Source organism: Pteropus medius, unplaced genomic scaffold (assembly GCF_902729225.1).
Source record: "Pteropus medius unplaced genomic scaffold, Ma_sr-lr_union100, whole genome shotgun sequence".
Taxonomy (NCBI): domain Eukaryota; kingdom Metazoa; phylum Chordata; class Mammalia; order Chiroptera; family Pteropodidae; genus Pteropus; species Pteropus medius.
The window spans coordinates 29,075-97,627 of NW_024347791.1; the positions used below are offsets into that span (position 1 = coordinate 29,075).

The 68,553-nt window shown below is 53.9% G+C and overlaps 3 protein-coding genes and 1 pseudogene across 5 annotated transcripts in view; 3 read left to right on the top strand and 1 right to left on the bottom strand.

The window, feature by feature from the left end:
* CBX6 (chromobox 6) overlaps nt 1-4,658 on the top strand; it is an 8,085-nt gene extending 3,427 nt beyond the window's left edge. The window contains exon 5 of the mRNA XM_039877638.1: nt 1,661-4,658. Coding sequence (XP_039733572.1) covers nt 1,661-2,653 — 993 coding nt within the window. The 3' untranslated portion in view covers nt 2,654-4,658. The remainder of the gene's footprint in view (nt 1-1,660) is intronic.
* Nucleotides 4,659-12,111: 7,453 nt separating this feature from the next.
* On the bottom strand, nt 12,112-12,230 carry LOC120615229 (uncharacterized; annotated as a pseudogene).
* Nucleotides 12,231-19,531: 7,301 nt separating this feature from the next.
* NPTXR (neuronal pentraxin receptor) lies at nt 19,532-38,794 on the top strand. Its single transcript, XM_039878292.1, has 7 exons — nt 19,532-19,577; nt 19,674-19,785; nt 20,671-21,544; nt 33,615-33,840; nt 34,331-34,578; nt 36,282-36,461; nt 36,792-38,794. The coding sequence occupies exons 1-7, from the start codon at nt 19,532-19,534 to the stop codon at nt 37,014-37,016; spliced, it is 1,911 nt and encodes a 636-aa protein (XP_039734226.1). The 3' UTR covers nt 37,017-38,794.
* A 10,351-nt stretch (nt 38,795-49,145) lies between these two features.
* DNAL4 (dynein axonemal light chain 4) lies at nt 49,146-60,470 on the top strand. Of its 3 annotated transcripts, XM_039877640.1 has the most exons (6): nt 49,146-49,261; nt 54,188-54,289; nt 56,149-56,349; nt 57,958-58,041; nt 59,305-59,403; nt 59,504-60,470. In XM_039877640.1, the coding sequence occupies exons 3-6, from the start codon at nt 56,281-56,283 to the stop codon at nt 59,684-59,686; spliced, it is 435 nt and encodes a 144-aa protein (XP_039733574.1). In that variant the 5' UTR covers nt 49,146-49,261; nt 54,188-54,289; nt 56,149-56,280; the 3' UTR covers nt 59,687-60,470. The 3 variants fall into 3 exon arrangements, with proteins under 3 accessions (XP_039733574.1, XP_039733573.1, XP_039733575.1); XM_039877639.1 differs by lacking the exon at nt 54,188-54,289 and having other exon boundaries at nt 49,159-49,261; XM_039877641.1 differs by lacking the exon at nt 54,188-54,289 and having other exon boundaries at nt 49,159-49,261; nt 59,305-60,470.
* Nucleotides 60,471-68,553: the final 8,083 nt, after the last annotated feature.

Consider the following 68,553-nt stretch of genomic DNA (forward strand, 5'->3'; position numbering starts at 1 on the left):
GTCCCTGCCTCTGCTGGCCAGGAGCAGGAGGAGCTGGCAGCCCTGGCAGGGGGCTGGGGAGGTCTTTAATCTTCCATGCTTGGGGAGGCGGGTGGTGTCATTTAGTGGCCAAAGAGTTTTTTGACCAAGTAGTCCTCAGAGGCCCTAAGTGTGGGGGAGGGCCATGTGGCATTAAAATGTACTTCTCCCACGTTCTGAACAAAGACACTTTTGCTTACTCAGCAAATAAGTCAGCAGACACCTCTTCTGGGGGTCGTAGTTAAATACAGCCTAGTCTTGTCTGAGGGGTGTACAGGCTACGTCTCAGGTTCTAGATAAGCGTCTAGTTCTTTTTGGGGTAGGGAGGTGAAGAGACCCCAGACCATAGACCCCACTCTCGGGGAGCTCACAGACTATGGAAATGTGTCCTTTTCTCGGCCACCACCTCCTCACACCTGGATGGATGCAGTCACTTCCTAACGAGCCCCTTGCCCCACCTGAGGCAGGGTCTGTCAGGCACAGATCAGTCACCCACCTCCACCCTCTGCCCAGCCATTGCCTTTGGTTTCTTGGACTCTGTGCCTCCTCTCACGCTGGGCTCTCTGCCTCTGCCGCTCTTCCTAGCAGCGCCCCTTCGGCAGGCCAGCTGGGCCTGTGCAGCTGCCTGGGGCATGGGCAGGCTCAGGAAGGACCAGGGCGCTCTCCTGCTCAGGCTTCATCCTCCAGGACCAGGGCCTGTGCCCCATCCGTGCTCCTCTGGGCCCTGCACTTCCTTTACTGCATCGAGTCACCTTGCATCCCAACTGCCTGTTACTTGTCTTCCTCAAGGAGCACAACCTGGAGGCTGTGTGTTCACAGCTGTGGCCCCAAACAGCTGGCACGTCCTCACTAGTACTCAGATAAGGAAGGAAGCTTAGAGAGGACATGGAGGACAGCTCATAGGGCTTTTTGAGTCCCTTGCCCTGAACCTGGGGTCCCAGGGCCCTGCCAAACCCAGAGTGTTCTGTGATGTAGCAGCTGAGCTGCTGCAGAGCCCTGAGGCTTTACAGATGTCACAGCTGGGAGTGTGGCTGGCCCTAGGTACAGGGGACAGTATCTGGCTGCCCACAGAACCCTGCTCAACTATCCTGCCCCGAAGGCAGTGATCACCTGGGAGGCAAGTCCGAGCTGCAGGTGCAGCCTGTTCAAAGGCAGAGAGAGAACACAGGGAATTTGCCACCCTGCACGTAGGTCAGTAGGGCTGGGGTGCAGGGTGGGGCAGGGAGAGGCCTCCCGCTCCTTTCCGTCCCCAAGAATCAGTCGTGGAGGAGTGCCGGGCTGGGCTGGGCTCCCTCACAGAGCAGCGTTGGTCAGGGGCTTCTGAGCGAGAGGCTGTTCTCTCCGAGCAGTGTCGCAGCTACTGCCACTCCTGTGTCACTCCTGTGTCAGCAGGGGCAGCCACGGACCCCTCCTTCCCTGGGGCCTGAACAAGGGTCCAGCTTGACCCCGGACCTCATGCACTTGCTTTGCCTGTCTTAATATGTTTCCTTTTACGTCTAAGACGAGTCATGAGCAACACTGATTCTCCTAAGTGCTCTCAGGGTGGTTTAATGAGACCATACGTGTGAGTTGCTGGTGCAAGAGTGTCCAGGGGAGGCCAGCGGGAGGCCGAGCCCCCACCTACTCCCTGTCTGCCCCACAGGCGCGGGCCCAGGCCGAGGCTCTCCGCATCAGTGATGTGCATTTCTCTGTCAAGCCGAGTGCCAGCGCCTCCTCGCCCAAGCTGCACTCCAGCGCAGCCGTGCACCGGCTCAAGAAGGACATCCGCCGCTGCCACCGCATGTCTCGCCGCCCCCTGCCCCGCCCAGACCCCCAGGGGGGCAGCCCTGGCCTGCGCCCTCCCATCTCACCTTTCTCTGAAACCGTGCGCATCATCAATCGCAAGGTGAAGCCGCGGGAGCCCAAACGGAACCGCATCATCTTGAACCTGAAGGTCATCGACAAGGGCACAGGTGGCGGGGGCTCCGGGCAGGGGGCTGGAAACCTCGCCCGCCCCAAAGTCCCCTCGAGGAACCGTGTCATCGGCAAGAGCAAGAAGTTCAGCGAGAGCATCCTGCGCACGCAGATCCGCCACATGAAGTTTGGGGCCTTCGCTCTGTACAATAAGCCTCCACCTGGCCCCGTGTCACCCCCGCCAACTGGCAAGGCCGACATTGCTGCCTCCACGGCCCCAGGGCTGCTCCTGGCAGCCCCTGCTACTCCCTACGATGCCCGAAGCTCCAGCTCCTCCGCCTGCCCCTCGCCAGCACCACAGCCCTCCGACCCTGACGATGTGCCCCCCAAGCTGCTCCCGGAGACCGTGAGCCCATCTGCCCCCGACTGGCGGGAGCCCGAGGTGCTCGACCTGTCCATCTCTCCAGAGACGGCAGCCACCAGCAAGCAGGCATCTCCCGACGTCACTGCTGCTGCCAGCCAGGCACTTCCCATGGCCCCCGATCCTGCCGGCACCTCCTCCGAGCCCGGGGACTGGCGCCCCGAGATGTCACCCTGCTCCAATGTGGTCGTCACTGATGTCACCAGCAACCTCCTGACGGTCACTATCAAGGAATTCTGCAACCCTGAGGATTTCGAGAAGGTGGCCGCTGGGGTGGCAGGTGCTGCAGGTGGGGTTGGCAGCTGTGGGGCAAGCAAGTGAGGGGGCTCCACCAAGGAGGGGACTTTGGAGGGAAGCACCCCTTTCCAAAGTCATACTCTTGTTCCTGTCCCCGCCCTCACACACCTGCCTGTGCTTCGCTTGTTTCAAATGGCTTGGTGTTGACCCCGGGATGGGGTTGGGCAGTTGGAGCCCCCTAAAGCCCAGTGGGGGTCAGTCTGGACCGGATTAGGGCTGAGGTGGGGCGAGGGCACTGGGAAGTCCTCCCTTGTCTCTTGGCACCCTTCCTGCCCGTGCACAGTGGGGCCCACTGAGTGGCTCCTGGGGTTCAGCTGCCCCTTCCACATCCCACCCCGTTTCTCCCCAGCTTGCTTCCAGCTCTCGTGCACAGCATCTGATTTCTCGGTGCTAACCGGGCAGCTGCAGGCCCCTTAGGAGCCCCTCCCAGCGCGGGCACTGTCTCTCTCCTTCCTCCAGCTGCCTGGGCAGGAGGGGCAGGCATGGCAGAGCCCAGACAGGTGGAGGCGAGGCCCGCCACGCCCCTTCCTCCATGTCGACAAGGTGGCTGGGCCTAGAGGTACGGGTCTTCCCGTCCACTCTTGGAGGAGACCCAAGCAGACCCCCTGAGGCCCCACCCCACCCCGTCTCTTTACTAATTCCTGTCTGGACGGTAGGAAGAGCTGGCAGGGATCCTAACCTGCCACAGCCTCCCGGCATTTAAAGGCCCCTTCAGTTCTTGACCAAAGGTGCTACAAGAACCTGCTGTGGAAACTTCCAGCTGTGCGTGTGCGTCTGCCACCCCCTGGCGTGTTCGTGTGTGTGTGTCCGTCTGTGCATTGGACACTCAGTCCAGGCTCTCCAGGCGACACCCTTTAGGGTCCTCGGAATAGGGTCCCTGGAGGCCTGGACCTTCCCTTGTGGTCACCTGGGCCTGCAGAGGCCACCGGATCAGTCCTCCCGGCCCAGGTGTGCCGGGGCATGCCGCACCCCCACACCCTTCCCCTTTGGGGTGGTCATTCTGACCCACTGGGCCTTCAGTGGCTGCTCACATGGCATGGTGGGCAATGAAGTAGAGAAAGGAGACCCCCGCCCCAGGCCTCCCCTTCTTCCTGGGTGTTTTGAGGGAAGGCGGAAGCTTGGAAACTTCCTGAGGGTCTCTGGCTCCTCTCGCCCCGTCTCTTTCGCTTCCCACGGCCAAGGCCTCCTCACAGCCCAGCCTGCTCGAAGCAGCGGAAGGGCTCGGCCGTCCTGGGCAGCTTCGCTTTCCCTCCACTGCCAGGAGCTGAGGCATCCATGCCAGGGACAGAGACCAAAGCCCCAGGTTTAGGCTGGGCACTGGGAGGGTGGGAGGCCAGAGTGGGGGCACTGCAGAGCAGCCTATGTTCTTCAGGGGAGCACAGGGCTGCAGTGCCTGCGCCTGCTGCACCGTGGGAGGCAGCGTGGGGCGGGGGGGCAGTCCTGGGCCGCTGTCCCCGGCAGTGGGGCATAAGCGGTGTGTCCCCGTGCGAGGCGCAGCGGAGCTCCCCGGTGTGTGCAGCAACAGGCGTCTCGGTTCTGAAGCATGATGACAGATGGTAGGAGGAGGCAGCAAGGGGGTCCAGTTAGGGAACAAATGCCTTTGTCCTAAGCGTGGAAGGACTCTTCTTCCAAACCTCCCACCAGGTGCTGCAGCCTGGCCCCTGTCCCTCCCCACCCTAGGATATAGAACAAGGGCCCTCACAGTGTTTGGGGGGCTGGCACTCCCGGACCCCTCCCCACCTGCCCTTTGTGTTGGCTCTGTGGCCGTCCAAGTGCCAATTGGCTTCCCCCCAAATAAGGGCTGGTGTTTCTCCTCTGTCCTTAGAGGTGATCCTCCCTACCCCGACCCCTCACCCCAGGTGAGCGACCACCTGGATGCCAGTTACAGGTGTTTCCAGAGACCATAGAAATGTGTTTTCCTGAGAGTCTGTGTCATTCGTGACTTTTTTTGTAAAGAAGTTGTGTTTTCAGAGGTGATTTTATGACAGGAAAGTGAAAGAATTAGTTTTGCAAAAAACAAAAAAAGAGGTGAAAAAAATAACACTGTGGGATTCCTATGGGTAAAAGATATTTAAAGAAAAACTAGTAACGCAGTGATTGCACAGGTGAGGTGGCAATGTTAGGGACAGGCATGGAGGCCCAGGCCCGGCTGGCGGGTCCCCAGGGTTGTGGCCGGCTGTCTTCCTTGTGCTAGACAGAGTGAGCCCTCCCTCCTGTCCTGGGCCTAGACTTCACACCTGTCCTCGCTCAAAGGAAAGGATGACAGCTGGTTCCAAGGGAACTAGCCAGAAGCTGCAGGGGCTCAAGCAGATGGAGCTGAGATTTGGGGAGGTGGGGTCAGCAGGGGTCCCACTGTCGGTGACTCCAGGAAGGCTGGTGAGTGGGTGCAGTTGGGTTTCTGGCTGTCCTTCGTTCTTTTGGCAGCTTGTTGGGCCATCTGGTCCTTACTATTGCCACTCCGTGGGGGACATCTCCCTCCCCATCACCCCAAAGACCATAACTCCCCTGAGCTTCCCTGGCCAGATAGGAAATGCAGGCTTCAGGAAGACAGGAGCTGTGGACTCTGGGAGAATCTTAGGTGGCGACCAGGAAGGGCTGGCGGTAACCGTAGGGAGAAGGGAGTTGCCTGCCTCTCTTTCCACGGGCTGGCGGGTTGTGCCCCCACCCCCCAGACGTGCAGACCCCACCCTGCCTCAGTGCGTGTAGAGGGCACGCGTGCACACTGCTCTGAGGCAGGCAGCTCCCCAGAGGGCCAAGGGCGTGGGGTCAAGAGCAATCAGCCCTCCTTACCTCTCCTAGGGCGGCTTGGAACGGGAGCCCAGAAGCCCCCGCCCCCACACACCCTTGCACGGTCAGCCTCCCGTGGGCCCTCTCCCCTTGCTGCTGTTCCGTTTGCCTAATTACCAAGCAGAAGTTGCAGTCTGGTTTGCTTTATTTTTGTATGTGAAATATCCCCATAGCCCTGTCTCCCGTGTTCATTATTGGTTGGGGCATTGTTCATCCCCCCTTAATGCCACCCCTCCGTACCCATGTGTCATAGGAAACAGGTGAGGTCTGGTGTCTGAGACGAGAAAAGACCCCTCCCTGTCTCAGTCTCCCCTCTGACCCTCAGTTCGCCCCCTCTGAAGTGGGTGTATCGGGTGGCAAGGCCTCTTCGTTCAGCGCTGCTGCTGTCCGGGCAGCTGCCGAGGATTAGGGGGTGGTAGGGATGGCTGGCGCGGGGCCTCCAGACCCCCACAGCCCCCCATAGCCCCCTTTCTCATCCTGCAAAGAGGACAGGGTCAAAGTGAGCTCCATCCTTCCACTTGCTCTGGAAAGAGGTGACGACCAAGTCCCCAGCCTCAGTGTGAGGTGGGCTGAGTGGGAGGGGTCACCCCATTTAAGATGAGGAAACGACCCTGAGAGGCAGAGCTGCTTCGCTGGGGTGAAGAGCCCAGCTGCTCTGGCCTGTGACCTTTTTAAAGTCCCTTTAAGAGGTGGGGCCCAGGGCCCTGGAGTTACCACAAAGCTGGCAGGCCACCCCTGAGCCAGGCATTCCTTGGTCAGGGGTCAGTCCAGAGTAGGAAACAGTGGTGGGGGGAGGGGGTGTGTGCTGGCACCAGCCTTTCCAGCCTCTGTGGGGACCCAAGTGAACGTACCACCTTTCCCACCTTTTTGGGTTTTGGGGGTTATTTTTGGTTTTTTTGTTGTTGGTGGTTTTTTTGTTTTGTTTTTTTTTTTTGCACTTGGCCCATGCCAGACAGTGGAGCTTATTGGTTCCACTTTTGGGCTCCCATGCACTAGCCCAAGGCAGCCTCTTGGGGGCTTGTATGGTTTAAGGAATCACTTTTAAAAAGAAGAAAAAAAGTGTTTAAGGGTTTTTGTTTTTTCTCTGTCTGTATCTCCTCTCAGATTCAGAGAGCCCAAACTTAGGGGCTAAAACTCCACGAGAGTCTCCCCAGCTTGACCCATTTTGCTGATAGTCACCAAGATGCCAGATGGGACAGGTTAGGTGAAGACTGAGGACCCCACCTTCCAGGCCTGCAGGGTCCTCCCCACCCCACCCCGAAGGAGGCAGCACCCCACTCCCAACAGTGAGCGAGCGCCTACTGTGTGCAGTGCTTCCACTAGGCAAAAGGGCTGATGGTCTAACGGGGGACCCTCTGCAAGAGGCCAGGGTGGAAGGAACGAGGCGTTTGGGCCGGCCCCTGCTGTTGGCCGGAGTGCAGATGGAGACTTCTTTTTGTTGATTTTAATTTAAAAACACAAAGGCCTAAAGAAATGTATCTTATAATTTTTTTAATTTTTGAAAAGCTCATTTAGTGAATTGTGCACGAATGAATTCTATATATATAAAATATACATATATAACTCTATATTTGGGGAGGGCACTGTCTGTTTTCTCTTTCTCATTTTAAAAATGAAGTGTCGTTGCCTTTGTCTGTGGTTCAACCATCCAGCTCCCAGCTGGCTAAACTTCGCCTCCAGTGGTTAAAGATAGGAAGCTAGGTCGGCAGGAAAGGAAGTGGACAGGCCGCCCCAGCCTGAGGAGGTCCCCGTCCCCAGAGACTGCGGGTGGAAAAGACGGCTTGTTTCGCGTGTGGGTTTTGGTTCTGTTGTTCTGGATTCGGTTCGTTTCCGGGCCGGGGGAGGGGGGTTCGTGCCGATTACTCTCGTCTTGTATGTTTTGTTCTGCTGCTCTTCAATATTGTATCAATGCCAGGAAGGGGGAGTAAGAAGCTTCTTTTGCCCCCCAATAAATTGTCACATTCCGAAGCTAAGGCCTAGTCCCTGGGCCAAGGATGTGTGTTTCATTTCTTGCGCCTGTGACTGTGGTCTGTAGAAGGCACGAGGCCCTGCCTCTCCGCCGTGGCCAGCCAGCGTTCCTGCCATTCCAAGCTCCCACCTCCCACCCCCTCCAGCCTACAGCCTGTGAGTGAGCTGAGCCGGTGGCCCACCACAGGCGAAACTGCAATGCTTCCCACCTCCCAGGACCTAGGGGATACCCACAGTGCCTGCTCCTCAGTTGGAATCACAGCATCCACAGAGTTAGGGGCTGAGGGTCCGGAGCCCCGACAGCTTGTCACACCAGAGCCTGGGAGAGAGCAGCCCGGGGTGCAGGACACGGGCAGCCCTTGCCAGCGGTTCCTCAATTTGGTTCAATGTTTTGATAATAAGGAGCCGCTTCGGTTTTGGAGAAATGTGTTTTCTGGGTACTGTGTGTCTTCTGTAATTAGACATGCAGCCTTGAGCCCTCTCCCCTGCAGGGTGCCCACGGGGCTTCAAAAGCAGCACCCCTGCACACTGCCAGCTGCACCTCTATATCCATGGCTGCACATTTTCCAGGCCTCCACTTCCTCAGCACCCCATCCCCTTAGCCTGGCACCTCGTGTCTCCCCAACCCCTAACCCTGCTGGTCTGCCCTGTTCTCTGCAGAGCCCCCTGGTCCGCCAGGCTCCATCTTGCCTTCACCACCCCCCTGCCTCTTCCACACCAGCGCCACGGGGCTCTGGCATCCTGCCCGAAGCCTTCAGAGCTCACTGCCCTCAGGACCTTGTCCCAAGTCCCAGCCCGGCAGCCTTCCCTGGGTACCTCCTCGCTACCCCCCACCCCCGCCAGCTCCTCCAGGTGCTCTCCCGCTGCCTGCAGTGGCCTCCTTGGTGGTGCTGACCTGTGGTCCCTCGCTGTCCCTAAGTTGCCAGCAGGACAAATGGGAGGATGTCCCTGTCTGCAACTGGTCCTACACATGAGCCACAGAAGCCCGGCAGGTAGGCGGGAAGGTGGGCAAGGGGGGTTGGACTCCGGTGTGAACTCAGGACTGGCCCTCGTCCATGACACCTGTTCCATGTCACCCCTCCCTTCTTACCTCCACCTAGTCATCTTGCCTGGCTGTTCTCTACAAATCCTCATTCAGTACTAAAACCAACCAAACAAACAAAACAAGTCAGCAAGCACCAAGGAGCACTTCAGCTGTCTCAGCCCCCTCTCCAACCCCACCCCACCCCCTCACTCCCTGTTACTCCCCCCACCAGTGCCCAGTGACGTGTGAAGTGATGAGCCAGTGTCCTGGGGGTTATCGAGCTGAAGCAATCAATCAGTTCGTCTGCCCCAGGGGGCACTGCTCTGGCAGTAGGGTGGGGCTTCCCTGTGGGCCATCTTCGTGCCCCCCAAACCCCAAGCCCTGGGATCAAGAACACAGGGACTGCCCTTCCATGCAAGTGTGTTCTGAGGGCAGAGTCACTGCTGTGTCTTAGCACTTACTAAGCAGCTACATCTGCTTTTTGGTTGCGGGTGGATGAGTGTGACCATGGCAGCTCAAGGGTTTGTGACAAGGGCTGGGCAAGGTCATGCCCGACAGCCCATCTGAGATGAGTCGGCCAGGTACACGCGGCTGCTGCTGGTTGTCTCAGTGTCTGTCTGCCAGGCAGTGCCTGATCTGGCCCCCACTCCTTACCTCACCCTACTCCTGGGCCTCGCCAGGGCACAGGTCAGCTGTGGGGTGAAGCTCAGCATTGGGGCAGGTAGGGCATGGGGGTCGGGAGGTGGTGAGAATGACAATTTTGTGAAGTTACTCGGTCATTTTTTTAGAAGCCGAAAATTCTGTCCTTGTCAGGCTGTGCCTAAAGTGACCAAGAGGGGTCAGAATGGTTGCGTCCAAATGCCAAGCCCCCTCGAGCCAGATCACAAGCTCGTATGCCCATTCCGCCCATTCTTTGTTCAGGCTGCTGGTTTCTAAGTTCATACTTCAAAAAGCCCACTGGCCTGAGAGGCCAAGGAGCAAGGACGCCTGATTGCAGCAGTGGGGACATGAAGGAAGCTGCAGGACCCCCAGCCTCTAGATATCCATGCACTCTGAGTATCTGAGTCAGAAGAGGTACAAAGGGATAAGACTTGAAATAAGCCTGGTGAGAGGTAATGAGGCCTGGGGCTGAGGCAGTGGGGATGACAGGAAGTGGCCAGAATCAGGAGATGCTTAGAATATTGAGGATTTGATGGTTGGCTCTGAGTGCTTGTGAGAGAGGCCCTCTAGAAACTTCCTGGGTATCTGGTGTAGGTGAAGGAGTGGGTTGGCAATGGTCATGGGCTGGGACACCTGGCAGAGGAGTCAGCTTGGGAGGAAGATGAGTTCAGTTTGGGACAAGTCAGTGTGAATCAGAGAGCCTGGGAAGGATTCTCACCCATGGGTTTTAGGCTCAGGGCGAGTTCCTGCCCACCCAGGCATTGCTGGAGAAATCTATCCCTTCGTTGAAGAGTCTTGGTCGCTCAACTCAGATGACTGACTGGTCTCCAGACATCCTGGAAGGACCATTAGGGACTTAGGTGCTTAGCTCCAGAGGTCACTGAGATATCTGGCCCCACCCTCCCAAGCTCATACCTTTTTCTGGGTGAGGTTGTGAGTGATAGGTGGCTGGGAGATGATGTGTCCCATCAGACAGATGAGGTAGGGCAGGGTAGGGCTGAGGGCTTCCCAGGGTCACTCAGAGACAGAAGGAGTGGAACCTAAGTTTCAAGCATGGTAGATGGTACGTTCTAAAGAGCCTGTTGCAAGATAGTCCTTTGAGACGCTACATAAAATATAACAGACATTCTTTTAAATACCCAGCCGAGCTTCCAAGATAGTAAAGAAATTTCCAAGGACCACAAACAAAATGGAAGACAAAATTAGAGTGACAAGCAGATGGGTCTGCTGGGGGTTCTGTGGGTGTCATGGGGACAGGGCTGGGGAGGTGTTGCTGGCCTTTGCTGATCGTGAGAACCAAGGAGCTTGGATTTTACATCTATATGGGAATTTAAGACAAGGCCTTGGGCCCTTGCCAAAAGAGATTTGGATCTAAGACACCTGAATAAAGCTGGACCCATATCTTCAATGAAAGAGCAAATGAGAAAAATTAGCCTTCCTACAAAAGGAAGAAGAAGTCGTCAGAGAAGTTGTGAAGTTGCGTGTCTTATTTTTTGTCTCTTGGAAAAATTAAAATGAAGTCTCTTTTAAGAAATTTTAACTCTAGACGTTCCCTAATACATATTCAAGGTTTGAATTTGCATTACCCACGTGGTCTCAGAACTCTCAAGTCTGGAAATCAACATAAAAAGCAAATGTGGGGTTATACCCACAGAGCATGTGGCAGCAGCAAATACAAACCTCTCTGGAGGGACAGTCCCACCGTAAAAGCCACATGGATTCTCACAGATAAAACTCTCATAAACATGAGCTCACAATCCAAAATTACGGAACATACGAAGATGCAAGCCACAAAGACAAACGGCAGAACAACAAACAGTACATGTGGAATCCTGCACCTGATAACGTTATTTTCAGGTATGCGATGATGATTTCCAAAAATTATCACATATCATGTAGTGGGACATAATGCAAGTCCCAATAAATTTCAAGAAATTGGCATCGCTCCATTTTTAAAGTTAAAAATCAAAACCTCATATATTGGACAGTAACCCAGATCTCCCTTTCCTCTTCATTTTGCTCCCTCCTCAACTTTCTGAACTCTCTAGAACAGTGAGACCCAAGGATAGATGTGAAGTACTAATAGACGGCAGACACAGAATGGGCACAGCTAATTGGAGTCGAAGCTGGATGGGAACAGATCCCCCTCTGGTCCCTCTACACAGGATGCAACCTTCATTAGAGCAAAAGACCAAAGTCTTTTCTGTCTTTTCCAAAGGATGAGCCCAGAGTGTGACAATGGCATGAGCCTCCATTTAAATGACGGCCGCCAGCAATCAGCCTTTATGAGCCAGAGGGTCTGGGAGACATCTGTGCAGAGCCAAGGTGAGCTGATGGAAGTGAGACAAAGCCAGGTGGCCGGGGTTCTCGGTGCTGTGACATAAAGACAAGCCCCCTGCCAAACTTCCCCTGCCTACCTTGCCTCATGGTCTGATCCCAGCACGAGCAACATGCTCTTGTGGATGGATTTGGAGATCCCTGGGGTTCTGTTAAGGCTTGATACTCCCATCTGTGAGCAAGGAAATGGGACACACTTGGAAAAAGGCAAATGTGGACTCTGTTCTCCGTGGGGACTCATTAAAGTGATCTTAATCTCACTGGCTCCCTTGGCATTCCCTGCAGGCACTCGGGGCTCAGCTTCCATGCAGTGGCTTCCTAGCGGAGGCTTGCTGCCTTCATCATCCCTGACCCTCTTCCCAGTGCTCATCCGCCCACCTGCCTGCCTGTCACAACTCAGATACCAGAAAGAGACCCTTGTCCAGGTTCAGGTGCTGGGTTTGAGGCTGCTCGGTCACATCCCCGCTTCAGGCCTCAGTGCTCCTCAGCAGTGAAGGAGGCCAGTACCCCCTACTCGGCCAGGTTACTTGGGAGGACTGAAAGCGATGGGCGTGAAAGGTTTTGTCCCAGCGCCATGTGGGTAAGGAGAGACATCTTCCAGATCTATGTATCTAATTTTTTTTTTTTTTAAGCAAGCAACTCTTGGTTGACCTCACAGATTGCAAGGACCTTGTCAGCTTACAATCCTTTATTTTCTTATACTTTACGCCTACAGCACCTAGTCTTCCTGGGTAGTCTCCCATCCAAGTATTAAACAGGCCCGACCTTGCTTAGCTTCCAAGATCAGACGGGATCGGGCTTGTTCAGGGTAGCATGGCTGTAGACCAGATCTATGTGTCTAGACTGGACCACTCTGACTTCCGGTCTGGGTGTTCCAGCTGTCTGCTCACCATTTCTTGATGCTTTCTTCCCATGAAACAGCTTGTCGGTAGTAGAAAACACTGCAGTTCAAGCTCTGCCGGCTGTGTGATCACAAGCTGGTCAGTCACTCTCTCTGGGCCTCTGTAGCCTCTTCCGTAAAATGCGAGAGAGGGCTTCTTCTAAATCCTCTTTCCAACTCAGAATTACTCTCAGAAGAAAGCTAACATGTACAGAATGGCCTTTACAAGGATTAACTCATTAAATCCTCACAACCCAGAGAGCGCAGTACCCATAGTGTATAGATGCAGGGACTGAAGTCCAGAAAGGTGAAGGCACTTGCTCAAAAATTTCTACATGGTAGAGGCAGGATTTGAACCCATACAGTCATACTACCCCCCATGCCAGCATCCTCTCCACAGAGCCTGACGGGCAAGGAAGGGCACAGTCACTGGAGCTGGACAGTCCACATGGGTGGAACCCTGGGCATATAGCTTAGCTCTGCTGTGCCTCAGTTTCCCCACCTGTAAAACGGAAGACGAGAGTAATATTCCATATTCCGTGGGATCGCTCTGCTGAGTGCTCCATGAGCCAGACCCTGAGCTACCCTCTCGATTGTCACTCTGGCGCTAACCTTCCCACGGTGCAGCCAAGGAAACCGGAGAGAGAGGTTGAGTCACTTGCTCCAGGTGACAACGTTAGTAAGTTGCGGAGCAGGGATCGAAATCCAAACGCCCTGACTTCAAAGTCCACGCTTTCAATCACTCTCACCGCCTGCAGGTGAAGCCCTCAAACTCCGTGTTCAAAACCCATCTCCGACTGCAAATTGGCACCCCGACAGGCTGCCGGCTCACCGCCTTCTCCTGAGGGGGCCTGGACTCTGTGCCTTGTCTCTGACTCATCCCTTTATAGCCAGCCACCAGCATCAGTGACTAACTGACCCCTGAGTGGAAGTGCCACTCAAATCCCTCCCTTTCTCCTCAGCCCTGCTACCCGCTCCAACCCAGACCCCAAAGCTGAGGACAATGGACAGCAAGTACTCCTGTTACAAAGTGTAGACTTGCAAAAGGTCTGGGCCAGAACTGCCCCTGGTCCATCAGCCCTTCATGACCATGTGGCCAAGAAGCCAGGTAGGGGGTGAGAGACCAGAGGGGGAGCTCTCTTTAGAAACAGTTGGCATGGTCCCCAACTGAAGCTGAGTGAGACACCTGAGAGAATCTGGGGACATGGCACATGTCCACTGGGATTTGGGAGGTGAAGCAACTAGGGACAAAGGTCAGAAGCTAGCTAGAGTTTCTTGCTTCCACGAGGGAGGAACGGAGGGAGTGACCAAGCAGCTTTGAAAATGGCCCAGCATTCGGGGGCAGGGAGGCAAGCCTGTTTCCTGGGGCCCCAACGAGAACCTTGCAGAATGTGGCTGGTTTGAGGTCCCTTTGAATTAGGATCCTGTCCCAAGAGGATTGGGGGTGGAGGGAAGCAGAGAAGGGCACATGATCCTCTCAGAAGAACCTGTGTCAGGTGGGCCCCTGAAGACAGGTACTGAAGGGCGGTTGTGAGCACGAGCCGTCAGGGGACCCTTTGCCCACGTGAGAACTGCAGGTGGGAGATCCCTAGTGTTGGGGGTGGTGTCTCTGAAGAATCCACAAAAGTACCCCTAATGAGGAAGAGCCAGTCTCCAGGCACCTGACCCACCTGAGAACATTGGGTCTCCTGAGAACACCGGAACCAGTCAGGTCAGACTTACCTGCCACCTCTCCTCCCTGCCCCAAGCTCCAATCCTGGAGAAAATAGAGGCACCTGGTGGGAGAGGGGATAAGGGGAAAGCAGACCACGTTGGATCTTGGAAGAGAAGCCCGCCATGCCTCCTTCCTCATTATAAAGCCTTTGAATTTAAGGAAGACTTGAGCTGGGGGAGAGGAGAAGCTCTGAATAGAGGTTAAAGCTTTGCTATTAGACCAGACTGTTTTACTATCTAAAAAATAAACCCCAAGAGTGACTGAAAAAGCTATGAGATATGCCTGAAGCAAACAGACCCTGAACTGGGTGCCAGTGACCCAGATAGGAGGCGGACATGGTGCACGACCACAGGAAGTTCTCGACTTGTGGGGGGCGTGCAGGTTACAGATTAGTGCAACTGGAAACTGGTGCTGGGACCACTGGGTGAGGGCAGATGGGGGCTGCAGTGGCCAGTGGGTTTAGACAGGCTGCTGGGAACAGGGAGGGTCCTGGAGAAGGGCGGATGAGCCCAGGGCAGAAGGATGCTCCAGGATGAACTTGGCCGCCTCCTCATTGGGCAGGGTCTGATGGACTCTGAGAGAGTAAGAACGTGCAGTGTGGAATCTGAAAACTTCTGGGTTCAGATCTCAAGTGTACACCCACTGACTCCGGGACCTGGGCAAATGACTGCACCTCTCTTAGTTTCTACTTCCTTCCTGTGAAATAGGGATGATAATAATATGGGGCTCCAGGGTTGCCACAGGGGAGGAGCTGACAGAGTAAAAAGTGTGGGGAGGAGGAACGGATTGACCACAGCTGGGATGACGGTGACACCGTGAGAGCATGCAGGCCCCAGCCCTGACAGCCTCGGAAAAGGGACATAACCTTTTTAGGTGGCCACTCCTTCTGGTCTTTCTTGGCTGGGCCTGGACTCAGCCACACACATTCCAGCCAATTCTCGAGCCCCCTGCGAGGCGAACACCCGCTTCCTCCTTGGTTCTCAGCCCCTCCTGAGCTGGGAACAGATGTCCCTGCTTCCTGCCCGAGCACATGAGCTGGGTTGGCGCCTTTTGCTGCTTTCAGAGAAGCGGGAACCCTGGATGGAAATCTCTGGGCTTCCCCAGAGAGGAAAGCTCTCTCTTCCCTGGCTTCTGCCCCTCCCTTCTGGTTGGGCGCCTAATCCCAGCATCCACTGCTAATACACAAAAAGTTCTGGGCCCTACCTGAGCCCTGCTTCTCCTTGGGAGGCTGCAGGCCGGGGTGCGTTCATTGGGATGATTCCCCAACTCTGCTCAGAAAGGGGGCAGGAGGGTCCACCAAAGGACAGAGCAACTGTGGAGGCACCTGCGGAATAAAGGTAAAGAAGTAAAAAAAAGAACATTAACATGTCGTGAGCACTTAACACATGCTAGGATTCACACTGTAACTAGCTAGTTTGCCAGGACAGTAAATAAGGAAGGGGGTAGCATGTATTGGGCACCTACTAAGTGCTAGGCACTGCGCCATGCCCCTGGGAATACAAAGCAGCATGGAAAGAAATGTCCCCTCCCTCTGAGTCCCTGGAAGAATCTTACATACAACAGCTCATCTGGTCTTATCCAATCCTCATTTCAATCCTATGAGATAGAGATCATGGGCCCATTTCGTTGATGAGGAGGCTGAGGCGACTCTGGTCCTGGGACGGTCCGTCCCTGGGTGGAGACTGGACCCTCGGGATGGAGATGTCTCGGATGGACACAGGCAGCGCTTTGTGTCCTGACTTTTCCACCCCTGGGGAAAGGAGGTTCTTTGGCTCACACACACCCCCCAAGAGAGGTCGTCTTCATTCGCTGCGAGTTTGCGTAGCCACAGTGCTGGCCCTGGAGACACAGAGATGAGGATGACACAGCCAGCCCGTGCCCTCGAGGAGTCACAGCCTGCAGGACACAGGTAAAGTGGGAGACGGTAGTGGAGGAAGCACAGGGCTGAGGAGGCAGGGAGTGGGAGAGCCGTGTGTCGTTCCATATCCATGATGTGCCAGCACCGAGGGAGTGCGTTTTGGAGACAGGGTGACCAGCTGGCCCCATCTTCCCCAGGACACAGGACTCCAGCGCTCAATCTAGGGTAGGGTGGTCACCTTAAGCCCTAAGGTCAAACTCTAGCATGTGCCTGTAGCAAAGACTACCAGTCACCTAACTAGCATGGTTCTCTCCTTTTACAAATGACTTTATTATGGTGTGAAGGTTTTCTCTGCCCAATTCTACCCTCTCCCCGCTTTAAAACTGTATCTCATCAATTGAGCAGGTATGTTGTACCGTAGACTTTACTGGGCTAGGGAAGGCAAGTGTAATCTTCCCTTCTCTCTCAGCAGAGGTAATGATGGAAGGCAAGGGGGGTTAGAATGGGTGCTGAGGGAGACAGTAAATACCTCTCGGGGCCCTGAGACCAATTGCAGTGACGAGGACTATCGTTCATCCTACCAAGCCCTACTTCTAAATGTCCCCTTAGGAAGAAAGGCCCAGGGGGACCTTGGAGGAGCTGTTCCCTGATAAACCTATTTTGACACATCATTATCACTCGAAGTCCACAATTTCCACTGGGGTTCGCTCCCGGTGTTGTACATTCCATGGGCTTGGATAGACGTAAAATGATGCGCATCAACCATTATGGTATCATAGAGAATAGTTTCACAGCCCTAAAAACCTTCTGTCCTCTGCCTCCTCATCCTTCCCTCCCCTATTACTCCTGGCAACCACTGATCTTTTTTGCTGTCTCCATCGTTTTGCCTTTTCCAGAGTGTCATGTCGTTAGAACCATACAGTATGTAGCCTTTACAGACTGGCTTCTTTCACTTAATAGTGTGCATTTAAGTTTCCTCCTTGTCTTTCCATGGCTTGATAGCTCATTTCTTTCTAGGATTGAGTAATAGTCCATTGTCTGGAGGTACCACAGTTTATCCATTCACCTACTGAAGGACATCTTGGTGACTTCCAAGTTTTGGCAGTTATGAATACAGCTACTATAAACATCTATGTGCAGGTTTCTGTGTGGACATCACCCCACCCTCTTCTGGAACAGCTCCCAGCTCCCGGCTAATGAATGACCATGAAAAGGTCCTAGGGACTGGGAATTTCTGCCCAACGCAAAACTTCCTTAATAGACGGTCTTGGCCCCAGAGCTCCTTGCTGGATCAGTCAAGACTTTGTCAGATTTGCACTGAGGTCTGAGGCTCTCCCTGCACAATTCTTCCTCTTCCCCTTTTAACTTTCATTGGCCTTGGCCCCCAATCAACCACCTGCGTGTCTAAACCCGTCTCAGTATCTGCTTCCTGGGGAACCCAGCTGACAAACTCTACCTCTAAAATCAATCCATCCATTTCTCTCCATCATCATAACCTCCAAGCCTCTATTCCTCTTACCAGGGGGGTGATGGTCCCTAGCTGGTCTCCCTGTTTCCTCCCCTCTCCTTTTATGCCCCAGTCTCCATGCAACTATCAGAGTAACCTTTTACAAACATAAACCGCATGATGTCACTTCACTGCTTAAAGACCTGCAGTTGGGCTTAGAATCAAACCCATTCCTTTCTTAGCTTGTACTGCCCCATGTGACCTGGCCCTGCTTTCCCCTCCAGCTTCCTCTCTCCCCTGGAGTTCACTCTGCGCTAGCCCCATTGGCCTTCTGTGTATTCCTGAAACATAGCCACATTCATTTCTGCTTCAGGGCCTTTGCACTAGCTGTTCTCTCCACCTAGAACACTCAGTCTGTCCCCTACATATCTGCATGGCTGGCTTCTCAGGTCATTCAGGTCTCAGCCCAACTGCAAGCCTCTTCTGACAACCTTATAAATAATGCCCAGCTCCCAGCTCGCCAACACTCACCTCCTGTAATTTTCTATCATATTTTAAAATTTTCTTTGCAGTTCCCATTACTGTTATAAATTAACTTGTTTATTGAATTATTCATTTGTTGACTGCCTGCCTCCCCATTAAATATAAAGTGTGAGCTTGTTTCCAGCTCTCCCCAGGGCCTGGCACTATGCCTAGCACAGAGTCGGTCTCAAAACATATATTTTGAATGAATGACTATATTTATTTGGGGCAGAATTCCCTTTCCTTAAGAATGGAATGAAAGCGAAGAAACAAAAATCTGAGGAGACGTGAGGATTTAGAGGGAAAATATGGGACTGTTGCCGCCATACAGAAGTCTCCCCGAGAATCCTTTTCTGACCACCTCTTAAAGAATTCGTGTTAGGATTAAGGGGGGTCTCTCCCAGAGCCCCAAAGAGGTGGGTTTCAGGACCTCCCTGTCCTAGCATCCCCCCTCCGCTGCCTGTGTTGCCTGTGCTGGAATTAGTAACTACCTGGGGTAGGGCCCCCTGCTGGATGCTGGGGATGAGATGAATCCAGGAAGGAGGAAATGGCATTCCAGGTAGGGAACAGCATGAACAGAGGCAGAGAGAGGAGACATTTCAGTGTTATTTGGGGGATTATGCACAGTTAGATACTGCTCCAGGCAGTGAGGGATCAGAGATGAAGTTGGAAGGGTGAGCAGTGTCCAAATCACCAACAGTCTTACAAACCAAGAGAAGCTGACATAATAAAACGCAACGTTTGTTGAGGCTTTCCCTGTACTCCTATTAGTCCTCGTTTTATAGACTGAAAAACAGAGACAGAGAGGGTGTAAAGAACTGTGAAAGGCCTGAAACTTTACCCTCCTTGCAAACTAGATCACACAACTGGTGACAGGTAGAGGAAGGTTTCGAACTAGCACTTCTAGCTCTAGAATCCATGCCCCTGACCATTAGGCAATACTGCCTCTTGAGACTGGACTTTATCCCATAAAGGGTGGGGAGCCAACAATAGGTTTAAAAGCAAGAGAGTGACCTGTTCATGTCACAGGTTTAAAAAGTCATCTTAGCAAATAAACAGGCCAGTTTAAACAAGTTTCGACTCTAGCCTCTGGACCCTCTTATCCAACTATCCCCAACTCTCACCGGGCAGCTCATATAAAGGTGGCACCATCTGGTGCCAAAGCCACAGTGCCTCTGCTGCTCTCGGTGGCAGACCCCTCCCTTGGCCTCCCCTGCCCTTCCCTGGAGTTTCTACAACAGTTTTCCCTCCAGATGTTGTGTGTGGGTTTCTGTCCTCACACCGGGATTCCCGGTGCCTCATGCAACCCTCAGGACCTCATGGCCCTCTCATGCCTGCCTTTGCCTTCAGAGAGCCTGGCCCACCTCTCAGTCCAGCGATGCTCCCTCCAGGCCGGGGTTCCAGGTCACTGCTCCAAGGAGCACAACTCATATCCACGCACATGCGGCTCAGGGGTTCATGGCGTGGGGTTGCATCTGCTTCGCTTTCAGTTTACATCTCAGATGATTCTGACGCCCAGAGATGGAGTAAGCAGGGCGGGCATCATCTCGGGGCTGGGGGCGTGGTGTGGGGTATATGGAGCATGTGCCCAGGGACCACTTGGCAGGATCTCAGTGGCCAAGCTGGGTCTCCTAGGGCTGTTGCCTCCTGAGAAATGTTCTGGTCTTTCTCCATCGCCAGCACTGTGCAGAGACTACACGGAGCCATGGTGGTCCAGAGCCCCATTCTGAGCCTCCCTTCAAGTCAAGAATGTGAGCTTGGAAGGGAGACAGTTCTGGGTGTGACCTGGGCTCAGGACTGACCCAGCTGTGGCCTTGGCCCGTGATTCCCCTTCTCCTTTATCCCAGGCTGCAGTGTCACCACCCACAGCCTTCTGAGTGCCCGCACAGCCCTGGGAACCCACTTTGGTCAGAAAATGCCTTGTGGAATCTTGGAACTGGAGCCGGATTGTGAAGGATGGTAGGATTTTTTTTGTTTGTTTAAGTTATTAATTGCAGAGGTAATTTGCAACAAAATATATAGAGACATATTTGACAGGAGAAACTAAGAGACTCCTCCACCACCCACACACCACGCCCCACTCCCATTCCTGCTTGTTCTTTCGAGTGCCTGGTCCACAGCCTGCCAGGGTTTGCCATCCTAACGTAGACTGCAGTGGGGAGAGGGGCCTTCTCTCTCCATGGTCTGAGCCCCCAAGGAGTCAGGAGAGGAACTTCTGCGGCCCTTCAAGATCACAGGAGGATTTTTTGTTTTTGTTTTTGTTTTTTGATGGGGGTGTGGGGGAGTGAACTCTGCTCCTTCAGGAGGTCAGGAGCGGGAAGTGGCCATAGTATAAATAGAGATTGGCTCGAAATCTCCAGTCTCCTGCCCCCAACACTGGCCTCTTTTCTTCCTCTCCCCACGCCCACCCGGCTCCATTCCATAGTCTGCGTCCAGTCAGATGTGTCTGAGCCCAAAATGCTGCTCCAATGCATACTAGCTGTGTGACCTTGGACAGCAACCTGACCTCAGTGGGCTTCAGTTTCCTCATTTGTATTGTGAGCTTGTCCACTGTGGGGCTTAATTGGGACCCAGGCTTGTAGCTCTCTCAGCACAGAGCATGACAGGGGAAAAGCTCCCCGCAAGGTAGCCGTTGGCATTACCGGTTCGCGGAGGGAGCCAGAGCCCTGGAGGCGTGGGGTGGGGGTCGCCCAGGAGTCCTGCCGCGCAACCTTCGGGCTGTCGCCCTCTGCATTGTGACCGCGGCAAGATAAATCTCTCGGCGCCGCTCCCCGCGCCTCGCCGCATCCCGGGCGGAGCCCCCACCTTCGCGCCTGGAGCGGAACGGGTGCGAGGCTGAGCCAGGGCCGGCCCGGGGGAGCCGGCGGGGCGGGGCCGCCGCACCCTCTACCCCTCCCCGCCCGCCCGCCCGCCGCCTTCTCCTCCTCTCGCTGCCGGGGCTCAGAGCGGCGGCAGCAGCGGCCGTGGCAACAGCTCCCGCTCGGGCTCCGGCTCCTCCCGCTCCCGCTCGGGCCCCGCTCGGCCCTGCGCGCCCGGGCCCCGCGCCCCGACCCCGCCGCCGCGCCTACCGGGGGCCTCGGGCGCCCCCGCCGCCCGCCTCACGCTGAAGTTCCTGGCCGTGCTGCTGGCCGCGGGCATGCTGGCGTTCCTCGGTGCCGTCATCTGCATCATCGCCAGCGTGCCCCTGGCGGCCAGCCCGGCGCGGGCGCTGCCCGGAGGCGCCGACAACGCTTCGGCCTCGGGCGCCGCCGCCGCGTCCCCGGGCTCGCAGCGCAGCCTCAGCGCGCTGCACGGCGCCGGCGGCTCGGCCGGGCCCCCGGCGCTGCCCGGGGCGCCCGCGGCCAGCGCGCACCCGCTGCCGCCGGTGCCCCTCTTCAGCCGCTTCCTGTGCACGCCGCTGACCGCCGCCTGCCCGTCGGGGGCTGAGCAGGGGGACGCGGCGCCGGGAGAGCGCGAGGAGCTGCTGCTGCTGCAGAGCACCGCGGAGCAGCTGCGCCAGACGGCGCTGCAGCAGGAGGCGCGCATCCGCGCGGACCAGGACACCATCCGCGAGCTCACCGGCAAGCTGGGCCGCTGCGAGAGCGGCCTGCCGCGCGGCCTCCAGGACGCCGGGCCCCGCCGAGACGCCATGGCCGACGGGCCCTGGGACTCGCCCGCGCTCATCCTAGAGCTGGAGGACGCCGTGCGCGCCCTCCGGGACCGCATCGACCGCATCGAGGTGAGCGCCGCGCCCAGCGCCGTGCCGTCGTGGGGGGCTGGGGGGGGCTAGGAGGGGCCACTCTCGGGCGTCTCATGCTCCCGCCGCCACCGCCGCGCTGAGGGTCCCTGGGGGACCCTGGCGGGGGACGGGGGCGAGTCTCTAAGCCTCAGATCTACCATCTGTGTAAAGGGGATGATGGTTCCTTCCTCGCCGGCGAGAAGCGAGGATTCTGGTAGGACATGCGGGCCGGAGGCTGACACCGCGGCGCAGGAGAAGGGCTCGGTTTTCCTCCAGACACCTCTGTAAGCCTCGGTTTCGGCGTCTGTAAAGTGGATATAAGTGTCCACTTGGCGTGCGGATTGATTCAAATGTAGGTGTGTGAAATGCTTGGCACGTACTAGGACCTCGTTAAATGTCCGTTTCATTTCCTTCTGCCACACGCCCCCAAAGCAGCACCAGCACTCACTCCCTCTGGTCAGGAAATCCATGTGCTGTGCATAGGACTCGCGGGCTCCCCACCTGCCGAAGAGCGGGGAGCAGAGTGTACCACAGGCTAAACCCGCGCGCCCCTCACGGCTTTGGACCTCCGTATGCCCCACCGAGGACCGGACCACGGGCCTGGAGGCAGGAGCTCAGGTGGTGCTGGCCCAGCCAGGGTACTTGGAAGCCAGCAGCTCTGGGATGGGGACTGAGTGGCGAATAGGACCCCACCTGAGTTCTTCCTCCTCCACTCACCTTTTTCAGACATTCTTGGCTCAGGCTTCGGGTCAGACACAAGAGGTCCGACGGAGAGGCCACCCTGGGCCAGTCATTTCTCCCTCGAAGTCGCCACATTCCTACCTCCCTGTGAGAACCTATTTGGAGAGGGAGCTGGACAGACTGACAAGACAGACATCTTGGGAGGGCGTTAGCGACAAAACTGGACCTGTAGAAGGAGGGGGGAGAAAGGCCAAAGCCCTTGCTGCCCCCTTTACTCTCCTCCCAAGCCGGGTGCAGCTGGCAAAGGCAGAGGAAGGGGAGGGGCTGGAAGGAAGGATATGTAGGGACTCCCCCTCTCCTGTGGCTCTCTCAGTTAAATCTCTGGCCAAGCAGCACAGGTGATGCCCAGGTGGAGGGCTGGCCACGCCCCTGGTCCTGTGGCGCTCCACAAAGTCTGTGCTGGTGTCCGCACCCACCCCACAGGGTGTCAGAGGGCAGCCTGGCAGCTTTCACAGACAACCCTCTCACCTTACAGGTGAGAAACCTGGGCCTCGGAGACCTCTAAGGTGGGCAGCAGAGGCAGGAGGAAAGTCTGGGGGTCTTGTCTCTCCCACCAGCATCCCCTTTTCCCACTCTAGCCCAGAGGATTTCTAGGATGAGAGTCAAGAGCAAGAAATAATAATAATCAGGGAAATACTGAAAGTCAGCAGTGAAGGGGAGTTTCGGTCTCCTCACCTGTAAAATGGGGGCAATAATAGCACCTACCACATTGGAGTGTTAGGAGGATTGAGTGAGTTAGTCTTTGTCAAGGACCCAGAACAGTGTCTGGCGGAGATACGCTCAATCAATTTGAGTCATTGCTATTTTTATCATTAAGCTATAACATTACTAATGTTTTAAATAGCCAAAAATAAAAAGGGGAACAAAATTTCTTTTTAGGAACTAGACTATTAATGTAAAAAATATATATATTTGGTTTTCGAAAAACTTCCTCTTGCCTGCCCTAGCCCCTGCTCACACACCCAGATGGCACCCGTGTTTCCTCCCATGTCTGGGGCTGGCAGGGCACCTTGTCCTGGACCTGTTTCCCCAGCATCTGTGCATTTGGCAGGGTGAGCTTCTCTCCACTCAGCCTGCTGATGCTGGGGGTATCCTGGTGGCTGGGATTTGGCACCCGGTCCTTTTCCCAGGTTGGGGTAGTCCCGGCTTTGCTACACACACCCCTCTTGCTTTCTGACTGCAGTGGACATGGAGAGAAAAAGGCAGAGGCTGCTCGCCCACCAGGTCTGCCTTCTGAGCCTGGCAGCGGCAGAGCCAGCGTCTTTGGGGGTCTTTGGAGGATCTGGGGTCTGGAGCCCAGCAGACGGGGGGATCAGACTACTGGTCTCAGTTAAACTCCATCTACCCATTAGCCCCCGTCTAGTTTCTCCCGTCTCTTCTCATCCAATATTCTCAAAAGGATGCCCCCAGATTTTCAGGGACTACTTTCTCCCCACTCATCTCTCTCCCACCATGGCACACCGAAAGTGCTCATGGCGGCATCACCAGAGTTGATAAACTGAACAGAATGTTTCAGTCCTTATCTTGCTGGCCCCCTCTCTGACATCTGACCCCGTTGATCATTCCCTCCTACAGATCTCCATGCTCTTGGCTTCTAGACACCTCTTGCCTGCCCCTCCTCCCTCTCTGCTTCTCTGTCCCCTTTCAGGGTCCTCCTTAATGTTTGCGCTCCTCCTGGCTCTCCTCTCACTTTTCTGGGTGAGCTCAGCCGCACCCTGAGGCTTCCAACATCCATTCCACTGTAGCGCCTCGAACCAACTTATCTCCAGCCCAGGTTTCTCTCCTGAGCTCCAGCTGCTTGCTGAGCACCTCCCTCTGGACGGCCCACTGGCCCCCTACCATCATTGGGTCCCAACCTGAATTCAGGTCCTCTGACTTCTCAGGTGTGCTCTGAGAAGCCATGGTTAACTCCTCCTCTTCCCTCCTCCTGCCAGTCAGCCACATCACTCTGTGGATCCTTGCAGCAGCCTTGCTGGTCTCCCACCCCCAGATACAACCTTCCATCCATCTTCCTCCAGGCAGCCTCAAGGATGGTCCTTAAGCCCATAGGATCCCCTATGGTGCAAACTCCTCAGCTTCCTTCCAGGCTGCCATTTTGGATCTGGCCCATCTCCCAGTTCATTCCTGCCTCTGCCTAGACTTCCCCCAGAGTGCCCATCCTCATTTAAGAGTGTTCTGAGGACATTCCTCCCAGAGGCCCTCCTGCATCACACTCTGTCCACTGCCTACCTCCACCCGTGCTCCCATAATCCTCAGCACATCCCTGTTCATCCCCACCTGGCACATCTCTGCATCACCCCTCTCCCACCCCACCAGGCCAACTACCAAAGCAGAGGGAAGGTCACGCTGGCCCAGCCTCTCCCCGCCAGGCCTCATGTGGGAGCCACGTTCGAGGGCATAGGAGAAGTCGTTTGTCTTCTTGTCTATGTTTTTATTTTTGTTATTGTTGTTGCTATTAATTGAAAGAAGTCAAACTTCTTTTTGTGAGGAGAATCACATTTAATTCTACTATTTTATTTGTTTTCGCAGCTCCCTTTTGGTCCTTTATCCAAATGTAGACATTGTTCCAGAGCTGGCAGCATTGCTGGTAATTACCCTTTAATAGCCATAATACCCCGGGTCCACCGTGGACTCTACCATCCATCCGTCCCCTGACCATCTCTTGTTGCTGGAAATGTAGGTTGTTTCTCGTTATTCTTCTTCTAGATGCTCACTGCGAGATCAATTTCATGTGGATATTTGTTTTTTTTTTTCTTTTTAAGTCTGTTGAATTATTTCTTTAGGCTGAGTTCCCAGGAGTGGTATTACTGGGTCAGAGGATATTGACTTCTTATGGCTGTGGCCAAGAACCACTTTCCAGAAGGGTTGGATGATTTATGTGGCAACCAGCTATGTAGGCATGTTTCGGTGTTCTAATTTTGCACTAATTTATGTGTAAAATGAAACCTCGAGTTTGATTTAAGCAGTAATTCTCTGACATAAACCGCATCTTTATCCTGGCCTGGCCAGCTGGTCACCTCCCCGATCCTGGATTCGGAGCCATGGTAAGGAACACCCCAGTGGTGGTCGCAGAAGACCCTTGACTTAATAACAGTTTTAGCTCACACTTACTGAGCGCTTACCGTGAGTCGGGCACTGCACATTATCTCATTTAATTCTCATAAAATCTCTATGAGGGAGGTGCTATTCTATCCACCTTTTACAAATGAAGAAACCAAGGTTCAGAGAGGTTAAGAAAGCAGCCCAAGGTCACACAGCAGTGGTGCCTAAATTTGACATTATCAGTGTCTGGCTCCAGAGCCCTCATTCTTCATCATTAAGTCTACAACCTCAACTACCTTCGGGAGAGTGAGAAAGACAGGTGAGGGCAGTGCCTCTTGCTCGATAGTGCCCTGGGCCATTTCTGCCTTGGCTCTCCCAGAGTGATGAGGGCCAGTCCTCACAGGCTCGTCCTGCTGGCTGGCAAGATAATCAAGAGGCTCTCATGGGAGCTTAGCTGATAACAATAAATAGCAATAACAAGAAGTAACGTTTATTCGGCACTTACTACATATGTATTAGTTTATCCAGTCTTCAGCCCTATGAAGTAGGCTGTACACATTCCCATCTTACAGATAAAAGCAGAGGCTCAGAGAGTCTGGAGAAATCAGAGCCAGGCAACCCCCATCCCTGCTTTGGTTTCCCCTCTGTAAAATGACACAGTGGGCCAGATGCTCCCTAAACACCTTTCAGCTCTAAATATTCTCTGAAATAGGGAGGATTGTGGCATAAAGTTGATTCTTGCTTGTGACTTTAGGTTAATCTCTTTGAGCTTCCGTTTTCTTATCCGTAAAAGGGGTGGAAGGATGGGCTAGGTTTGACCCAGGCCCTTTGGTCTCTAAATTCTGAGTTCTTGGGCAGATGCCTCCTGATAGGAATTGGGATGGGAGTTACATATGTGTGCAGCCCTCAGGCCTCCATCTACCGACTCCCAGACCTCCAGTTCCTCAGGGAAGTCTGCAGATAAACAGAGTGACTTAGAGAACTTACTGGTGCCTTTTCTAAAATCTGTTGGTTGCTTTTACTTTTCTCTTATATTATGGCCCATTCTGGAAGCTTCTGCTCTGTGGAGGGCTGGTCCTCCTGACCCCACTTCCGTGGCCATGAAGGGGGCCGACATGAGAGGTTCTTTCTGCTCATTGGCCTTTTGTTAGAAGACATGGAACCTCAGGGCCTTCCAGCCACCTCTCCCTGTCACTGGCCTCTTCCCATCTCCAGGTGGGGCACCTGCACTGGGAAGCCCTTAACCCCTACTCCTGCCAGTGAGGCACCTTCACTCTGGCAAGAAATCTGGTATTTTAAGCCCCAGCTCTGGAACCTGCTCCCTGTGGCCTCGGATCTCTCTGATCCTCAGTTTCCCTATCCGTCAAATGGCAGGGCTGGGCAGGACACCCCGAGGACCCCCAGTGCTCTGTCATCCTGTGCCCTTGAGGCCCTTCGCCTCTGGCAGGCCTTCCCTCGAGAGAGGAAACCTGTTATTCCAAGCCTGGCAGGAGCTGCTTGGGCGGAAGGCAGGGCCTTCCCTATGGGACTTTTATAAATTTTTTTGAGGTATATCTTACATTCGAGACATGTGAGAGCTTGCATGTCTTACTTATACAAGACACAAACCTTAAGTGCACGCCTCGACGAAAATGTATTTATGGAGACACCCATGGAAGCACCACCCAAGAGTCAGAACACTTCCAGTGCCCCAGAAGGCTCCTTGGTGACTGCCAGAGTCAGTACTTCCCCAGAGGTACCACTGTGTCGGCTCCTGTCACCACAGATCAGTTTCATCCATGTTCGAACTTCATTCACTTGGACTCAGACAGCTGTACCCCTTTGTGTCTGGTCTTTTCATTGAACATTATGTCTGGCATTTGGTCATACTGTGTTTGTCAATGGCTCATTTTTCAATGCCGTGTAGCGTTTCCATGTACGGAGATGCCTTCACCGACTTACGCATTCTTCTATGGAGGCACATTTGGGTTGTTTCCGGTTTGGGGTTATTACCGATTAAGCTGCCGTGAACATCTTGTGATGTCTTTCGGTGGCTGTACGCTCTCCTTTCTCCTGGCTGCATCTGCAGGAGTGGGGTGCCCGGGTCCCAGAAGAGGCATATATTTAGCTTTCGGTGGAGCTGCCGAACGCTTTTGCAGGGCGGCAGTGAGCATGTACATGCCCGCCCACGTGTGAATCTTGCCAGCCTTGGTATGGTCATTTTAAAAACGCTCCCCATTCTGGTGGGTGTGCAGTGCTCTCATTGTGGTTTTAATTTGTCTTCCTCCCATGACTCATGATGTTGAGCACCTTTTCTATGCTTATTGCCATTTTGTGAAGTCCCTCCCTGGGGAGAGGTAAGAGGAGGTCAGGGGCTGGCGCTCCGCACCTAGTGAGAATGTAGTGTGATTTTCCCAGGACGTGATCCCCACCTAACCCTGGGGACAAGAACTGTGGCAGCCAACCCAGAGTGGAAGCACTTGTGTGCCTTTGCGCTCTCGTATGACTCAGGGGAAGCTAAGGATCAGAGAAGCTGAGTGGCTTACTGGAGGCCACACAGCACCAGAAGCTGAGCCAAGACCGCAACCAGGATTTTCTGTAAAAATGGCCTGAGGGTGGGGGCCTTGGTCTTTGCTGCAGAAAAATGGCCGGGCTCCGAAGGTGTGTGGGCAGGCAAGGCCTGAGAGGGAATTCTGTGGCCTCACAGCGCAGCCGCTTAAGCAGGAGTGCTTGAAGGGAGAGGCGAGGGGGCCTGGGGTGGGGTTGTCCTATCACTTACCCTGGGGCCTCAGAGCCCAGGAGGGTATATGAGACAGACCTTCCGAGAGCATTCTCCTCCTCCCCTGTCCTCGCCCTCACCACACACCTTGACTTGGCACTCTGGTACACAGAGGCCCATCTGTCTTCTGTTCATTACAGCTCCAAATTGGCACCGGGGGCCAGGACCAGAGATCAATCTGGCTCTGCTGCCTGCTCTCCTGACCTTTCCTGCAGGGTTAGGCAGAGACAGAGCAGCTGGGCTGGCTCCTGGGGAGGGACGAGGGGAGCAGGATGGCCCCTCTGAGAGGCCTTCCTTGCGTCACCCCATGCCCCTGCCACCAGGGCAAAGCTGGTGGCTCCTTGTTGGTGCTCTTGCTGTCACAGCAAGACAAGTCTGCCCCCAGCTGAGCACACCTTATTCACCTCTGGAGACGCAGCACCTGGCACTTGTAAGAGGCTGCAGGGCTGAGAGCATCCTCTGTGCCGGCCTGAACTACGGGCCTTAACAATAGTCCCACAGGAACTAATGCACTATTACCATCCCCATTTCTCGGATGAAGAAACAGAGGTGCAGAGAGGTTAAGAATCTCGCCTTGGTCACTCAGCTGGGATTTCGGTCTTGGCGTCTGGCTCCAGGGCCTGCGCCCACATGGTTCCTATTCGCCGTGCCTTCCTGCCTCTCAGTAACAACAAATGACAAGAATAATATTGGTTATGGCCATTTGTCAGCTACTTATTATATGACAAACTTCACATTTGTTCTTTTGCTTTGTCATTACTTTTATCCCAAAATGTAGATACTAGTGTTATCCCAATTTTACAGTTGAGGAAACTGAAGGTTACGAGACTTGAACACTTTGCCCAGGGCCACAGATTCAGTAGGTGGGGAGCCTAGAACGACACGGGCCTGTCTAACATGAGAGTCATGCCTGTACCCATGGTATTGTGTGGCCACGGTACAGTTGACGAATGGATGGATGGATGGATGGATGGATGAATGAATGAGTACTCTGCAGTCCCTCCAGAGAAACCCTCTTTCCTTCTTCCTTGGAGCATCTTAGCTCAGGCGTCAGGGAAGCTGCCATCTGGAGGGTGAGCAGTCACTGGCCAGAGAAGGTGGGGTGGGAGGGGGAAGAGTGTTCTTGGCAGAAGGAACAGCACAAGCAGGGGCCCTAGGGTGAGAGGCATCTGGGGCAGCTGGGGACTTTCAGTGGGAATGAAGTGTAGCCTGCAGGGTGGGTAATGAGAGCTGAGATCTGGAGGGAGGGGGACTATTGAAGGATTTTAAACAACGTGGCTGGATTTGCAGTTAGGCGGCTGCTTCTGGCTGCTGTCTGGAGAAGGGCCAGGCTAGGAGCCCAGGGGACGGTGGTGGCCTGGACTAGGGAGAGGCAAAGGGGCCAAGTGAGGCTATGGTTAAGATTCAGGGTTAGGTTCTACCCTCGGAGACTCTGCTTTTCAATTTTTTTCCCATTTTTTAAAGAACATCATGGTGAAGGTTCTCAGACATACACAGAGGTATAGAGAATACCATTCAGGTCCCCACCCAGGCTCCAGAACCAGAACGTTGGCGACCGGCTGCTGTGCCTCCGAGCCTCCCCACTCAGCCCCAAGAGAGGGTCACCACTGTCCTGCCTTCGCATTTCTCTCTCCATTCATTTCTTTGTGCTTTTACAAATACGTGATCTAGTTTTGAATCTTTGAAACTTTATTTAAATGGAACCTAACTGTTCTTCTGTTACTTCCCTCTCTATATATAATGATTGAACAAAAAGATTAATGTTGGAGGTGGAGAATGGTTGGCCCCTTTGGGAGATTTTTAAGTAGTATTAGTGATAATGATAATTACCGACACTTACGTAGCACGACATGTACCAACTTTGCTACCAGGGCCTTATATCTATTAACGCGTTTAATTTTCACTACAATGTGATGAGATATTATTGTTGTACCCTTCTTGCTGATAGGGAAACTGACGCACTGCAGCTTTACATAACAAGGTCACTGGGCTGGTGGAGCCAGAGTGTGGGCCCGGGTAGACTCACACAGCACGTGAGGGATGACCAGATGGGGGAGGTGAGGAGACCTGACCCACACCAGGCCTGTTCTCTTCCCATACTGCCCTGCCGCCCCTGGAGCTGGACCTCATGCTGTCCTGGTCCAGGGTAAGCTGTGCAGAGGGTAAGTCTCTGGCCCTGAAGCCACCACCTTCCTTCCGCTCCCCAAAGGAACGGAGCAGTCCCCACCTAGGGACAAGGCGGTTGGGTCATCCACACATCCTCCTAGCCTCTGAGCCACTTCGCACAGACAGGTCCTTTCTATCCAGGCCCCTCTGTGAAGCTGCCCCAAACCGCGGCCTGACAGAGCCTGACAGACCCTCCCATCCTTCTCGTGGCTGTGAGGTAGTCTTCTGCTGGCCCTCGAGGCAGGCAGGGCAGCCGGCACTCTGCCCTCTTGACCCAGACTGTCAGGATAGGATGGAAGAATGAGAACAGGTTCTGGAATCAGAAGGGTCTGGCTGGGGTTCTGGCTTTGCCACTTTGCAACTGTGTGACCTTAGGCAGGTGACTTCGCCTCTCTGAGCTTCGGTTCCCTCATCTATAAAGTGGGCCTCCTACCCAGGTTGTCGACAGGGGCTGTGGCATGTTTTCACAGTGCTTCCTTGGTGCAGAACCTGGCACACAGCCTGACAATGACGACAGCTGCCGTTAGCATTCTTATTACTAGTGCTAATGAGCCCAGCATGTTGGCACTGAGCTGGACTAGAACCCTGGGCTCTGGCTCAGGCCCTATACACTTACACCAAAGCCCACCCCAGACTCTCAGCACAACAGACCGTGGGTTCCGAGCCCCCATCTTTCTGCTGCATCAAGACCCGAGTGGGGGCGATGATGGCATCATCCTGCCCCCCACCATCTTGGGCTAAGGGCCCACTTGGCATCAGGCTGGGAGCCCACGCAGCACAGCCCGCGCCTGAAGCAGATGGGAAAGTTGGGGTGGGGGCCAGTCATGTTCTTCTGATTCAGACACTGGGGTGGGGAGGGGGCCACACACGATCCGGTGAGCCCACCTCCTCCCTGGCCTTCCTGTTGGTGGCAGAGCTGGTGGCTGTGACAAAAGAACAGCTTGTATACCCACCTCCCTCAGCCTGCACGGTTTCTCCTGGAAACGTGTCTGTGTAAATAGCACTCCACGCCTGTTCCTCCCTGGCAGGTCTTCCTCCCTCTGAGGGAGGAAGGAGAACTCTTCACTGGAGAGAGGAGGCTTTGGCTCCAGAGGTGTCGGCTTTGCCCAGCCCCATCAACACAGAAAATACAAAAGGACTCAGGCCTCGGTTTCCCCATCTGTGAAATGGGGACATTAAGAGTAGTACCAACCAAAATGAGTGGCTTTGAGGATTCATGAGTAAATACGTGTAAAGTGCCAAGGATGGGCCTGGCACGTTGTCTCATTCAAATGTGTGCCCTTCATGCCAAGCCTGGCATAGTGGAAGGAGGGAAACTGAGGAAACTGAGATGGTGCCAGGGCAGAGGAGACCCAGCCACGACCCTTCTGGCACTGAGGCGAATGCACTCGGAGCTGATCGCCTCAGCCCACAGTTTCCTGGAAGTCCAGCCACCTCAAAATGCAGTGGGTGGCAGGTCCTGTCGCTCCATGGGCTGCCGTGGTCAAGAGCAGGTTCTGGAGGTGGAGAGCTCCCCATCGGCTAACGTAGTCAAGGCTCACAGTTTACATTCTGCTTTTACAGTCCATGAGGCCTCGACTTCAACTCTCCCATCCTTGCCTCCGTCCTGGGGATGGCCAGAGCGGGGCCAGTTGTGTCCATTTACAGAAGGCTTTGTAAAGGCTTCTGCCCACCCCACCCTCATCAGTTTCCTTACCCTGGACCAGGACAGCAGAGTCAGGATTCCTAGGACCCTGGGGAGTCAGAAAGAGCCTTCCAGATAGTGAAGGTTAGTGTAACAGGGGTGAGGCCGCATGTCTGTGGGGCCAGCTTCGGGCTGGGCTCTTCGAGGTTAGCCCAGCTACCCCCACTCTCGGGATGAAGTGGCAGAATGGAGTATCAGCCCCTCCAGCCCTTCAGTTCCAGGTCATGTCACTATCCGTGGTGACATCTCCCTTCCCTCAGGTGCTGAGTGTGGCAGTGACACTCTGCCTATACTACCCTCTCTGCCTCCCAGCACTTTGAGGCAGGGGACACATTTATCCCCTCATCATATGGCTAGAAAACAGGTTCAGAGAGAATAAGGGACCTCTCCAATGTCACCCAGCAAATGACCAGCAAGTCCAGGCCTAGGCAAATCGATGAGGCTGAGGAGGGGTCTTCTATACTTGCCCTCAGCCCTCAGGGCCATCCATGTGAGACACAGGGCACTCAGGAAATGTTAGGCTATGCCCTCAGTTTTCTGCTTTGCCCTCAGCTGTCTCTTCAGCACCCGGCCAGGGCCCAGCCTACCGCAGGTGCTCACTGAGTATTTGCTCAGTGAAGGAATCGGAATTCATTGAGCTCAGGTCTGGGGCTAAGCCTGGGGGCAGAGTCCAGGGAAGGCTGAGTGGAACTGCCGGGCCCCTGGGGAGAGAGGAAGGTCTAATTTGAGTCCTGGAAGCTTATTGAATTATTAATTTCCCCTGACATGTCTGCCAGAGACTGTCGCTTCCCAGTGTCTGAACCTGTGACCTCCCCGGCCCTCCTCTCTCCTCCAGCAGGGGACAGGGAAGGAGAGGCCACCTGGGCTTCTGGCCCAGTTCTCCTGCCCGCTGGGGTCTTAGGCAGAAGAAGGTGACTCTAAACCATTTTGTCTTCATCCTGGGCAGGATCAGGGTGTCAGAGATCACCTAATCATTACCACAAACCTTCTAGACAGGTATAATTGTCCCATGTTGCACACGAGGAACCAGGGGTTCAGAGAGGTAGAGGCATTGCTAAGGGTCACACAGCAGGTTAGTTCTCAAGCTGGATTTGAACCCTGGGCTATCTGACTCCAGTGTCTGTGATGCTCCCCTGGATGGCTACCCTACTGGAGCCCTACTCCAGAAGCCTCTGAGTCTGCCAAGTGCCCACACAGGGCCTGGCACCATCGTAAAGAAGCTTGGTGAGCAAAGACTAAGACAGTTCCCTGCATCGAGGACCAGTCAGTGTACAACCTTCCGGTTATGAAGGACTCAGCTGTGGTTCAGAACTCTGACTGTAGGTCGGAACCACCCAGGGAGCGTTTCTAGCGCTCCACTGCCAGTTGCCCACCCCGCCGTAGGCTGAGATGTCCTCAAGGGCAGGAGCCAGCCTGCTTTCAGCTCACCATCGTGCACCAGACTGACCTTGGTCAAGCTGGATTTGAAGCCTGAGCTAACTGACTCTGTGATCTTAATTAACCACATGCTTCTGGATACCCAGCACACATTCATTGCCTGAAGCTGGTATTGCCAGCCCCACTTTGCATATGGGGAAGCTAAGACTCACCTGGGGGGTTGGGAGGTTTCTGAGCCCTGTGTCCCTCTCTTCCCTCCCTCTGAGTGACCTCGCATGCCTCTTTCTCTACCCTGTGAACAGCAGGAGCTCCCAGCCCGTGTGAACTTCTCAGCTGCCCCTGCCCCTGCCCCTGCGGTGCCCACCGCCCTGCATTCCAAGATGGATGAGCTGGAGGGGCAGCTGCTGGCCAAGGTGCTGGCACTGGAGAAGGAGCGTGTGGCCCTCAGTCACAGCAGCCACCAGCAGCGGCAGGAGGTGGAGAAGGAGCTGGATGCCCTGCAGGGCCGCATAGCAGAACTGGAGCATGGTGGGTCCTGGGCCCCGCAGAGGGCATAACAGGTGAAGTCTCAGTCCTCAGATGGGTCCTCAGGATGGCAGATAAACTGGAAAAACCTTTTCATGCTCTCCAGAGGCTAAAGCTAAAATGGTGGGGAGGAGGCTACAAAACACAAGAGGGAGAGACTAGCTGGGGACGATCATTATCATTATTAACAGTTAGTATTTTCTGGCACTTTTTAGACTGGGAGTGGGATAAGTACTTGATACATCAGCTGGTTTAATCTTCACAAACCACACAGGGATGGTATTGTTATTATCTCCATTTATAGATGAGGAAACTAAACCTCAGAGAGGTCGAATGACTTACCCAGAGTCCCTCAGCCAGTAAGTAGTGGATCTAGACTTCACATAGCAGGTCCTCAGGGACTAGTAGCCCCATTCAGGAGTGTGCCCTGCCCACCCCACCCTCATCAGTTTCCACTGACCCCCACTGTGTCCCCCTTGTCCACCCTCCTTAGGCTCCTCGGCCTACAGCCCCCCTGACGCCTTCAAGATCAGCATCCCCATCCGCAACAACTACATGTATGCCCGCGTGCGGAAGGCTCTGCCTGAGCTCTACGCCTTCACCATCTGCATGTGGCTGCGGTCCAGGTCGGGGGGCACTGGCCAGGGCACCCCCTTCTCCTACTCAGTGCCAGGACAGGCCAATGAGATTGTGCTGCTGGAGGCGGGCCATGACCCCATGGAGCTGCTGATCAACGACAAGGTCAGTGGGGGCGGGCAGAGTGCGGGGGATGGGGGCAGGGGTCGCCCTTTTGGGAGCACCGCACTGCACTGGGCCCCACACCTATGGGACCTTTCAGTTCTCCCACTCAGGGTATTCAGCACACATGCCAAGCCTCCCGCATGCCAGGTTGGGTTTGGGGAATACAAAGACAAACCGGGCCTGGGGCTGGCTGGAGGCGGGGGCTCATGTCCAAGAGAGACCGTGAGTGTGGTGTACCCATTTACAGGGGAGACACGTGAGGCTCACAGTGACCCAGCTCTAGGAGCAGGGCTAGAAGTGTCTGTCCTGGGGGCCCTGCTCATTCTCCTGGAGAAAGAGAGAGGTCCAAGGACCTACTTATAGAGGGGCCCCTCCCAGAACCCACCGGAACCCTGCTCAGCAGGAGGTGCTTTTAATAGGTGTCCTGGAGGCGGGGGAAGGAGATGGGCCCGGGGGCAGTGAATTTCTCTTGTGATGCAATATATCCTAAGAAGACCTAAGAAGCTAAACTATATCTCTATCCTGCTACCCTGTTCTCTTCATACACCCCCTGGCTGCTGTCCTTGGCTCTGCGGAAGCTCAGCACTCAGTTCTTAGAAAAAATTCAGCACCATGGACAGGGCACAAAGCAGCTCGATTCCAGGAACCTCTGGAGCTCTCTTGACCATCAACCTCACAGGCTACTCACAGTTTCCTTTGTATTCCGACTTCTCAGCCTTTGCTCCTGCTGTACCCTTTACTTAGTTTGCCTTGCAATGAAATGGTCCAAGTCCATTATCTTTCCAGATGTATTTAGTCTCCATGTCGTCCATTCCCACAGGCCTTTATTGTCCTCTGGGTCTTTATCGTCTATGTACCTTCCAAATGGCCCCTGTGTTATTTTGTCTTGTAATATGGCCTCCCGTGCAGACTCAGCTCATTTACAGCTAATACCAGATTCGTATCCCCAGTGCCCAGAGCAAGACCTGGCACCAAGTGGGCCTCAGAGAACGTTGTGTTAAATCGTGATGTCAGAGAACTTAAGAGATGAAAGAGCCCTTCGGGAGCCCCAAATCCACAGGCAGCAAGTACCTTTCATCTCCCAGGCCAACTCTAATCCATCGGCAGTGGCTTCCGGGAGCACCGGGATGAGAAACATTCTGAGGCTGAGTCTAGGCTCATGATTGATTAGCCATGTCTGCCTTTGGTGGGGGGAGGGGCAAAGGTGGCTGCATATTTGCCATCCCTTCCTGACCTCACTGTGCAGATGAGGAAACCAAGGCCAAGGAGGAAAGGGCAGCCTCCCCAGGGTCCTACAGGGGCTTGGTTCCTGGCCTCTGAGTCCAAGGCTTGATCCCCCGCCACCTGTACGTCTCGTGCCCAGCTGTATGCCAGGCACTGTGTGAGGTGTTCAGGAGGTGAGACTGGGGATGTGGCTTCAGCCCCACATGAGCCAACAGGCCTCTTAGAGAGTAAATAAACTATTTGGAAACAACTGAAAAACAACACTGACTAGTCCCTTCCGATCTGAGTGAATCTGCCAGGTTAGGTCATGGGGAAAGAGGAAAGAGTGATGGGAAAGAACCCTAGGCTGAGAAGAAGGGGAAGGTCAAGCCTTCGGTCAGTCCCTGGAAAGAAGGACATGGGTCTCCTGGTCCCCCCACCTCACTGCTCCAGCCTGGGCCTTGTGACATCTGACTTGGGGCTGGGGGACCTGTGTCTAGGTGGCCCAGCTGCCCCTGAGCCTGAAGGACAATGGCTGGCACCATATCTGCATCGCTTGGACCACAAGGGATGGCCTGTGGTCTGCCTACCAGGATGGGGAGCTGCAAGGCTCCGGTGAGAACCTAGCCGCCTGGCACCCCATCAAGCCTCATGGAATCCTTATCCTGGGCCAAGAGCAGGTAAGGCTCAAGGCAATATTGGGGCTTGAGGCCCAGGTAGATGTCCCACCCACCCAGGGCCCCTGAGGAGGAGGAGCTAGGTGGAGACCTTGAAAGCACAGCAGAGATCACTCAGTCTGACCCAGCCATTCTGCAGATGGTCGGGCAGACTGAGGCCCAGAGAGAACAGGGACCTGCCCAAGTGGCTAGAACTCGGTGGCGGGCTAGAACCACGGGGGCGGGGCTTCCTCTGGGACTACAGATGTGGGGGGCCTGACTCTGAGTCTAACTGCCTGTCTTTTCTGCTCTCTTCCTCCATGTCTCTCCCTTCTCTCTGCTTTCTTGGCTCAGGATACCCTGGGTGGCCGGTTTGATGCCACCCAGGCCTTCGTGGGTGACATTGCCCAGTTTAACCTGTGGGACCATGCTCTAACACCTGCCCAGGTCCTGGGCATTGCCAACTGTACTGGGCTGCTGCTGGGCAACGTCCTCCCCTGGGAAGACAAGCTGGTGGAGGCCTTTGGGGGTGCAACGAAGGCTGCCTTTGATGTCTGCAAGGGGAGGGCTAAGGCATGAGGGCCCCTCCCTTGCCTGCCAATTTTGGGACCTTATGGGAGGCTGGACATATGCCCTCCTCAGCTTACCTACATACTGGCCTCCCCTCCTGCCCCACTCCTGGCCATGCCTCTCATTTCCCCCACCTATACCCACACTTCCAGAATGTTCTGCCCTGTGATGGCTGTCCCTTGATCTCATTTCGATGGGGACAAGCAGCTCAAGTCAACAGGTCAAGCAAGCCTAGGGTGAGTCCAAGGCCTGGCAGGGGTGGGTACCAGAGCCTGTGGCTCTGCCCACCCTCCTGGCATTATGCCAGAGCCATCTCTTACCCACACTACACCCTGTCCCATCAACCACATCTGATTCCACTGATCTCAGTGGCATCCGCCATGGGGGTGTTATGGGTGAAGGCCCACTGTCTCAGTGGCAGGGGTGGCCATCCACCCCTTGTCCCCCATGCAACAGGCTTGGCTCCTTCCCCTCAGGGCCACAACAGGCTGTAGAGCTCTACCCGCAGTTGAGAAGGGGATGACAGAGACAGAGGAGACTCAGACTCACCCCTCCTCCATCTTTCCACCAGCTGACAGTCAAGGGCAGCAGAATCCTGATGGAGCCTCTCCCCCACAGCCCCACCCACCGCACCCACACCCACACCCTCTCTCTTCCTCCTCTTTTCGCGTTTCTTTGTGTGAAGTGGGTTGACTGTTGGTTCTGTGCCTGTCCCAGCCCCATCTCCATTTCCAGGCCATTCCCTTCCTTCCCAGCTCTGGCCTGGAGGGTTAGGGACCAAGACCCCAGGAGGCCAAAGGGCCATAGTCACCCCTTGTACCCATCCACAGCTGTGCCCACTGTTAGCATGGTCGCCTCTGTGGCCAAGACAGGGCCTGGGCCTCTTCAGCTGAGTTAGGAGCATCATGAGGCAGAGACACTGTGCCATAGGAGACCCAGACTCTGGCAAAGCCACATTACCTAGCCCCTCTGCATGGCCCTGCAGCCTCTGTGGAGGGAAGGAAGGAAGAAGCCCAGTGAGCAGGGAGAAGCATGGAATGGTACACAGCACTGCTGGACGAGAAGCAGGAGCCCTTGGTTCCTAGCTAGATCTGCCGTGTGGCTTTCTGTAAGTCCCTGCCCTCTCTCTGGGCTGGCCTCTCTCATTTGTGAGCTGAGGCCCTTGCTTTGGTTGTTTCTGAGCTCTCCAGATCAAACGTGAGATGGTCTGTGATTTCAGGTGGATAGGGTAGGGCAAGCTGGAGAACTTTCCTGGTTGAACAAGGAGCCTGGGACTGGGCAGCAGATGGGATCTGGCTAGGCATGGGCCAGGGTCAGCAGCTGGCTCCAGAGAGTCAAAGGCAAGGGCAAAGGGCAAGGCAGCCCAACCTCATGTGCAGGTTGTAAAAGTCAGCTCTTCTGGATCCCCCTGCCTGGCACCCTTGCCTGTCTGAGAGTGTCTCAAAGGCTGGTGGCTTCCTGGTCCCCACGCTTGAGTCCTCACCAGCTTCCCTAAGAGAGTGGGAGAATATCAGAGCTGAGAAAGCCACCCAGTCTGACCCCTTACTTGTACAGCTAGGGAAGAGCACAGAGAGGGCGAGTGACTTGCACAGGATCACACAGCACAATGGGACAGAACCAGGACTAAAATCCAAGACTCTGACGCCCCCTTCAGTGCTCTTCCCCCCCACACCATACTGCCTGCTTTTGAGGGTCTTTGAGTCCAGCCCGCACCTAGAAGATGGACATTCGAGAGGTCAGAATGCTTTCCAACATGACCACTGGAACATCCTCCTTTATGAAACACACATTTTGGCATCTCTGTCTCCTGGGAGGTGTGATTCCCCAGGCACGCTGGCAGGAATGGAGCGCTGAGAACACAGGTGTCCCTCCCCTGCCAATCACCTACCAGGTGTCCAGGCAGCTGCAGGCTACCGAACTCAGTGGGCATGGGTGCCTTTTGCTCGCCTTTGTGTTTCCTGCCTCCGCCCCCCAGGCCATTTAATCTGTGGCATGGCGTGAGCGCTGGGCCCAGTGCCCTGGAGGCTCCTCTGAGACTGCCACCTCCAGCCATGAGATCCTCATTTCCATTTCAAGAGCACAAGTAGACTTTTCAGCACCTCCGGCCCAGCTCCCCCTAGAAGAACCTAGAAGAAGGAGCGATGGCGTGCTTCCGCCAGAACCTGCTGAGATCTAGGTTGCCCTGGTAACAGCCAATGACATCAGCCCAAGTGCTGGGTCAAGCATCTCATAGTGACATATGCTGTTGCTGAGGTGATGGCAGAATTTGGAACTTAGATTTCAGGGACACTGGACACTGAGCTTTATTGGGTTTCTATTTTGGGTTTTAAGGAAGCAGCTTTTGTGGAGGCCTTGGGGGAAAGAATGAGTCTTAGGAGAGAGGTGACAGGACTTGCTGGATCGCTTGAGCCTACTCAGAGGCATCATCTCAAACCCTTTACACTTTGTCATGGTGATGATAAGACTCCTGACGTCTGTGCTGAGTGACCCTGGTCAGCCCTCCAGAGGGAACAGGAACGAATGGAGATGTTGGGGTGCAGACTCTTCAGTCTGGACCATTGGTGAGTGGTCTGGATCCCCATTTCCAGTCCAGGAAAAGCCCCAAAGTCCCCACCTCCCCTTCATACATTTGCTGAGTGCCTGCCGTTCGGACGCCAGCTTTGATCTTCAGCTGCTCCCAGGCACAGCCAAGAAGACACGGAGGAGGATCTAGAAACGGTGCTCGATTGTGTCCCCGAGCTGCTCTTGTCTGATAGTGACGCTGGAGCCTGTGTTCGTTACAACCTTTTTAAGTGTCAGGCACTGTGCTGAGCACCTCATGACGTCATCTTGTTTATCTTTGCAACACAGTTATAAGCTAGGACTATTCTTAGCCCCATCGTACATATACATAAAGAAACTAGGGCACAGAGAGGTTAAGTAACCTGCCCCGTGTCAATCAGCCATCAAGTGATGGAGCCCAGAGTTCAAACCGAGGAAGATTACATTGAGGGCCCACCCCTCAGCCCAAGGGGACAGTCACCCCCACGTTGTGGAGTGGGATTTGGGCATCTTCGGTCCTAACGTTTGGGGCTGAAGGAATGTGTCTGACCCCATTCACCACCCACAGAACAGGAGGCATGAGATGGGCCATCCCCAGGCGAAGGGTCCCCTTGGGCAAGGCTGTGGGAGGGGTCTCAGTCTCGTCAGGGAAAGCTTCCCTCTGCAGTGCACCCACTGCTTCAGCCCTTCTCTACTGGCTGGAGTTTCCAGAAGGGCTGAAACAGAAGGTGGACTGTGTCCCAAGAGCCCCAGGCAGGGGAGGGAAGGACATATTTCTTAGACTCCTGCTTTGGGCCAAGCCCTGTGCGGGTGCTTCACAGCTCTTCTCTGCCGATTCCCCACCTTTGTGACATGTTTTGCCCCCAGTCAACCTCCCAACGGGACAGATCACCTTGCCACAATGGTGCATGACCCCGGACCACAGATTTATACAGAAGGGCTCGTAGCGGGGGTCAGAGCCCTCATTATACAGAGAGGATGCCAGGGCCCACGGAACCACCTGGCCGGGTCACCAGGAGACCCGCTCCCAGCTTTCTGACTCTGTGTCCAGTGCTCTCTCCACGATGCAGTGGCCCCGCCTTCTCCAGAACTGGGTCCCTTCTTTTCTGTTTCCCTGAACCAGTGGCCCGAACCAGGGCCCCCCTCCAAGAGATGGGATCATTTCTGCACCCTCTTTGTCCCGGTCGCCTGCAGGCCCAAACCCCACCTCCTCCATGACCCCTGACCTCTGATCCTGCTGGGTGGAGATGGGGCTCACGTGGGCCCAGGCTGAGCAGTGAGTGAGCATGTCGGGCAGTTGGACACTGTGAAATGGGTACACCCTACTGGCGACTCTGCCTTCCCTCCTCCTGGCCTGATTTTGTACATAACGTGACATGAGATGCAGTGTGTGTGTGTGCAGCAATGTGTGTGTGTGTGTGTGTGTGTGTGTGTAGATGACCTGTGTGTGTGTGTAAGGTACAGTGATATGTCATGGATTTTGTTACTTTTTGTTTTTGTAAACTTGAATGTCCAAAATAAACATGATGTTTACTCTGAGGATCTCCTTGCAAGACTTGGGGTACCCCGGGAGGTGCCAGGCAGGGAGGAGGAGGCTGCGTGGTGCAGGGCAGTAGGCAAAGCCAGAGGAGGTGCCGCCTTGGTGCCCCAAAGCTTCAGTGAACCCTTCCTATCCCTCCAACCTGACAGGCTCTGCCAGGCCCCGGATGCAGACGCACCCCATTTCCCAGGATCTTTGCAGGAAGGATGTAAATAAAGAACATAAGTCCCATGTGGAAAGTGTCCCAGTTCTGATAACTGAGCTTTGGCCTCATTCCTAACACCTCATCTCCACCTCGTGCCCCAGTTCTGGGAACCAGGTCCCTGACTTGTTCCCTGAGATCCAATCGTCCTAAGTCACTCGCCTGAACCCCCGGAACGGTGCCTCCCTTGGAGTCCTGGGGAGATGGGGGAGGGGAGAGAAAGGGGCCTGGTATATTTCAACCTGTCCCCTCCCCATGGTCTACCTGGACACCTCTGACTCGCTTGGCCTCTAGACCGGACTCTTGACAGTCCCCCACCCACTCATCCAGTGCCCCACCCATCCTTAGGAGGCCTTGATTTAGTCCCCAGCCCTCCCTGTCCACACGACCTCTGCCTGTCTGTTCCATCAATAGTGTCACTGCTCTTAGTTGGACCTTGTCTTCAGATGGTCCCTGTGAAATGCCAGGGGTCCAGTCGGATCGAGGGGTCACACCAGCAGGACAAGCCTTCTCAGATGTGTCCAAAACTTTCCACCTTCCAGCAAGAGTGAATTCACCCCACGAGGACCAGGGGCTCTCGGTGGAAGTAGCGCTTAACACAAGAAAACCCTATTTGAAGTCTACTGAGTCGCCTGAAAAACCCATGTGCTTTCTTCATTTTACTCCAGGTTGAATCCAGATTTGTTTTAAAATATTGTTTAATTACTTACCACTGAGCAAAATTAAGCTGCAGGCAGCTTCACCTTGTTTATCCTCTCTAGCACTGATTTACTACAAACACCCTCCCTCCGTCCCCCTCAGCTGGCACTATCCCACTATCCCACTGTCCATCCACCTGCTTCCTGCCAGCACCTGCACAGCTGAACGCCGATGCAGAAAAGCACATGTGACGTGTGTGGACTCTCATTTTGAATTCATGGCCGGAGATCTCCAGGGGACACTTTTCTCTCTGCCTTGTGATCTGAGCCCACTTTCCGTACGTGAGGGCTTACTCTCCAAAATAGCTAAAAATCAGACCCTCTCTCTCCTCAAACCTCTTACAGACTTCTACCCCATCTCTGCCTTCCAGTGTGACCATACTTCATAGTCCGCTGAGGAAACAAAGTGGTTACGACCTCATCACCAAGTCTGTCTGTAAACCTGCACTGTCTCCACATTCTCTGGTCTCCCTCCTGAAACTTGGAGTGAACTGTCCCTGCTTCTGTCAGAGGCCCCACCATACCCCTCATCTTCTCAAGATCGTCCCTCCTGAATCACTAGCATCTTCTTGACCCCTTTATCGTTCCAACAGGCATGCAAATTTGCCTTTGTATTTCCTCAGTCAAAATCTCCCACCCTGAGCCAACATCCTCCTCCAGCTATCGTCCACTCCTTTGCTCCTTTCACTGCAAGACTTCTTGAGAAAGCAGGTTTGTGGGAATCCCCAAGACCACTCTCAGAGACTGATGATTCACTAGAAGGACTCAGAGCTGTTATACTCCTAGTTACAGTTTGTTACATTGAAAAGATACAGATTGAAAGAAGCAAAGGAAAAGCACATAGTGCAGAGTCCAGGAGATACTCCAGGAGACACTAGGAGCAGGAGCGAGCTGCCAGCTGTTTCTCCCCCGTGCGGACAGTGCTTCACTCTCCCAGCAAGGATGTGCGACATATACAGAACACTGTCAGCCAGGGAAGCTCGCCTGAGCCTTGGTCTCCAGGGTTTGTACTGGAGTTCAGTCACACGGGCATTTTACACCTGCATGAGTGACCTTAATTTCTCAGTTCCCATCAGAGGCAGAACTGATACAGCATGACCCAGGGCCCTAGGCAAATAAAAATAGGCATTTTCTCTATATCACTGTGTTAGCATAAACTCTCTGACGTGGCCCAAGGTATACAAAGACACTCTCATCAGGAAGGATATTCCAGGGGCTCAGAGCTTATTTACCAGGCACTGGTCAAGTCTCAGTCCTTTCTTCAGAACGTGCAGGGTTTGAGTACCCCAAGCACATGGAGTTAACCCTTTACTGCACACCGGGCCTATAGACTTCGTTGCTACTTCCTCCCTCGCGTTCACTCCTTGGCCAGTTCCCACACGGCTGCTGTCCCCACCACTCCACTGAGATCACTCTTGTCAAGGCCAACAATGACCTTTATGTTACGAAACTCATGAAACCTCATGGCCAGGCCTCTGTCCTCATGTGGGCTGAGCTCCCAGCTGCATTTGACACATAGTTAACCTCCCTCCTTGAAAGATTCTCTTCTCTTGTCTCCCAAAACACACCTTCTCCGGGCTTTCCCTCTCCCTCAGTGGTTCTCAAACTTTAGCCGGCACCACAATCATCTTATTATATTAATGTTGTACTATAGTCTTGCAAGATGTTACCATTGGGGGTAACTGGATAAAGGGCACATAAGATTGCTCTGTGTTATTTCTTACCACTGAACATGAATCCATAATTATCTCAAAATTAAAAATCTAATTTTAAAAAGATCTCCCTTGGAGATCCATATAGGGGAGTTATAAGACACAGACTTGAAAATAATTATGGTTAATATATTCCAGAATTTAGATAACAAACAGAATTTCAACAGAGAACTGTAGACTAGGAAAACCATCAAATGAAAATTCCAGAACTGAAAAATACATTAACTGAACTTGTGGTTTCCATAAATAGGTTTAACAGAAGATTAGACACAGCTGAAGAAGGAATTTACGAACTCTGTTAGACAGACCAGAAGAAATGATCCAGAATAAAGAATGAGGGAAAAGAACAGAAAGTGCAGGGAAAAAAACCATAAGATTAATATGGGACATAATGAAAAGGTCTAATATGTAAGGATCCCCAGAAGAAGTAGAGAGAACAAATAGGGCAGAAACAATGTCTGAAAAAAAAGAAAGAAAATGTCTGAGAATTTTCCAAAAACCATTGGAAGACATTAAGTCACATATTCAAAAATCTCAGGTAACTTCGAATATGAGAAATGAAAACACACCTGCTGTGGCAGCACACACACACACACACACACACACACACACACACTACTAGGCCTTTGATAGTGAAACAGCTGTAAATTAAAGACAAAGAAAAAAAATCTCAAAGTCCCAAAGAAAAAAAGATGTATTACTTTCCAGGAAGCAATGACAAGTTAACTTCTCAGTAGAAGGAATGGAAGAAGGAAGGTAATAAAATAACATCTTCAGAGTGCTAAAAGGAAATGACTAACACTGGAGAATTCTATATTCATTGAAAACTCCTCAAAGATGAAGATGAAATAAGGATAATTTTGACAAAGAAAAAAACAATATCCATCACCAATGGTTTTCGTCACCAACATAGCTTCTCTAAAGAACAGACTGAAGGGAATTCTTTAGGAAGAGGGAAAATGGTCCTGAAAGGAACCATGGAAATTCCAAACGAAGAACAACAGAAAGGGTTAATATGGGGATACATATAACTTAATATTGATTGAAAAAAATAATAACAATTGTGAAGTTTAAAATTCACGACAACAACGGAATAAAAAGGTGGAAGAGGTTAAATGCAGTTAAAATTTTCTAAGGTCCTGGCATGGTCCTGGTAGTAGTAAAAGCATTAATTTTACATTCAACTTTAATAAGTCTAGGATCAATATTGTATTTTCCTAAGGTAATCACTGAAAGGATTGTAAAAGACTATGTAACCAACAAGCTACTATAGGAGAAAATAAGGGAATAATAAAACTAATTCAAAAAAAGGCCAAAAAAATAAGGAAGAAGAGGGAGCACAGAAAGGGTAGGATAAACAGAAAATAGTAAGTTGATTGATTTAAACCTAAATTTAATTACATTAAATATAAAAAGATAAATATTCCAATTAAAATATTAACATTGTCAACTGGATTTAAAAATAATTATATAGAAAGGTAAAATTTAAAGGATGGAAAACTATATGCGATGCAAGCACTAATTTGCAGAAAGCTGGTGTAGCTACACTTATTCCAAAGTAGACTTTAAGACAAGAAGCACTGTCAGAGATAAAAAGGACATTTCATGATGATAATTAATCTCTTAAGAAGATATAACAGTTATCAGTTTGTGTGCCTGTATTAACACAACTTCATAATATATAAAGTAAAAACTGACAGAACCAAAAGGAAAAATTGATAAATCCACAATCGTAGTGGAGTGTTGTAACACATCTCTCTCAATAACTTCTAAAAATCACAGACTAAAATTTCAGTGTGAATATAGAAAATTTGAACAAAATGATTTACAAACTTAACCTAAGACAGCAACTACAAAATAGATATTCTTTTCAACCACATGTGAAAAATTCACCCACGCTGACTACGGTAGGCAGAATAATGGCCCCCCCAAAGATGTCTAGATCCTGACCCTGCAGAACCCGGGAATTTATTGTCACATGGCAAAGAGAACTAATGTTGCTAATCAGATGACTGTGAGATAAGAGTAACTTGGATTATCTGCGTAGACCCAAGGTAACCACAAGGGTCCTTAGATGTGGAAGAGGAAGATTGAAGAGTCAGTGTCAGAGCCATGCCGGAAAAGGGAAGACAACAGTCTCTCCTACAAGAGCCTCAGGAAGCAACTTGGTCCTGGGAACACCTTGATTTCAGCACAGTGGGACTCATTTACCACTTCTGTCTCCAGAACTGTAAGATAATGATAAGTTTATATTGTTTTAAGTTACGGGAGACCAAATCTTGGGGATTGACAAGAGCTGAGTCTGAAGTAGGTTAGGACCCTATCCACCTCATTCATTCACTCATACATTTGTTCATGAAACATTTACTAAGCACCTATTCTCTGCTAGATCCTCTGTGGAATCTTGGGATGGAGAGATGAATAGGACAAGGTCCTTGCTCTCAAGGAGCTTACAGGGGAAGGCAGAGAATTAAACTTAAGTACAAAACAGTGGAGAGGGCGGTGGCAAGAACATGCCCCAGATGAGAGGGAGAACAAAGGACTCTTCTGGTCGCAAGGAATCCCAATTGGTACAAGCTTTGACCAAAAGTGCATGGGCTTATATAGCCAAAAGGAGGGAAGGGCAGAGGGAGGATGTGGGCAGAGGATGCATGAGCAAAGGTAAGGAAGTGAGAAGCAGCATGGAGTATATGAAGAGCCATGAGAATTGGCACAAAGCACAGAGGAAGAAGTAGCAAAGAGACAAAGCCACCCATGGGCCACACCAAGGGGGCCTTGAATACCAGATGACAGCATCGAATGTCATCTGATAGATAATGGGGAACCATGAAGGGAGGAAAGGAGTTATTAAAGAGAGGAATGTAGTAGCGAAATTTGGGTTTTAGAAGGATCACATTGACTGTGGTATGAAGGATGGGCAAGACTACAGTCAGGGAGTCCCAGTAGAAAGTAGTTGCAATAAAACAGATGGGATCATGGTGCTATTCACATGGGGAGTGCCACGAGCACGGTCAGAAGGGGCTATAATCAGGACATAGGAGTCAGAATCAGCAGGCTGGTGATTGACTGGAGGTGGGTGATGGTGGGAAAGTGAAGGATGAGAGTCCCTGGTTTCCGATGGAGGCAACTGGGGGTGGCGCTGCTATTTATTGACATGGGGAATGCAGGGAGAGCAGGCTAGAGGGAGATGATTAATTCAGTTTGGGACACATTGAGTTTTAAAGGCTTGTGGGACATTCTAAAGGAGATGGCCAGAGAGCAGTTGGATATTTAGGTCTGGAGCTCATGAGAGAAATACAAGAGCTATCAGACTCTAGAAGATTGATAATGGAACCATGGGAGTGGATGAGATCCCTAAATACCAACGGCAACAATTCTCAACAAGATATGCACGGGGGGGCATAACTCCCTGGGAGAGTATTTGGAATCACCAGAGGAATTTTTCCAAAGTACACACCCAACTCTCAATTCCAGTAAATATCCAAGAAGTGTAAGCAAGGGGAACTCTTGCTGATGAGAAGGTGACCTCAGGTAGGAAGAAATTTGAGACCATTGGTGAGAAGAAAAACGGCCAAAGTGGGCACAGAGAGCAAAAGAAGAGCCCAAAAAGCCTAAAGGAAGAGAGGTTCGAGGAGATCCAGGAGAGTGAGGTGCTCCCAGTGTAAGGACAGAGCAGCGATTCTCAAACGTGAGTGCGCACAGGGTGCTTGTGAAAAAAATACGGGTTCCTGCCCCTCACCATTCTGATGCCGTGGGACCCTGAAATCTGCATCGTAAAGAGTTCTGCAGTCACTGTCTCTGGGGTAGAGAATTTCACGAAGATAGGTGTGGTTGACAGGCTTATGCCAGCAGAGAGATGCCAGCGGAGAGGATGAGTTCAGGAAGATAAAGACTAAATAAGTCTATTGAATTCCGCTCTTCAGGAGGTCACTGGTAACTAGGGAAGAGGAAATTTTGGTGGTGTCGTGGGAGTGGAAGCCAGATTGCAGTGGGCTGAAGAGCGAATGGGAGGTGAGAAAGAGAAGATAGCAAATATGGACCCCTTTTAGAGAAATTTCGATGAGAGGCGGAAGCAAGAGCTTCATCCCCCTCAAAAACCACCTTCCATCTCCTGGAGAAAGTTGGCAAAGAGATTTGGGGAAATATGGAAGCTGAGTCAGACATTCTCCAGACCCTCAGAAGGCACCAGGGAGGCTAGATGGGAATCAGCAAGGGCCTAGCACACCTCAAGCTGCCAAGTCTCAAAACTAAGCCCACTGTGTCTGCCTTTTGTCTACCCACTCCAAGTCTAGTCCACCATCTTCACCAGCCAAGTCATCTTTTTTTATCCCAAATCTGACTATGTTACTGCCAGACTTGAAACCCTCCAGCAGTTACTTCCCCGACTCTTAACTCACCCCAGGGGACACCCAAATCCCTAAACCTGGTGTTTAAAACCCTTTTGACTTTTGTGGTCCCTACTTCCTTCTATATTTCATCCCCACGATCACTTCCCACTTATTCCACCTTCTCTCTCCATCCAGGACTCGTGGAGCCACCATCACTTCCTCAGTGAACTGTGTTCTCCATGCTCCTTGTCCACATCTCTACCAGAGCACAGGTAGCATGAATTATTCTGTATCTCTCTGTTGACACAGCTGCCCCTCCTCCCTCACTAGATTGTGCCTCCTCTGGGACCAAAGTCCTCCTCTTAATTCTCTCTGAATCACCAGTACCTGGCCAGGGCTGAGTTCCCAGTAAGTGCCAGTGAATGTGATGTGGGGTGTCACACAGGTACTTATCATGAGAAAGTAAATGTTTAAATTATGGAATACCCCCACTGACCCTTTGATCCACCAACAAATAATTGAATTTGCAGGTTCTTCTCCTTTCCCTAGTTGTATTAATATTTTCAGATTAATTTCCCCCCCTAAGGGGGAAGAAAAGGTGTCTTTAAATTAAAACAATGTCTCCTATGGCAACTATATGAGGGTGCGCTCCAGTGGCAAGAGCACTTGGGTTGATTCTCAAGGAGCTTGATCTTGATTCTTAAAGTTACTTAGCCTCTCTGAACCTCAATTCAGGTGGGGTTAGGAATATTATCACCTAAAAGAATTGTGAGACTCAGGCGAAATATCATTGTAAAGCCCTACATAAATGCTAGTTATTGCTAGGCTTTTGAGGGCCTAATAAATAGCATCTTAGTGTCATGACATCAACGAGTTGCATTAGTTATTTCAAATGACTAAAATAAACTCCCAAGGTAATACCGCTTTTCACAGTTTGTCTCTCTAAAATGAGAACTGTTTGTACACGGCTCCTCAGGCCCACTTAAGACGGCTATAAGTGAAGCCCCGCCTCCTTCGCCTCTAAACCACGCCCCTTTTGTACAAACCTCTACGATGTAGGGCCCTCCAACATTGAAGGACACTTGTATTCACCAATAAGAAGTGAAGTTTTTGTCAACGTCCGGCGAGGGGGCAGGACTTCCTTGCTGTTGCTAAGACACTCTTGTTTTGCTCCTTGACAACCCAGACGGGGGTGAGCTTGCTGCGGCCCCGCTCCAGCCCCCGCGGGAGCAGGTGAGGCCCCGGGGCGCGGCGGGCAGCCGGGTGGGGAGCGCCGGCCCAAAGGGAGGCCGGGAAGCGTCGCGAGACAGGCGGGGCCTCGCCCACCGCGGAGGCCCCACCTCAGTCTCCTCCCTTCGGGTCCCCAACCCCAGGTCCTCCCAACCCCCATCCCTCCACTTTGGGGATTTATGAGCTTGGTCATGACAGATCCTTCGTCGCGACTCTGCAGACCGCTTCTCTTCCCCTCCCCAGCCGAGGCCCGGTCCAGCTTTGCGGTCCCCCTGACCCGGCTCCTCCCACCCCAGCACCTTGGTTCTCCCACCATTCGCGGAGTAATCCCCCTCTCCCGTTGGTCGCCAGAGCTTTGTCCCAGACCACTCGACTTGGACAGTAGGCGACGTGCTGGAGCCCCAAGCTGGTCATTACCCTCTTTGAGCCTCAGTTTCCCCGTCTGTAAAAGAGAAGTCGGATTGAATGATCTCTAAGGCCTCTTTGACTCTGATGTTCTAGGATGTGATTGACCCAACTGTAGGCCTCCCTGAGGCCGTGCTTCCCACTGGAGGAATCGGTGCAGCGAAAAGGACGTGACAGACCTGCTTTTGATTCCCCGTCGCAGGATGCTATCAAGTTACCTAGTCTCCCGGGGCTCCAGGCTGTGCACATATAAAATCGGGATACTACAGAGTATCTCCATGGAGAATTCTGATAATATGAAGTTTAAAGAGGCCAGTCCCGTGTAGGTTCAGCAGTTATTACTTTCCTTCCTTCGTCTCTTCCCCACATGTTTCCCCTCAGAAGTGTCACCAACTTCCTTAGTGTAAGCTGTCATTTCTCCACTTGACCCTCAAGCCCAGATCTCCAGCTCTAATGTTTCTTCTGGGTCTCCATGGTCAAGGATGCGTCGGGGTGTGGATAGGGGTAGAGAGTGATATATTGATGTGATGGTTGGACTCAATGGCTCCCTTCTACCCCGATGATCCATGATTCAGTGATTACCTACTCCTGATGAGACACCTCCGTTTGCTCTCTACCTATCTATTATTCTACCTGACTTTCTCTCTCTCTCTCTCAGTGGCATCACCATCCTCCTGGGGTATCATCCGTCTCTCTGCCATGCCCATCCTGCTCAGGAAATGGTTATATTGCTTTGATTCTGCCTCTGCAAGGATCTCACATCCTCTCCATTCCTGAAGCTAACACCTGGTTCAAGTTTTAATGCCTGTCACCTGGGTCATTGCTGTAGCTTCCTAACTGGTATCCCTACCTCCCATCCGTCCTCCTCTTAAACCAATTATATTAACCAGAATAACTGCCCCAAAACACAACCATGTCACCAACCCCCTAGAGCCCTCGAAAGAGCTTCTCATTCACCCCTAAAAATATCCACACTTCCTAAGCCTGGGTATTAGGGCCCTTTCACAAGCCAATGCCGCCATTTTTTTCCCAGCTGCCTTTCTCCCTTCTTTGCCAGCTTCTGTCCCCCAGCCATATTGGACTGTCAGACTTGAACAGGAAACGCTTTGAGCTCTCTGCGTTGATATCACCGTGTGTGTTCATCTCTGCTCAGAATGTCCTCCTCACCTTGTCCATCTGTCGAGATTCCTACTCACCTTTTAAGGCCTGACCGTAATGCCATCCCTGTCACTAAGCTTTTCTTATTGTCCTCTTCCCCGCCCCCTCCAGAATTCTCCTCTTTCCTCCTTCTCTGCCTCTGTCTTGTGACATTTACTGCTTTCTGTCATGAACCATAGTTCCTTGTGTATGTGTTGGTCTGTCATATTAGATTGTAAGCCCCTTGAAAGCAAGGGCTGCCTCTTGGTGATAGTGGAGTCGTTGGAAAAGCACAAGCTTGGAGTCGGACATACCTGATCGAATCCTAGCTTCTCCATTTATTAGCCAGGTGGAAAGTCACTTTCCTTTTCTCAGCGTGTGTGATCATCAGAAAAGTGGGGATAATAGTGCCTGTCTGACAGCGTGATCAGTGGTAGTGAATGAGATCCCATATGTAGAACACTCATCCCATTGCCTTGCTCAGGTCAGTACTCAATAAATATTGAATGGATTCGATATGTCCTCTCCTTTCCCAGGGGGCAAATGAAGTATAATTTAATTACAGTTTAGATATTTGTTGGTCTTTTGCCATGTGCCAGACACTGGACTTCATGCACTGCAGCATCTACAGCAGAATAAAGTCCTTGGGCCCAGGTGATTGTCCGGACCCGTGACACCCTGCTAAGTCATGACTGGTTGTGAGATGTCAACAGTAATGAGCAACTGTGAATACTTTAAAAAATAAGTCAATGCTAATTCCAGTTTCTTTCTGTGCTAATGTCATTCTTAGCCTCATGTTCAAATCTGTTCTCTTGAGTGGGAAAGAGCGGGTGGGGGACTGCGTAACCCACTCTCTGTGGTAGGCAGCTGTTCTCGTGTAGAGCTAATACATCAAGAAAATGTCTTGGTCTCTCTCTATCTCTGTCTCTTTTGCTCCCTTGCTCCTTTCTTTTCTTCCTTCCACACAGTCTAAGACACATCAGAAGTTTTCACTGAACCTCAGTAAAATGTGAAAAAAATAGGAGTGATTTTAAAAAAAAACAAAACCCTTTGTGCATCTAAGGTAACTGTCTTTTCTTGAGAAGGACTGTCTTTTATTCTGCAGTCATTTCCTTCTTACTATTAAAACTTTCTTTTATAGTGGATGATTTTTTTAATGCTCTTAGCAAAGTTTTTCAGTGTTAACCCTGTTTGCTTCCCCCATTTTGAACTGATCTGTGAAATCCAGATCTTCCAACTGTTGTTTCCTGACCTCACCACCTACATCTTGGGTGAATGCCCCCAAGCCCCGAGGTTCCTTGCTCCTCCCTTACCAGCCAGCATCGCTCTTTGTTCGCCAGAAGGCAGAGGGTGGAAATGTCGGGGAAAGGCTGGAGGGTGACCGAGAGCCCAAGTGTGTGTCCTTGACATGGCTGGACGTAGGGGGCGTGCCTGGTCAGGCGACTGGACTGGCGGCTGCTGAGATCGAAGTGATTTGTGTTTCTGTCTCATCTCCTACTTGCTTGTGACAGGAGAGAAAGCACAAAAGGCAGAATCAGAAGAATAGATCCTGGCTCTGTCATTGCTGGCTGTGAACCCTTGGGCCTGCGCCAAAGGTGGTGAATGTGAAAGCATAGTGCGACCACACAGTGCGCCCAACCCCGGGCCAAACTGTTTTGCAGACTTTCCTCTGACTCTCTCCTCCTCCAGTCAGAGTTCGGTGGTTTGCACAGGGCGGGAACTGTGTATGTATCAGTCTGTTTGGCTGAGTGTTCAGCTGTTTAGGTGGCTGGTGTACGAAGGATGTTGGAGTCCCCATCTTACTGCACCGGTAGCAGAGCTTACATTTACTGTGAGGGTCTGTTCTTACTCCCAGGTTCCCAATCAGAAAACTGAGGCTTACAGAGGTAAACACTTGTCCGAGAGACCTAGGTATAAGTTCAGTCGCCCTGCTCCGAGTGTGTGCCCTGTCCCTCCGCTGCCTGGTGGTGGTGAAGGGTTGGGAGCCGTGGTCTGTGGGCCAAGAGTGTACCAGGCCTTGAGTGGCTGGGGGACTGGCAACCCTTAGGGCCTTATTTCCCAGAATCCACTCACTTTTCACCATCCGTCCCACATTTCCTAACCCTCTTAAGGTTTCTTCCCAAATGCTCAGAAGCCGTATAATAAATGGTGACCGAGGGCAGTGCCTCAAAAGAACAAGGGACAGTGAGACAGGAGACGCCGACTAACGAGGCGATGATACAAAGAGCCCTGTCTGCGTCTCCTGTTCCGAGGAGCAGACGGGCAAGGCTGTGTCCGCTCGCAGAGGGCCCCTGGGTGAGGAGGAGAGTAATGAGCAGGAGAGAGAGCAAGGCTGCCTCTGGCCTTGTGCACCAGGGCGGGCCCTGGGAGGGTCAAGCTGTGGTTCCCAGGGGATTCAAGTGCCCTGGCCATGGGCTCACTTACAGTATTAAAGGACTTTCTATTAGTCCTGCCTGACGTGACTTCTTTCTGGCCCGGAGCTGTCACGTACACCCTCATTTGCATGGAAGATTGATAAGGTTATTAAAACCTCTAGTCCTGCTATTTTCAGGAGCGTTCTTGCAGCGGGGTTTTTAATCAGGCTGAATGACTAGCTGGACTCTAGTGACACAGCATCATAAAAAAATTCTCCTACATTTCTGTATTTGGAAGCATCGTCTATAACTGTTCCTTTTTTTATTCTGGAAGTCTCATGCCTTTCGAGACCTCAAAAATACCTGTCGTGGTTAGGAAAAGCTATTTGCTATCATGGTCCTTCATAAACGTGATTGAATCATGTCGACAGAGACCGGGCTGATGACACAGCTGTGGGAAGAAGCAGTGTGATGATTCTAGTGAAGAGAGCTTTAAATTTTCAGAATGCTCGCTCACGTGCATATCCGGGTCCTTGCACCAGCTTTCCGAGGCTGAGGGGATTATTCTGTTTCCTAGAGGAGGAACTATACTTGCCCAAGGCTGCAAAACAACGAAGAGGGAAGAAGTCATTTCAGTTACGGAACTGGTATTTAAGCCCAAATACTCCACCTCCTGGTCCCGCACCTTCTCTACTCCACCCAGTGTTGCCCCTTCTCCCCCAAACTGGCCCAGTGGTTTTGCCCCCTTTGTTCTTGAAGAGCAGGCTTTGGTAATGCCACTGAAGTCTTGTTTCATCAGGATCGCATATGCCGAAGCGGAGTCCAAGCAGCCGCCGGAGACCCTGACCTTCCCCAGGGCGGGCGCGTGCACGATTGCCTCTGAATCCCCTTCCTGCCCCCTCCATGCTGGCACTTGTTAGCCCGAGGGCAAATTGAATCAAACTGAAGTATTTAGGTGGAAGATGCCTAAGCAGCTGCTTCAGCATTTCACATTGTTGTCTGAACCTTAAAGCCCTTATCCTTTGATCATCAGCATCGCCACCACCTGTCACACCTTGGCCATGTGGAGGAGAAGTCGATAAGTGGCCTGTACTAAAGCAAGGAGGACAGGATGGAATTGGAGAGGAGCCACACGGTAACAAGGCAAGACAGAGCGATTCACCGGATTTTGTGAAGTGAGAAACATGAGCAGAAAGTACAATGAGACTGTGCTTGGCAATTTGCCACCTTACACGTAGCGATAAACAAAAACTAATATCTCGAATGGTACAGACGCCCAGAACTGATGCGATAAGAGGAGCCATCTGTCCACCGAGAAATCAGAAAATACCAGTGTCGTGGGATGGCGGAGTCGGTGCCAGGCTTCCAGCCTCGCTCGAGGGAGCAGACCAAATGGGTGGCGCTGAGGGCCTCTGAGGCATCGGAGAGTGGGGATCAAATGAAGGCACAGCGGGAAAAGGCACACAGCACGCTCAACGCTTGGCCAAACAAGGGCCAAGTTAGCATTAGAGCAATAGACACTGAGAAGGAAGGTTAAACATTTATCTCACTGCTGGAAAAACATGAGCCACACTAGTCACACACCCGAGGCCACTTCTGTGTGTGCCTACTGTGTGTCAGTGCTGTGAGGAGGCCTCACGAGGAGAGGTTAAGAGGGCCCACCAGAGACTGTGCCCAGATCAGACCCCAGCCCTGGCGCTCACTAGCTGAGTGACTGCAGGCCAGCCACGCTACAGCTTCGTGCCTCTGTTGGTACAGGACCTAACTCAGGGTTTTTGCAGCAGTGAGCTGAGTAAATGCACGTGAAGCACCTAAAACAGCAGTGGCTCGCACACAGGAAACCTACTAAATATCACCTGTCATCTCCTACCTACCCATGAGTTCCTATGCTAGGCATCTTCGGGGTTTGGTGGCTAAGCCATGAAAACTTTATTTGGATATGTGAGAAATGCTAGAATAACATTATTTGCATTTGTCCAATATGGATTGTTAAAAAGAATTTAACAACGCGGTGGTTCGTGTTCATTTATATTAGTACTTCTAAGATAAAAAAGTCTTTTGAATTATAGGATAAATTGAATTATAGGATAAAGAGAAACGCCAGAATTTCCAGCCACACTCCCAGTCACTTAGGATCCAGGCTTATCTCTTTAGGAAAAGCCCCATCTGTTATTAGATTTCTAGATAACTAGATTTGGAAAGAAAAAGAAATCTCTGCATGTGTATTAGGCATTATAACTTTCCAGTCACATCCACATGCATTCAGTCATTTGATTCCCCCAGGAGCCAGAGGGAGGGACAGACAGCGTTTTGAGTGCCATCCACGTGCCTGGCACTGTGACCTTTGCTTACATGTATTGTCCCATTTGATTTTCATAACATCCCTGTGGGATAAATGTGACTACCCTTGCATTGCCAGTGAGGAGTCTGAGGCCCGACGCCATACTGTGGCGAGCAGTAGAACCAGCTCTAACGCCTAGGCCTCCAACTGCTGGACCAGCCAGATGGGACAGGGCGGCCCGAGGGGGTGCGGGGTGGAAAAGCGGGGAGCCTGCTGTGTCAAGGAGGACACAGTGCCTCGCTCCTCCCATGCCTCCTGAAGATCAGGGGCCTGCGGAAGCAGACGCTTGTGCCATAAACCCAGGGTTGTGGATCGTGACCTGACATTTAACTGTGTGATCACGTCTGCTGAGAAATAGGGACCGTGTAGGTAGTGGGCCTGCAGGGAGGCTTGTTTGTTCGTTGCTAGCTCACGGCTCCATCCTCGGCCTGGCCCGCCGTCAGTGTTTGTCTTGATAATGACAGTGTGTTCTTAACCAGGTCCCAGCATCTCATGTTGACTCATCCTCCCGTCTGCAGACTTGCTGGCCATTTGGAAAAGGATGCGGAGGAGTTAAAACGGGGAGGTGTCAAATTGTTACTGAGACATTTCTAATTTGTGATGTGTGGTTTTAAAGCCAACTCTTTTTTCCTGGTTTTTCCTGTTTTCAACAGCACCCCTTGCGGAAAGACATTTGCTGCTCCCCGCAAGCTGGCAGGGCCCGCTTCCTGAATCTCCGGGGTGTATCTTAGTCGCCGGTCCCAGCACCACCTGAAAGTCCCACTCGCTCCTCCAGCAGAAGGATCATGGGAGAAGCAGAAGGGAAGAAAGATGAGGCTGATTATAAACGACTGCAGACCTTCCCTCTGGTCAGGGTAAGCCCCGGGGAGGAGGCAGGGCAACCGCAGAGCCCGCACAGCCTCGGCGAGAGACGGAGCAGCTTGTCCTCTGCAGAGCGAACATGGGAGGAAGTTCAGAAGGACTTCACTGGCTCAGATCTAGAGATCTAGGCATCAACAGTGATTCCCTCATTCATTCATGCGTTCATTCAACAAGTATCTATTTAGCCACTGGGCGCTGTTCTAGGTACTATGGATATAGTAGTGAACGAGACAGAGGCCTGGCCCACGTGAAAGAAGGGTTTGAACAACATAGTTTCAGGTAATAAGTCTATAAAGAAACATAGAGCTTCTGGAAAGGTTTCTCTGATCAGAGACCTGAATGAAGTTAGGGAGCAAGCCTCGCGAAGGTCTGGGAAGAATATTCTAGACAGGGGAAACAGCAAACACAGAAAGTCCAGGGTGAGAATGAGCTTGGCTCTTTGGAGGAACAGAAAGAAGACAGTATGGCAGGAATGGGTTGCTGAGGGGGTGGCAGGACGTGAGGGTCAGTGACCACGGGGCCAGACCTCGCAGGCCTGGCGGGCCGCGGCGAGAAACATAGTAAGAAATGCGGGTTCTATCCTGAGTTCAGAGGGGTCCAGTGGAGGATTTTAAGCAGAGAAGTAATGTAATCTGTTTTTAAAATATCACTCTAGCTGTGAGGAGAGTGGACTGTAGGGCACCAGAGCAGAAGCGGGGAGACCAGTGAGGATGCTACTGCAGAGAGACGAGGGTGGTCGGATCCAGGTCACAGAGGGGAGACGCCGAGACGCGGTCAGATCAGGGCCTAATCGTGAAGGCAAAGGCGACAACTCATCGACACACTGGGCTGACTCCTAGGGTTTGCTGTTTTCCGAACACGGGAGAGAAAACGGTGTCAATTCCCAAGAGAGGGGAAGATGGAGGGAGAGTAGGTTTGTGGGGAAAATCAGGAGTTATCTCTTAGACATCTGAGTGAGGCTGTCAAGTAGGCAGTTGAATGTAGGAGTCCGGAGCTCCAAAAAAGAGGTTAGAGCTGGGGATGAAATTGTGGGGCCCCCTCCCCATATATAACATGAATAAGCCCACGGAACGGGCTGGGATCCCCAAGAGAGCAGATAGCCAGAGAAGAAAGGGGAGAGGCAAGCCCAGGGCCTTCCAGCCTCTGGGAGTGGGAGGGGACCCAGCAAAGTGGACTGAGAAGAAGCAGCCAGAGAGGCAGGAAGGAAATCAAGTGCCCTCAGGAGGGGCCGAGCCGTCTCTTCAGGTTTCTGGAGTGTGATCGAGCTCTGTTCTGAGGCCGCCTGTAAACCATTTCCATAGCCGCTTCCTCTCCTGCCTGGGCCGGCCTTCTTCCCGTGTCTGTTGGCTGTGACATGGTGCTGAGGAAGCCTCTCGCCTTTGCAGAGGGGCCTGAGCGTCAGCGCCCACGCGGCTCAGCTTGATCCGTGCCCCGCCGCCCCAGCTGCATGCCCGAGTCAGGAGATGGGTCACCTCTCTGGGCTCTGCCCAGGCCTGTGCCAGGGCAGCTACCTGGTGTCCATGCTTTGGGACAGAGAGGCCAGCCCAGAGGCCAGGTCACAGGCTAAGCCTCTCTCTTTGTCACCCCTGCCCTGTCTCTAGCACTCGGACATGCCAGAAGAGATGCGAGTGGAGACCATGGAGCTATGTGTCACGGCCTGTGAGAAATTCTCCAACAACAACGAGGTATTGCCATCAGTACAGGTGGCCCCCTGGGCCTCTGGTGACCCCTGTAGGTGAACAGGTACCCCAGTCCCCACAGCCAGCTCCAGAGAATCCTGCTGGGACCGGGCTAGTGTCTTCCTCGGAAGCATTCGCAGCCTGGGGGAGAGAAAAGCCTGGTCCTGTCTGCGGGCACTGATCTGATGTTCACACCCAGCTGAGCAGGAGAAAAGCCAGAGGGGTCTCTGTGACTCCCCTGCTCCCCGTCTCAGGTGGGCTGCTGAATAGGCCAGCCTCCCCTTGGCTCCATCCCAGCAGAGAACAGAGGCCCACCCAGGCTTTCATTCATGTCTCTATTCATCCACTCAGAAAAGATGTTAAACACCATCTCTGCCAGGCACTGCTCTAGGGGCTGGCGATATGGCCCTCAGGCGTCGACATGGAATGTCATTCATCAGTCTGGCAGTGAGCGAGAAACAAGTCGATGTCATGACAGCCAGTGGGGAGGTGGAGCCTGGCCAGTGAGAGGCTGGGCTTTGGGCCAGTGATGCCCAAGTTCAAATCCCATTCCAGCCGTTCCTTGCTCTTTAACCTTGGATAAGCCATTTCTCATCTCTAGTCCGTAACGGGCAGTGAGGGTGCACATCCTGAGATGATGCGAAATGCTCCCATGGCACCCGGCACAGTGGTGGGTGCTGCCGGTCCACAGTGGGAGCACAAACACTTGGGCCTCTACCCCGGCCTAGATCTCTTGAAAGAAGCTTCTTGAAAGAGCGAGCACAGGAAGGAATGGGGATCGTTGCCACAACTGAGAAGCAGTCCAGCCTCTCTTCTGGGAGCCCACCGAACCTGTTAGGGAAAAAGCCTTTTCATTCCCCGAAGATACCCCGACAGTGACAATGATAACCCTGTATAGTCTGCGGGTGCTCTCGGAGATGTGACTTCACTTAGGGCCGAGAACAGCCGGTGGTACCCACACCGGAAACGGGCACTAAGCGGCAGAGCCAGAACTCAGACCGAGGGCCCTGTCTCCACATCCGATGCCTGCTCCGCCACCTTAGCCAGTGTCTTTCTGGTGAGATAACGCCTGGGGCTCTGTCCCCGTGCAGTCGGCGCCGGCAGGAGGAGGCCTGCATGGAAACCCTTCCTGAGGGTTCTGTGTGCAGAGCAACGGTGACAAGGCAGCAGGCCTCCTCCTGCCAGGACGCCCGCTTCCCACGGCGGGAGCGGACTCACGCCACCCTCTCCTGCGACGGCCCCCTGCAGTGAGCGCCCTCTGTGTTCCAGAGTGCCGCCAAGATGATCAAAGAGACGATGGACAAGAAGTTCGGCTCCTCCTGGCACGTGGTGATCGGCGAAGGCTTCGGGTTTGAGATCACACATGAGGTGAAGAACCTCCTCTACCTGTACTTCGGGGGGACCCTGGCTGTGTGTGTCTGGAAGTGCTCCTGACACTGTCCCCCACCCCTGCCCCCGTCCCCTCCAGGGCCTTTTCCTGCCATTCATCTGGCATGGGGAGCAGCCCCAGGCAGGTCCTGGTTTTTTGAAGGAGAGCCTGGCGTCTGTCTTCTGTCCTGTGTACCAGTGTCCTGAGCCATGCCCAGTGTGTGAATCTGTTGACATCTCTACCCGCAGGCTCCCACATCTCACTCTGAGTCCCAGGGTGTGAAAGGGGCAGCGGGCAGCGGTCTCCATGCAGAGAAAGGCAGAGAGGTGTGACAGGGTAGAAAGAGGGTGGGGAGGCGGAACTTCCAGGCATGTGCCAGCCTCACCTCTCTCTCGGGGTCTGGCCTCCCCTCGCATCCCAGGAGCCCCCTGCCCTTCCGCCCTGCACTGCTGACAGGTGTCCGCTATCCTGGTCTTTTCTGGCCATGTGCAAATGGCCCCAAGAAGGAGCCCCTCCTCTTCGGGGGCACTGACTCATCTCTCCTTGTCCTCTGGAGAAGTGGCGACCCCAGAAGCCACGTCCCCAACCTGACCCCAACCTGACCCCAGGCTGAATTATCACTGCATCTGATTGGACCAACAGCTCATAGCCCCAGCTTCGGCCTGAGGGCCAAGCCACCCCAGCCCCTCCTCCCTCCCCAGCCCCGAGACTGAGTGAACCTTTTCCACTGCCCGCACCTGCGCAGTTGGTAACCCGGTGGCTGAGGGTCAGGGGCGGCTGTGGAGCAGTTAGTCGAGGCGTTGCTGAGCCCCCGGTGAGCCTCCTGGGCCAGGGGTGCGCTCACCGTGAGGCCTGTGAGGCCTGTTTGAGCAGGGAAGCCTGGCCTGCCAGTCACTTCTCATCAGGGACCGCGTGCCGATTTGTGCTGCTTATCTCTGCTGGGTTTTCTATATTCTTTTTTGAGTGTGGGGAGAAGGGTTTTAGTAGAAGGGCGAATCCTATTTTACATAGCGGTCGTATTTATATAAATGTCTTGGTTTTTACAATTAAAGTGGCCAAAAACTGACTTCGATCTGTAGCCTCTTGAGGTTGGGGGAAGACGTGACCAGGATCCTCAGGCTGTGGTGGGTCCTGGGAGCCCCGAGGGGCGCCTGGCCAGACAGGCACAGCGCACTCACATCCTGTCCCCGTCCCCTACCCCTCCTCATTATGTCCTGAGCGTGGGCTGAGTGCAGTCGGATGGGGCCACGTGGACACTGACTGAGACACCCTTGGTGGCCAGATTGAACTGCTATAAAGACGTTTTCAGCGCCACATAATTTAGTCCAGTTCGGAGATGTTTATTCAGCAGCTGTTGAGGGCCAGACCCCTGGAGTGTGGATGCCAAGATGAAAAAGCCACAGACCCTGCCCTCCGGGAGCTCACGGTTGCAGACAGGCACCAGACGTGGGAGCTGACGTTGCAGAGGCCAGGACAGGGCGTTCTGGGAGGACGGAGGAGGGTGGAGGGCTGAGGGCCTCCATGCCCAGCCTGGGGAGTAAATTAGGGCCTCTGGTAGACTGAGGCCTGAAAGTCAACTCTTGAGGGGAGAGAGTGATTTACCATGGGAGGGGGCGCTCCACGCCAGGGCACGTGGGAGTAAATGCAGAGGCAGAAGTGACTTGAGGATGAGGGGGCTGCATGACGGGACCTTCAGCTTAGGTGCTGGCCTCTGAATCCCAGTCTCAGACCTGAAAATGCTGGACGTGGGACGAGCTGGGCCACCTGTCCTCCCAGCCCACCTTCCTCACGCCCATGGGGCCCTCCTCAGATGGCCCGCCCAGGACACTGAACCTGGGCGTCCTGGCACTTGGCCCAGTCATGTCCTCGTGAGGCCGAATGTCCAATTGTAATGAGATCCGTCACCAGAGCTGCTGGGCCATGTTGTGTCAGACTGCTGACGCCTGCCGGGACAAAGACCAGCGTGGCCGAGCAGGGAGAGGAGTGCTGTGGGTTCACTCGTGACCTTGACAAGTGCTCATCAAGTTGCTGCTGCATGCAGGCCCTGAGCTGAGTGCAGCAGGGCAGATGAGAACAGGAGGTCGAGGTCACCGCCCCATGCTGACCCTCTGGTCAGGTGACTGCGGGATCTAACTGCGGATGGGGTCCTGGCCCTCTGGGACTTGAGGCGGGATGATGGGAGGCAAAGCGGGCAGCTCCTTGACATTGCACCTGTGCTGGCCGAAGCCCCGCACCACACCAAGGTCTGCCAGAGAAGTTGGCGAGGTATACCAAGGGAGTGGAAGGAGAGGGGGCGCCAGGGCCTGGAGTAGCCACGGTTTGTTAACCACCTGCTTTGCATCGTTCTCTCCTTTAATCTGCCACACGTGGTGCCACACAGCGGCCCTGGCCGGGCCTGAGCTGAGGCGGTGGGGGTGGCGCTGGGAGGGTGGGCTCTGAGGGCCACGAATCTGGCTCAGGCCCAGCTCTGCCCTTCCTGACCTCTCTGTGCCTCGGTTGCCTTCTCTGCACCAGCCTCCTGAGGGTGTTGGGAGCCTCGAGCCTGTGTCTGGAGCAGGTAGTGCCCCAGGGGCGTGTGCTCCTATTCTGCGGTTCGTCCTCGGCAAGCCACTTCTCTTTCTCCCGTAGATGGGGCGCCGACACCCAGCTCCCTCAGCACAGGGTGGAAAGTCGGCGAGATCTAGCTTGTAAAGGGCTCGCCCTAGCAGGCACATGACACAGCGGCTCCCCATCTGTCCACTGCAGTGGACCCCTCCCCGTTCCCCTCCGCCCGCTGCTCCCAGAGAGGGGTGTACTCACGTCGAGCCGGACCAGGCGACGGGACCGTGGCAGCTGTGCCTCCCAGAAATTTCTTTTCTTGATCTCAATCTCTTTACTTCCCTCCACTCCCTGAGGCCCGTGCCAGCAGCGGTCACCCTGACCTTCCTTACGGGGCCTCCCCGCTCCTGGCCTGTGATTCACAGGCATTGCTGACGGGCTGAAAAGGCAAGGGACAGGACGATGAAGAATTCATCATCTGTGGTGGCACATGGCTTGCAGTCTGTTGAAGGAGACAGACCCAGGAATGGGAAAGCAGGATGCATTTAAGTGAACTGCTGTAGAAGAGAGAGAGTGGGGTTCAGGAGAATGTGGGGGTTCAGAGGAGAGAGCACTCGCAGTGCCTAGGGCACAGGGGAAGGCGCTGAACTGGTCCTCAGCACTTTCCGGGGCAAGACTAGGACAGGGTGGATGCGGGGGAAGGCCCCACCGGTTGAGGGAGCAACGGCATCTGCAGAAAAATGGTGGCGCGAGGAAGCTGGGGAGCTGGCTGGGCAGCGGAGGTCCTGGGAGTGGAGTTCGTCAGAGGGCAGGCAGGAGGCCCAAGGCCAAGGATTTGCTGGGGGTGAGGAGGAAGAGACTTCCCTGTCGAGGGGCCTCCACTTGGCAGGCTCTGGGCTCCTTCCCTCATGACCATGGTGTCCTGTGTCTTCAACAGACCTCCAAGGTGGTAGTCCCTGTCCCCACTTACAGATGGAGAAACTGAGGCCTGGAGGATGCTCTTGTCTTGCCTGGGGCCCATCTAGGAAGCAACTCAAGCCAGGACCCGAACCCAAGCCTGCCAGTCTCCATTGTCCCTGCTCTTCCTGGCACAACGGCACCCACAGGCCTTCTGTTTACTCCCGCCCCACAGAGAGCCGCGGTCCCCACCGCCCGTCCCCAGCGCCTCAGTCCATCTGGCTCCTGGCCGCTTCCTCAGGCCTGCGCCTCAGCCTCTGCTCACACCGCAGCAGCGGAAGCAGCGACCGCAGCCCGGCCCTGGCCCCGGCCCCTGCCCAGCCTCCCCGCTGCCATGTGTGGGGCGCGGTGGCTCACCCACTAATGCCTCTCTGCTGGAGCTGGGCGGAGTCTGTGGGAGGGAAATCTACAACCTCGTGCTGACACCTCTGGAGGCCGAGTCACTGGCCCCAGCCACCAGCCTGTCCCTCTGCCTGGGAGAGCAGTGAGCACCGGCCATAGCAGAGGGAGCGAGACATCGGCCCCCACTGGAGCCGGCACGGGCTTCAGAACCATAGGCCACACCAGAGCGGGCGGAGGCGAGGCCGCCGAGGCAGTCGGTGTGAGAAGGTGAAGGGCAAGGGCAAGGGCTGGGCGGGGCCCCGTGGTGGCTGAGGCAGTGGGCACGCTGCCGGGGCAGGCCGCCTTTGAAGCTCTGGGTGGCCCGTGGAACTGGCGAGTATTTCGGGTTTTGTTGGAGGCGATGTGAGGCTCCAGGAGCCCACTTAACCTGCTTCCTCCTCCTGGAGAACAGCCTACAGGCAGGCAGGGGCGTGTCCCCTTGGGTTGTGGGGTCCCAGTCCAAACCCCCCAGCAGGAGTGACTGAGCCCGAAGCGAGGCTCCTTCAGGATAGGAAGCGGGCGACATCTGATCATGCCCTTCAGACCGCCCTCCCCGCCCACGTTGGGAGGAGGGTGGTTAAGAGTTTAGCCTAAGCTACCACCCTGCTCTGTTTTCCTTTCGCTCTCCTCATCTCGTATTTAAAGCAACCACCTCCCACCGCCAGCTGCCGCTTCCATCCTTAGAAAGGTGGGGGTGGGGGCAGAAAGAGAGCACACGCCGGAGGCAGAGGATCTGACTTAGTGTTAGTAACACGCCCATGCTGTCGGTGCCCCGAGTGTGCCAAACTATCTTCCATCCCCTCTGTGAGGGGGTACTATCAGTGTCTCCCTTTTCTGAAATGAGGCTTTGAGGCCCAGAGAGATTAAGCCTGCACAGCGATTAAGTGGCAGAGCCGGGATTCACCATAGGTCAGGCCAGTGACACCAGAGCCCCAGCTCTGAAACCTCTAGGGGTTGGCCCGTCGCTTCCGCCCCGCCTCCTTCCCAGGGTTCCTGCAGGGCACTGGGGGATGTGGAAATGCTTTAGAGTTGGGAGGATTTGGGGCAGGGCCCGTCTAGGAAGCCATCCCCCAGCCTTGAGGATGGATGGATAGATGATGGATGGATGGGCGGATAGATGGATGAATGGATGAATGGATGGATGGATGGATGGATGATGGATGATGGATAAGATGGATGGATGGATGGATGGATGATGGATGATGGATGAGTGGGAAAACTCTCCAGGAAGCTTTGAGCAACGGGGCACACAAGGCGGGCACATCTATGACAACCGGCTGAGGGCCGAACCTCTTTCCTTGATGTCTGATGCCCTCTGCCAAATTTCCAGGCCCCTCACAGAAGACCTCAGGTTGGTTTGGGACTCAAAGTCACTCCCTTTTGACCTGGTTCCCATAAAACGATGGGAATCCAGACACAGGGGACCCCGAGGGTGGCAGAGCGTGACGGGGGCGGCAGGACGCGCGCAGTTTGCGGTTAGATACGAATTCCAGCATGAGCTCCGCCACTCGCCAGCGGAACGGCCTCGAGCGCGTCCCCTCATCCCCCAAGCCCCATTCTCCTTGTGTATAAAACGGGGAGACGTCCTTGCCCTCCTACCCCAGAAGTTGTTGGGGGGATCAGGGTATGGAGCAGGAAAGTGGGTCACGGGTTAGCCACTGCCGTTGAAGCTTCTTCCAAAGTGTCGTCATCGGCAAGCGAGACATCACCTTGGCCTCGGTGCCCCAGGTCGGTCCGTGACGACCACTGTCAGCCTGTCCCACTGTCCTGGTGGTCTGTCCAGCCATCACTCAGCAAATACCTGATGAGCTCTGGCAAGGCGCCAGGCCTTGTGCAGGGACAATAGGCCCCCACTGTGGCTCCTGCCTTTGGGGGCACTCAGTCTAGGGGGGCTTCCAGGAGAACACTGCAGGCAGAGCCGGGAGCCCGCGAATGTTCCGGAAATGTGCATTCAAGCTGGAGCCCCTGCAAAGCCTTCTCCGAAGCCTCTGATCAATTGCCCTGGCGGCGGGGCCAGAACCAACCCCCTCAGCACTCTGTAGCCTGGGGCACTTAACGGGAGCCCAGGGGCCTTGCCTGAGGTGTCCCCCTGCAGGGCTTAGCCCAGCGCATGCACACGGCTATGGCCTCAGATGTTTATTAAGTCAATGCCTTCATCATCCATTTCTTCATTTGCCAAACCTTTCAGCACATACTTTGTCCCAGATCCTGCTGGGGCCAGGGGACACGGGGCAGTGTGACATTTCCCTCCCTGGAGGAGCTTGCAGTTAGGCAGACGTGGGAGCCAACCGGGACGGCTCCAAGTGCAAAGTGTGTCATGTGGGCGTGGGAATGCGCGGGAGGAGCTCGGAGACCAGAGGCGGGGCACTGGAACCGAACTGGGCTTGGAGTTCAGATGAGGAAGGAATGGAGGCAGAGCCTGGAGAGTGTGCACAAGCCCTGAAGACGAAGGGCATGAAGTTTTCAGAAAACAGGGCCCTTGGTTTGGTGGGGGGTGTAGGGGTGAGAGATGGCTCTGGGGAGGTGGGCAGCGGCCAGACCTTTGTGGGCCTCATGCACTGGTTTAAGGAGGCCGGAAGGCGAGTGGTGATCAAGCGGCAACATCCTCAGCTGGACCCAGCACCACAGAAAAGCTGGGGAGGCCGGGGGACACCTGGAACGAGGCTGAACTGTAGAGGTGGCAGTGTGCAGTGACCATTGAGCGCCGGGAATGCTGGTGTGGAAAGAAGGCCTCAAGGACGTGTGGGGAGGGACATCTCCGTCCTTGGACTGGATGGTCTCTGCTCTCCTGCCCCTGACGTGCGACCCCTCCTCCCTGGTTAGCACTGATAACCCCGCCCAGCTGGCCAGGGCTCCCTTCCCCGCCCAGGCCTCCACTGCATCCCCAGGGCTTTGAGCACTCCCTGGACTCCATCTCCGGAGACTCATCTGGAAGACACCCCCCAGCTGGCTGGCTCCAGCAGATGCCACCTCTTTTTGACTATCCTCACAGCCATCAGCCCTCCCTTGTGACTTCCGGCCTGACCCAGCTCCAGGCCCTCCAGCTGTTTCCATGGCCACCGTGGTGCCACCTCTCGCTCTTAGGAGTCTTCTCAGCAGCCCTCCTGCTACATTTGGCTGCTTCCTCCCCTTGGGCCTCTCTACATGGCTTTGTCACAGCCAGGGCAGCCCTCGGAGGCGCTTAGCCAGAAGCCATGGAGGCTCCGGGAGCTGAGGGACTTCAGCAGTAGCAAGGAGTGGAGGGAGGCTGCCCAACAGAGCCCGGGCTGCAGCCCTCCAGGGGGGCCGGGGCAGACTGGCCAGCTCTGTGCCCACCATGGAACTCCTGTGCCCACGCTGGGGGAAAAGGACAAGCTCTTCCACGCCACCCCAAAGAGAAGTTCACAGACCAACAGCGAAAGTGTCAAATGGTAAAGGTCTGTGTGACTGGACTCCTGGTTGCTGCTGTGGGCCCGGCTAGAGACCAAGCCTTTCCCACCTCCCCCGCTGGGTGAGAGGTAAGGGAAGCTCTTCGAGGCCTGCAGAGCCTAGCCATTCCGGGACTCCACCATGGGGGCTCCTCTCTCCATTCCCTCGGGGCCCGTCTGTCCCAAACTCCCTCTCTCCTCTCTTCCTCCATCGCTTGCCGAATGCTGCACATGCTGCTGGGACAGCTGGAGATGACCGTCCCTGCCATTCAGCAACATCTTCTGTCCAGCGGGGCCTTGGCTGCGACCGAGGTGAATGCAAAGCTCCCACAGGCTGGGGATGCCAGGGAGAGGCCTCGATGCCCAGACTGGTTTGGAGGGTGTCTCAGAGGAAGTGACATTTGAGCTGGGCTTGAAAGGGATTTCTGTAGGCCCCAGAGAGGCGAAGAGGGGCCAGGGCACAGCAGCCAAAAGTGCTGTGGGTGGGAAGTGGACAGTGCTCAGGCCAGGGCTGGGTGGAGGAGGATCATGGCCTTAGATATGTCCACCGCCAAGTCCACCGCTGTAATCCCACCCACGATCCCGATCCCCCAGCCCTGCCCTCCTCGACCCCATGTCCACCTTGCTGTCCAGAAGTTTGGGGGAACCCAGCCAAAGCTAACCATAACGTGCTCCAGCAATGACAAGACCTCTTCAAACCCATGAGGAGAGGACCTGGGAGGGGACCTCTCGGCTCTGCCATGGACTGGCCGTGTGTCCTGGGACCAGCCACCCCCTCTCTGACCCATCTCTTCCTCTGTGCCCCAAGGGTTCTTTATGTGGTGCACTGTTCAGTGCCCCTCCAGATGGTACTATTCTCCAACCGTGCGGAGGATCAATCGAATTTCTGCAAGATAAGCTCCTTCGCCCGCTAGGGGTCCTCTGGGAGGCTGGTCTCATTGTGGCTGGCGGTGTGGGGCGACCTCTTGTGGCCATATATGGGTATAACATGGCTCGCCAGCACTGTTTCAGCAGGGGCCTGCGGGAGGGCGCTGAGGGTGCTGGACCAGCACTGGAAGGACATTGGGAGGGTGCTGGGAGGGTTGTCTGGGCTCTGCCTACACCCTGCCTTTCTCCCAGGCCCAGCGGGCCACAGGCCACCTCTTCAGTTTCATCGGGCCCAAGCAGGAAAAGGTCTTCATTAGCAAACATTTATTAAACACCTGGGGCAGCAAACTAATAGAACAGGCAGGTCCCCACCCTCACTGAAGTAATGGTCCAGCCAGGCCCCAGCGTCTCCACTTTGCACCCTGAGCCCCATGTCCCCTCCTATAACTTTGCCTGCTCAACAGTCACCACCGACCCTGCAGGGCTGCCGTGAGGACGAAGGCACAGGTGCTCAGGACCTGGCAACCCCCTGAACAGATCACTGCCCACCTCCTCCTCCACCCATTCCCGCCTTCACACTGTCGCCCCTTTTCCCAGAGGGTTATTCCAAGGGCTTCCAGCTGGACCCCAAATCCCCATGTCTTAGCTCTTCCATCCATTCTGGGGCGCCTCCTCTGGGAGGTCATTTCAGCACTGACTCTCACTTTACACCCGGTGAAGGGGTCAGATTAATGGAATTTGGGAAGCTTTTTATAAAATAAAGATCCTCCCATCGAGCACGGGATACTCTAATAATCGACTTTTAGGCCCCTTCGGATTTTTTGGCTCTCTTAGAGGGTTTGCTTAAAGCAGGCTGTTTCTGAGCCCTGCCCCATCCCCCACCCCCCCACAGCCAACTCGGGCCAGAGCATCTGGGTTTAGGTGCTGCCTCCCCAGGCTCCAAAGGAAATTGCAGGCAAGATCAGTCCCTCTGCAGACAGGGAGCCCTCCGAGAAAGCA

Excerpts from the sequence above, each read along its gene's own strand:
- NPTXR (XM_039878292.1), top strand. The coding sequence starts at position 19,532 with ATGGTGGTCCAGAGCCCCATTCTGAGCCTCCCTTCAAGTCAAGAAT. Across the intron at positions 21,545-33,614 it reads ACCGCATCGACCGCATCGAG|CAGGAGCTCCCAGCCCGTGT; the intron begins GTGAGCGCCGCG and ends CCCTGTGAACAG. Across the intron at positions 36,462-36,791 it reads TTATCCTGGGCCAAGAGCAG|GATACCCTGGGTGGCCGGTT; the intron begins GTAAGGCTCAAG and ends TTCTTGGCTCAG.
- DNAL4 (XM_039877640.1), top strand. The coding sequence starts at position 56,281 with ATGGGAGAAGCAGAAGGGAAGAAAGATGAGGCTGATTATAAACGACTG. Across the intron at positions 56,350-57,957 it reads AGACCTTCCCTCTGGTCAGG|CACTCGGACATGCCAGAAGA; the intron begins GTAAGCCCCGGG and ends CCCTGTCTCTAG. Across the intron at positions 59,404-59,503 it reads GGTTTGAGATCACACATGAG|GGCCTTTTCCTGCCATTCAT; the intron begins GTGAAGAACCTC and ends CGTCCCCTCCAG.